Source organism: Pelmatolapia mariae, linkage group LG5, assembly GCF_036321145.2.
Source record: "Pelmatolapia mariae isolate MD_Pm_ZW linkage group LG5, Pm_UMD_F_2, whole genome shotgun sequence".
NCBI classification, from domain to species: domain Eukaryota; kingdom Metazoa; phylum Chordata; class Actinopteri; order Cichliformes; family Cichlidae; genus Pelmatolapia; species Pelmatolapia mariae.
Window position 1 is genome coordinate 33,583,487 of NC_086231.1, and position 72,089 is coordinate 33,655,575.

The 72,089-nt window shown below is 42.5% G+C and overlaps 3 protein-coding genes across 3 annotated transcripts; all 3 read right to left on the reverse strand.

Annotated features, from left to right (window-relative positions):
- Positions 1 to 205: 205 nt before the first annotated feature.
- si:ch211-117k10.3 (Krueppel-like factor 15) lies at positions 206 to 8,728 on the reverse strand. The gene is made up of 3 exons (XM_063474827.1): positions 8,589 to 8,728; positions 4,795 to 5,967; positions 206 to 2,586 (listed from the first exon to the last, which is right to left on the reverse strand). Exons 2-3 carry the CDS (start codon positions 5,898 to 5,900, stop codon positions 2,418 to 2,420), a joined length of 1,275 nt encoding a protein of 424 aa, XP_063330897.1. The 5' UTR covers positions 5,901 to 5,967; positions 8,589 to 8,728; the 3' UTR covers positions 206 to 2,417.
- Positions 8,729 to 14,395: 5,667 nt separating this feature from the next.
- Positions 14,396 to 31,467, reverse strand: slc45a3 (solute carrier family 45 member 3). The gene is made up of 7 exons (XM_063475029.1): positions 31,338 to 31,467; positions 30,203 to 30,444; positions 25,463 to 25,575; positions 24,542 to 25,011; positions 24,198 to 24,463; positions 22,661 to 22,924; positions 14,396 to 14,539 (listed from the first exon to the last, which is right to left on the reverse strand). The coding sequence occupies exons 1-7, from the start codon at positions 31,465 to 31,467 to the stop codon at positions 14,396 to 14,398; spliced, it is 1,629 nt and encodes a 542-aa protein (XP_063331099.1).
- Positions 31,468 to 44,914: 13,447 nt separating this feature from the next.
- Positions 44,915 to 65,306, reverse strand: nucks1a (nuclear casein kinase and cyclin-dependent kinase substrate 1a). Its single transcript, XM_063474828.1, has 8 exons — positions 64,992 to 65,306; positions 56,480 to 56,529; positions 54,889 to 54,973; positions 53,877 to 53,923; positions 53,627 to 53,779; positions 50,843 to 50,992; positions 49,389 to 49,538; positions 44,915 to 47,584 (listed from the first exon to the last, which is right to left on the reverse strand). Exons 1-8 carry the CDS (start codon positions 65,006 to 65,008, stop codon positions 47,331 to 47,333), a joined length of 906 nt encoding a protein of 301 aa, XP_063330898.1. The 5' UTR covers positions 65,009 to 65,306; the 3' UTR covers positions 44,915 to 47,330.
- Between the last annotated feature and the right edge of the window lie 6,783 nt (positions 65,307 to 72,089).

Consider the following 72,089-nt stretch of genomic DNA (forward strand, 5'->3'; position numbering starts at 1 on the left):
GTTTCCATCTGTACACAGATATTTCACACTATAAGCTTGTTATAAAAAGGCTGAGTGTGAATAAAAATACTTTCACACCATTTCTATACTTGTTATTTTCTCACATGCTGGTACATTGTCACTGTAAACCTCGTAGCAAATGTTGATCTATGTCTGCCTAACAAGCGTTACTGGAATAACAACATAGCAAAAGGATTAGTGTTTTTCTTTTTTTTTAAATTTTATTTCTGCAAATAGGAAAATAGCATTTCTGGTATTCAAAAAAACAAACAAACAAAAACAAAACAAAAAGAAAATATCGCCTGTGCTCAGGCATCACACAGAGAGAGAGAATTGGATGATGATGATTAGGGAATACAGGTCTGGATGTAGGTCAGTAGAAGCAGCCTGGGGAGGCTCAGACACAAAGACAGCACTGGTTCAGACAGATAAACACGTCTGCCCGTCTGTTTCTACGCTACAGAGCATGGCTGCTTGGAAAGAATGAAACCTAGGGTATCCAGAATGCTAAGAATCACAGATATAAGAACGATTACTGTGTAAATAAGTGCTCTATTTTTGCGCTTATCCATAAGCACCAGTGTTGCTCGAGCTAAAGTTAAGACTGCCGGTAGCCTGCAGTTTGTAGTAGTAAGTGCCTTTTCAACAGAGATAATCCAACTATGTGAGGCGTTACGCTTGTAATTACAGCCTATTTTGTGAAGCACCGGTAGGTTAACAAGCACCACAATGTTGAGATCAAATAACACACGGTAATACCGACCGCCACGGGCAGTTGAACCTTCCTTACAAAAATTGCTTCACTATTTTTTTTGCATTTTGCTGTTCCAGTGCATTTTATGGAACTGCCATAAGAGCAGGAGTGTTTTCTGACTGTTTCTCACTTTTCACTAGCACAAGTGCACTTGAGACCAGCAGACTCAGCTTAATGGTTTATGTGAACGGGTAGAGCGGGACTCCAAATCCCAGAGCATAATCAGTCCGACATTCCACAGACTGATTGCGCTACAATCAAACTCACATAACAGACTGAAAACCTCTCCAGGAACACCACTGAATAGCTTAATGCGCTGATTGAAAATCCTTGGATTTCAAAACAAACAAACATCTATATAAAGGCTACAAGCTGTACACGTCATCTGTGTCCTTAATATTCAGTACACATTATATTGAATATGCTAATACAAATGATTGGATAGATGTTAGCTGCCTTTCCAGCTATTCATACTATTAGCTTTTCTTGCTGCTATAACCAAAAAAATAAACGTTTACAGTAAGTGTTACTGTAAATTAAAAAAAAAGAGCAAAGTTTCACATCACCTTGCACCTTATAGGCCCATAACTACTTTGTGTGTGTGTGTGCGTGTATGTTTTTTAAGCCACATCAGTGGGCTGCACAATGATTTCCAGAGAACAAAGAGCTTATAAACCGTATAAACGAAGGTGTCATTTTCATCCTCCCACAGAGGGCCAGAACAGGGATTTCAGGTTTGGCAACCCCGTGTTCAGAGTCACAGTTAAATAAGAGCAGTCATATGATAACAAGCAGGCTCAACAGAGGTTTTGTGAGATGGACAAAGGCATCGATAAAGAGATTAGGACATACTGGGACTGAGAAAAGGCATACAGGTCCAAAGCATTTTGGATCACGACTGGATGAATGCGATCAAGGCCAGAGGTGTGGTCCAGAAAACAGTGAGTTTTGCTCAACTTGGCCAAATTATCAGGGACACCACCAGCTCAATACGACTAAACCATCTCTGCTGTGAGGAGCCTCGGCATCACTCTGAAAGTACTTTCAGAAGAATTCAGAAATTGGGAGCAGGTTTACGAACTCTCTCGCGCGTATCGCGTTAACGATTAGAACACATAAGTGCAACAACGGAAGCTTCATCTGAACCATTTGAACCCTGAAGTTTACCTTTGAGGAAGCAAATCGATTGCAAAAGTAGAAAAAAAAGATTCTATAATTACAGATGCTCCCATTACTGGTTAGCACTCTACTTCCCACAGCACCTGGCAGCTTGGTAACTGGAGCAGTGGGGCACGCAGTGGTTACAAGAGGGGCCCTTATAAGAATGTCTGCTGCTCTGCATTCTGCCACGCATGAGTGCGCAAAGGCCAGGAAATCCACTTTGAGCTGACTTTTTCCTGAGGTGGCTGCTAGCTCGGTACAATATGAGCAGCTCACAAGGAGCACTGAAAGTAAAACGGAGGGGAGGAAGAGACGGGACAGAAACTTTGAAGTGAAACGGCAGCCAACTCCCGAGATTCTTCTGAAAGTCCAGCTCGTAAAGCACCAAAAGTCCTGAGGAGGCCCGGACCCTCACCGCGCTGCCCAGATCGAAGCTGGGCAAGGGAGGCACGGCAGGTGTGGGTGGGTGGATGCTGGGCAGGGGTCAGGTCAGCTGAGGGTATCACACGGTGGCTCTGATAATCCTGCTGGGCCTGGAGCTGCGGTGGACCTTTGTGTGTTTGGAGAGGTGGTCGCTGCGGGCAAACTTCTTCTCACACAGTGAGCACTCGTAAGGCTTGACGCCTGAGTGAGAGCGGCGGTGACGAGACAGTTCGTCGGAGCGGGAGAACCTGGAGATACAAGAGCAGAGGGGTGGTGTTATCCACAGCTTGAAGGAGGTTTAGAGACATGCACACTAGCTAACATATCCATTAATCGGGACATACCAAATCCCTTCCTCCCAATGATGGATAAGATTATACAAATTAATATTGGATTTATTATATGAATCAAATCCATTCTTATGTTTTGCAGTTAAAGATGAGATATTTGTAGAACTTCTGCCAGCAGATCTCCTGTGTGGGAGGTACAGTAAAGGTTCAGGAACTTCTGGGGCCGAGCGTGCTGATTGGCCAAATGTTTTTGTGCTTTTGTAAGTTTTTTTTTAAAAACCTGCAGGTCATGTTTAGCATTTACAGAATAAAAGTGGGAACTCTGACATAAAGAGAAGGATTTATCTTGTAATTCCTCACAGTCTGTCATTTAGCCCTGTAACAGAGAGAGTAGAACAGCTAACTTTCTGAAGTGACTATTATCTTCACAGAGTTTCAAACTTAGATAAGGAGTTAAAACAAGTCTCAGTTCCTTTGAAAGTCCCAGACATCAATCCTCAAAACTAAAAGGCATTAAAAGTCTTTAATGACACAAACGTAATCACCATTCCTTATTAAGACTGAATAAGCTGGCAATGGGTAACAGGAGACTGAGAGGCTGAAATCAATATTTAGCAGATGAAAATGAGAAAATGATCATATGAAACAGTTTCAGCACGCTCAGTTACAAATTATTCTTTATTAATATGAAGCACTCCAGTGCGTTAACAGCCTTCGAAAAATCTGATTTTTTTTTACCTCACCAATCATTTAAGGCACCACCTCAGCAGCTGAGGAAGGCCTTGTGCAGACACTGTAGCACAGGCTCAAACACCCCTCTCTCTTCATATCAGTGAGACCATCCAGCGAGACCAACATTTTATGTTTAATAACTACCATCTCAGTCTCATCGGTGATCATCATCACATCTCAGCTCACCTCACAGGTACTTTTCAACCACTTTTGCCCCGCCCTAAAACACACAATATCATAATAATGTATGTATGTTCCCTATCTTACAGTTAACCGAACGCCGAATGGTGACCTTACAACTGCGTTCACCATGCGCATGCTTGTTGATGTTTCATGCACATTTGGTACGTTCATCTATTTTGTTGATGTTCTACATTTGTTAACGGTTTTTATCTTCGACAAAATAAGCCAGTGTAAAAATGCTTAAAAGTGCAGCAGAGCAGTCGACATCAACATGAAGATAAGATCCCGAAGGCTGGGTGAGCATAATCATATCATGAGACACTTTCTGAAGCAACCTGCTGGGTATTAAATCCTCAATATCTATTTGATTATTTACATTATTCATATTATTTTGATGTATTCCAAATTTCAAATAGTTTCATTGTTCATAATAAATTTGTTATATTTTTACTAAACTACATGCAGGTCTTTGCTAGCCTTTTAGATTTTTTCGTCAAGACGTCAAGATGAACGTAATAAAAATAAAGAATATAACATCATGTTGTTTTGAAGAATACTTGAATCTCATAAACTCATGAGCTAAACGTTTACTAAGGCCACAGATCAAGTGTCATTTTGCTGTAGGCTTCGATATAATCGGACTTCATTTTGCAGCCAGAGGTGCTGCCCCCTACTGACTGTTAGAAGGAAAGCAGGTTTTAGCCACCTCAATACTGGCTTCACTTCCCAGAACTGGAAGCTTCACACATCTTTTAAGTAAACTGTTTTTACAGGAAGGTATTCATATAAAGTTATGCTAACTTATGTGCATAATATTGTCAATTGACAAAATAACTTTGACAATTGACTGCTGATTACCATCAAACCTTTGGAGCCAAAGGAAAAAAAAAACTAGACAAAAAGCACTTCTAGACACAAAGCTTAATGGGTTGTTAACCAGGAAGATGCTTTGTTAAACACGTAAAGTATAACCGAGATGGAAACTGAAATTCTTTGTTTCTATGAAAGCATTCTGTGGATGCATAACGAACCCCTGTGAATAAAGGAGCAGCTGAAATTGTTTATTCTTCTTCCATTTCCTCATATTATAATAAACGTACCGTGGCGTGTTTGTGCAGGGTCTGTTGCTCTAACTAGTCTTGCTGGATCAGGCCATCTGCTTAATCAGTGCCAGCAATCAATCATGGGGAAAACCCCCTAAAACCTCATCTTAACTGTTAAACCTGCTACAGTCTGCATCATGTTCCGTACCTCCAACCACACTCGGGCCAGCTACACGTGTAGGGTTTCTCTCCTGTGTGACGGCGGAAGTGAGCTTTCAGGTGGCTGCTTTTGGTGTACATCTTCCCACAGCCTGGGTGGGAGCACTTGTGGACCCTTTCAGTAGGTGGCACCCTCGTCATCCGAGGAGCCATTGCTTTTAGCACACCGCCTCCATGGCCCCCGACCCCAGTCAAGCCTGTGATCTCCAGAGTCCTCATAGTGATTGGCAGAGGGGCGATCTTTACATACTTCTGGTCAGTTGACTTGTTATCACCACTGTTTAGTGATAACAGAGTGGTGTGGGTGGAGGGCACCTGGGGAGCCAGCAGGGTTACATTTTGTCCTGTAGCACCTTGAAGCCCCATGACCACATGGGTGAGCAAAATCCCACTTTGGGCCCCTGGAGGAGAGCCTGCTGGATTCTGGGCCTGGGCCAATGGAAGAGGCTGGAGTTGGAGCACCAAAGGAGCACCCAGGAGCACCGGTGGGGACAAGGTGGGTGGTGAGGGGTTAACTTGGGCACAAGAAGAAGGGTCAGCTGGAATGGGGCTATTTCTCCCGCCTTGAGCGGCATCTGAGCTAGACGTGCATTGGGAGGCATCAGTCTTTGGATCATTGATAGTCTCTGAGGAAGCAACCGGGAGAGCGGAGGCAGGTGGAGGGTCAGTGGAGCTGCATGGTTGAGGGGAGGCCTCCTCCTTTGGAACAACCATCCCATCTTTGACTATTTCCATCTTTTCCCTCAAAAACTCTTCGATGTCCTCCAAGGTTGGGGAGAACGGGGAACAGGGGCGGAACGAGAATTCAGGCAGCTTAGGCTCCTGACTGGCAGCTTCCCCTTCTCCCAATTCTCCCAAGAAAATATGGAGACGCTTTTCTCCATCCTCATCCTCCTCCTCTTCTTCATCTTCCTCATCCTCTCCTGGGCTGGAGCTGTGCAGAACCTCCACTTCCCTGGCTTCTGGGCTGTTGCAGGAGGCCGAACTGCCCCCCTGGCTGCGGTCTCCGTCCCCGAGGTCAAGGGAGAAGAGGCTGCTGCTGTCCCTGAACAGGTCATTTTCCAAACTCAGCATTCTGCTGCTGAGAGACACCATTGATCCTGGCCGAACGCTGCGGAAGGGATGTAGAGGAAACTCGATCCAGAAGAGGAGACACAAAGACCTGCAAAGGCAGCAGTGAGACCAGATTTTATTACCCAGCAGAAAGTAAAAAGGCAGGAGGGCCTGAGGACCTCAATGACTCGATTATAGACTTTAAAATAAATATAGTGATGCATTTGGCAACAAAAAACATTTTTCTCCTTCAGTTTTTCTCCTTAATATTCAAGTCAAAGTTATATTGTAAACTCTGATTATGTCAGAGGGTTAAAACTAATACTGGAACACAGAAAAAGAAATGAGCAAATACTCTAATGATGTGCTGAATTAGACATAGACTCATATATCAGTCAACCAGATCACACACATATCTGTATAAACGTACTAGGTGGTCCAATATCGATCATATCTAGAAAAACATATGCAGGGTAATTGGGGTAATGGCATCATTTAAAATTTCTCTTTTAATACGGGATGTCCATACATATAACAAATTTTGGCAGATGAGTGCATGGCATCCTCTCAGTCACACTGTTGCGAAACTCTTCATGCATAGCAGCATATTAGGACCCTGGCGGACAGCTGGGTCTAAGCCCCCCCCCCCCCCCCCCCCCCCCAGAGCCAATACACTGTTGGAGTTTACCGATCTATCTTATTAGCAGTTTTTAGACATATAAGAGGCTTGAAAAATCTCTGTGGCGATATTTTATGACTTTATACTTTTTTAAAAAATGTCCTGGGGATGAGCTGAATGATTTGCTGCTGCATGCAAACAAGGTTAAACATGATTCGGTGCTCTCCCGCTGGTACATGCATACTTTCTGGGCAGTTTATTTCCTGCTTCTGTGAAGAGAAAAGTAAGAATGTACGAGCAGGAGTGTGAGAATTCCTTTGTGGTGCAATGCAGAGTCTACTCCCAGTTAGTGTAAGTCTCTGGTCCTCACTTGGATAAATAAATACTTTGAGCTCTAATATAACGTTAAACAAGTCAGGTACTAAACGTGGACTCTGACAAAGGGCCCCTGTGCAGCACACTGCTACAGCATCAGGGCACAACAAATCTGACTGTCATTGTACTTCAGCAAGGTTACCACCTTTCAACTATCCACTCGAGTGAGAATGTGGGAACCCCAGTGGGGGTGGGGGGGGGGGGGGGGGGGGGTGTTTAGTCATTTGGGTTGAAGCGGCCCTTTAAATAGAGGTGCTGCTGTACATTTACAGTATTACTAAGTATCAATACCAAATTTTCAGACAGTTGATTGCTCATAAAAGCATCTTATTTACTCAATGAATGCCACACACTGGAAATCCTGTTCCTGTGTGAGGATAACTCATCTAACCACAGCAGCTTATGACACAACTAAAACATTTTTATTGTCACCGGGCTATTTCCTGCCCAGTTATTTTAGTGACTAACAAACATGTCTGTTTATACTGCTTAGAATAATCCATGTAAGGCTACATGTTGCATTTTAGTTATATTTATTTATTTACAAGCATGCCAATAATAAACCACAATAAACCTGTGGCTCCACTCTGTCGCCTTGGAGATGCACATATAGATCTTATGGAGATCCAACAGCTAGAAGCAAAAGGGCCGGCTACCAGGGGTGCCACCAATGGGGGTCCTGGGGGGGGGGGGCGGCACTGGCCACCCCCTCAAAATTTGCTGGTCTCCCCAGAGGCCTCCCATTACAAGACTGTCCTGTGTTGGTAATTCTAATAAACGTGAGCACAAGAGAGAGGACGCCACCCTCTTATTTGATTTTCATATGTACCTATTTTCTAACTAGGCATAGAATTCTTCTCTTTTTTTCCCATATTTTTCAAGTAACCTATGTTTGACAACAGCATAATAAAATTGGAAATTATATTTTTGGTGTGCCACCCCAATATTTTTAGTGGCCCCCATATGGCGACCCCTATGAAAATATTCTGGCGGCGCCTCTGCTGTCGAACCAGGGTTCACATGGACTCAGGCCTCTTCTTTAACGGTACACCACAGGTGCCCTGTAACCACAGGCTGGCTTTTATTTTGTGTGCTTTTGCAGCTTTTATTTTTTAAAGTCATTTCCTAAGCTGCAGTGCATTTGACCTCTCACGTCCATCGCAGTGTTGGTGCTGAAACACAGAAAACGCCTGATGTGAACGCTAAACAGTGTAAGAAACAGCAACCCTGTCTAGAGTTATGCAACAAGTGCTGGGACCCCAAAACGCGTCAGGACTCAGATTTAATCCGATGGAGGGTCCCCGGGAGTGCGTTTACATCCCCTCACATGTCCACAGCCCCTATGTTTAAAGCCAGCGTCCTGATCACAATAACCCCGTGTGCTTATGTAAAGGCTGTTTGTGGGTGCTGTCAGAGGGCACATGTGGCAGCAGGGCCTCGCTGCTCGCGCAGAGCACGGCCGCTCGCGCAGGGTAAACACGGGCCGCACAGACGCGCCCACAAACACGCCAGAGAGTGCGAGCGTCGGATCACCGAGAGAGAAAAGATGGAAAATCCACGGCCCGACTGCTTGAGAAACGAGCGAGCGCTCCTCCGACAGCATGGCAGTACAACTGTGCCCACTCAGACATCCACGAGCCTCAAGTTCGCCTGGGTCATAAAAACTGCTCTATTTATACTCCTCGGTCTTTCCGGAGGAGTCGAGCGGCGCGATCCCGGCGGCTGCTTCGACCTACCGTGCTTCAGAGCGGGGAGAGTGTTCGCGGAGGTGGCGCAGTCCACGGCTCTCCGTGTTTCGCCTTTATTTCTCGTCTCCGTCGTGTTATTGTCGTCGCGCACTCGCGTCCCGTCTTTGCCACGGGTCCATGTTGGCATTTCTTTTCCCAGCGTCACGTGACGGCATCGCTGCACAACTCGGAGGCACGGGTCCCTTTCCGCGCCTTTGATTGGACCAGCGCCGCGGAGGCTCGCCCAAAAAGGAACGCGCTGATTGGCTGCCGCTCAATAAATTCTGACTACCATGTGTTGTTAGAGGGGAAGCTGTGCTGTTTTAACAGGATGCACCGTAGCCAGCAGATGTGCGGGGAAGGAGGTGGAAGTGGGGGTGACGGATACACTGATAAGAGGTCAAGATTAACCTGGGCCATCAGACCAACCTGCAGTTACTGCTGGAGATAAAGCTGCCGTGGAAGCACTGCTACCCAGTTGTTTAAGTTCCGTGAAGCGAGAAATCCGACTTTTCTTCACATTTTAGAGTTAAGCAGAACGTTTTTTTCACTTCTAGGTGTAGTTTTCAGGGAGGCACACAGAGCATCTGTTTATATCAAATAGCACAACATCCACCCATAACATGGATAGATGGATGGATGGAACAAACATGCATGTGGACAGTTGGATAAAACCTGTGCAGGAACCAGAAGAACCTGCAGAGTCAACACTCACAGGCTCCAGCCTACCAGAAGATTCAAATCTTCCAGTTGTGGGGCAACAGTGCTCTGAATCACGTGACCGTGATTTACTCCATCTATGAATCTTTTTAGGTAAACTTGACTATCCCCTCCACACACCATTGGTCCAGAGCAAAAGGAAGAAAGAGACCGATATTAGAAGTTTCTTTTTAATTTTTCAGTGTTAAAAATAAAACACTATTTAGAAGATTTTGAAGGGTTGTTACTAGTTTGATAACTAATCCAGTGGAAATGTTGCCTGTCCTTCTGATTTCCAGCCAACCTGAATAACATAGTCGGTATGATTCCTTAAAATCACAGACACGTGTGATGCGTTCACATCTGAGCTCTTGAAGTCCAGGTGTTTATGAGTAAAAAGTGCACGAATTCATCATGAATGTAATGACAGGATACGTGTGACATATGTGCACATTCGAGTAGGTCATTAGCTCCAAATTTACCTGAAATCAGGCAGAACTGTCACACTGTCTCATTCAAAAGAGGACAGAAGAGTAAATCATGCCTATGTGTGCCGTTGGCTCAGCAAGTTATCATCTTAAATGTGAAAGAATAAGAACTTAAAATCCCCACAGAAGGTCTGATGGCCAGAGGCATTTGGCATAAACAGATATACAAAAGGTTCAAACTGCTGCACAAAAATTCACAATGTAGGAAATGAAGCCCCTGATGATCTAAATCTCCTGAGGTAGGACTTCCATTATCCATCATTCACGCTTTCACAGTCGTCTTTTTCGTTTTCATTCTCCATGTTTTTTAAGTCTAACACAAAGTCTGCACAATTATTTTTCCCCTGTCAGGATGTTTTTTGAACTCAGTCGAATTTGCCATGACGGTACGAGTGCAGACATGAAACTGGCTAAACTTGGACTTCAGTTTTCAGAAATTCTGCTTTGGCAGAAGTTACTGCACCTTCGTTTACACGGAAATAACATTTTATTACCACCTTATCTATTTTTTTCCCCTCAAATTTACATAGTTATTGTTTCATTAAGGAATAAGCAATTAACTCATTACACAATAGATTATTTATGATTACAGGTGATTTAAAAAAAATGTTGTTATATGCAGGATCTCTAGTGATCCAAAGCATGTATCTGGTTAATTAATTAATGTTACTGTACTGTACTGACCCACACATATGGCTTTCACACACACACTGGACATTCTGGACATTTGTTTTACACTAGTGGCCACTGCACAACTACACTGCGTGGTCATCTAATCGAATCACTTTATCACTAAGTCACTTAAATAAATCACTTTAAGCATATTTGCACTGCACAAGACGCTTACACATGTGGATTGCACAACCCTGGACATTATATTTCTTCATTACCATTTAGTATTTGTACAGCTGCTGTTATTGTTCTATATTTCTTCATACATTCTTATACATTTCTATATTGTGTATTTGTGTATTGTGTATTTTGTTGTACAGTTATTTTATTTTTAACTTTAATTTTTATATTTTATTTATTCTTTCCTAGGTGAATTCACCCTTCATTTTTAATTTGTTGTTGTACAGTTATTTTATTTTTAACTTTAATTTTTATATTTTATTTTATTCCTTCCTAGTTAAATTTACCCTTCATTTTAATTTTCATATTTATTTCCTATCCTATTCATAGTCTTTTTTTCTTTAGGTCACGAGCAGTTGTCTAAGCATTTCACTGCATATCGTACTGTGTATGACTGTGTATGTGACAAATAAAATTTGAATTTTGAATTTGTGCAATGAAAATTCGAGAGGGCAAAGTTGTAATTGTCATGCCGACCACACCGGGGCGCTGTTATGCTGTTGAAGAAATACACAATGATACACAAGTGTGCTTACAGGATTAGTTCTCAGCAGCATTTTGTCTGATACTGGAGACTTTTGATTACAACAGTGCTGCTGATGAAGATGTACCTGAGTAGTTAGTTTTGTGCCATCCATGAATCTGGTTAATTAAAAGCATCAGAAGAGGAAGAAACTGACACAGATGTGGATTAACCCTTCTTCTAGAACGCAAACTTTTTTCTGTGGAGAACTTCCCTGATTTTTAAAATTAATTTCTATTGCTGTTGTTGTTGTTTTCTGGGACCATTCTTAGTCCAGGTCTGGTTAACTTGCCAATAATGATCACAGGACTCTGAATGACTAAGTCTGTCCAATAAGCATCATTAGAGAAGTAAGGGCCGATCTGTTAGTCAGATTAACTCTGCTGCTACAAACGCAGGTTTTCCAGAACAAATTTCCAGTGTGAGAAGTCAGAAGATTTCAAAGACAGGCAAGCTGTGGCTGAGCTCATGTGGCTGGAGAAAAGCAATGGCGTGCCAGAGGTCAGTAATGATGCAGCGAAAGAGGAATGCGTTTTCACTTTGCAACCTTGCTCAGGCCTCTTCCAGACACCAAAAACTGACTTGCATTTTTGGCTCAGCAGCACTACATCACTTTCTGTGGCTCAAAAACAGTTTCATTACTGGGGTGTTGATATAAAGGATATTAGAGAAGAGGGATTTACATCCACTACCAGTGTCCACTGATCACTCAGGTGACCCATTACTTCATAATATTTACGTCTGTTAAAATATTCACAGCAGAAGTACACTATGACAGGCCTGTGTTGTACTGGGACTGTGTGTCAAAAATAGATTTATATTCTGGTATGTTTCAGTATTTAAGTTTGTGTGTCTTTTAAATAGATCATGCGAAAACTACAAGACCTACAATTTCATGAAACTTGGTGGAACTTCTCCAGTTATAATGAGGATCTGGATCACTTCCCAAGTGGCCTTAGTTTTCTTTTATATTGAGTTCATTTGTTTGCTGTAAGGCTGCAATCAACACTTTAAAGATAAATATATCATAACATACTATTTTCTGTTTTCTTTAACAAAATTATTCATTGATGAAGTCTTTAATTATCAGAAAATAATCTGAAGACCAAATACACATACGCATTTTGAAACACTGACAGTTATTAGTAATATATAATACAATAAACATTATCAATTCAATTTTATTTATATGGAGCCAAATCACAGCTCAAGGTGCTTTATATTGTAAGGTAAAACCCTACAATAACACAGAAAAGCACAACAATCAGATGGCCCCCTTTGAGCAAGCACTTGGTGACGGTGGGAAGGAAAAACTCCCTTTTAACAGCAAGAAACCTCCAGCAGAACCAGACTCAGTCGTCTACTGCGACTGGTTGGGAGTGAGGGGAGGAAGAGATTAATATTAACATCATAGTTCAAGTTTTAAAAGAATTCTAAAGTCAAATTTGTTTGAGCACTTCAAGCATCTCCTTGTGGAGATGTGAGAGAATCTCGGCACAAAGTGTTGACGTGCTAAGAATGATCTTCATGCTTTGGAGGAACTGATGAAACGCATGCTCACTGCTAGGCAAAACCAAACTTCAAACCTTGATTTATACTCCATCAACATGAAAGCTGTAATATTCCACATTATTTTGAGGGCATAAAACTTTTATTTAAAAAAACTCTCAACATATCAAGATCACATTTGTTAATGCATGTACACTGTTAGAAGAATGAACATATAAAAGTTGCCCTGCAAGAATACCTTCATGCATTTACACTTCATGCTGTGCAGCTTTTCTGTTGTGCAAAGGGGCCCTCTGGTGGTTTGGAAGGGCTACGGAACTCAGACAGAAGATGAATCTTTACACTAAACGTGACTAAAATTGGAAAATATTAAAGCCAATAAAACAACACATTTATTCACATGTCATGGCTACATTTCAAAGTACGACTTTTTAAACCTTCTACCATTCTTTAAACCTATAAGATTCAGAAAACAATTAGGACAACTTAAAAACAAAATCCCCTGAGCGAATTCCCAAATAACCTATAAACTTAGTGCAATTAAGTGTCTCAAACAACTCAAACACATGTAAACATAAAAAGAAAAGAAAAATCTCAGTCACAAGACCCCATCTCTAAATATATCCCAGAAGTATGACACATACAAAACATGTTTTGCATCAATAACATTTCCAGCTGATCATTTTTACACGCAGTTGTGTCATTTCCAAAACTATAACCTCCAATGGTGAAGAATAAAGTCATTTATATATATATGGTGATTAGTACAGCTTTTCCAGCACGTCAGTCAAACACGTGGTGAATTGGGGTATCTGGGCTGCCTCCTGATTAATTGACAACAAATTACATGTCATGTCTACTTCAATAAATTAGGGCCTTATGGCTGAATACAAGATAATGACATGAATAAATACAAGGTACTGGCTCATTGTCCCTTTTAAAGGAATCCTTCAGCTGCACAATTTCCAGACAACTTTGATGAGAAAGATGACATCAGTGCAATATTTCAGCCTCCCTGGTTATACTGGATGCACACGTGGACTCAGAGTAGATAAGACTGCACAGATGTATTGTAAACTCAAGCTCAAGTCAATATTGATCTGTCCACACCCTCTTCTACAACAGAAGGACAGGGAGTGGAGAGTTCATTTTACCATAATATCTCAGCCCATCATGCGTAAGAGTACAACCACTACGGCCGCAAACGGCTGGAACACACGGCTCAGAAGGAAGGTATTTTAAACATGCTTTCTAATCACTGGGTAATTAGGTTACATGCTAGCTGTAAATGAATCTCCATAGCAGCCAAGCTGAGCATATGGATGAGGAGACTGCAGCAGAATGCACCACAGAAGGAGTGTCAAGACTCCAGTGTTGTTTCTTAGCAACAGCACACGGCAGGATATCATTCCCTGTCATTCCCTATCCAAGAATACAAAAAACAAAGTTATTTGATACAGTGTATTCTGTGTGCTGTGTCATTTCACTCACAATAAGAGTGATGGAAACACAGCATTCATGGACCTTATTGTATTAAAAAGACACTACATTTGGCATGTGGTATGATCTTAAAGTGGCAGCATGATTCTTATGTGACTGCTTTATATCCAACAAGCTCCAATAGGTCCTTGAATGCCTATAAAAACCTGAAGAATGCTCTATGTTCCCCCGCACGAGAACACTCAGGATCCACTGTTTCCAGCACATGACTCTTGTGTCGGCTGATGTTCCTGATGGAGACTCGATCAACACTGGAGGTCAGCGTGGCTGTAGACAACTCTTCTGGCAAAGAGCAAAGCCAGCAGGCTGAAGCAGCAGGCGCAGGCCATGTACGCCCTCACGCTGTTAGTCAGCTGCACTATGGAACCGAGGCACATGGCTGGCAGCACCTGCAGGTAAGCAGAAGAAAAGAGCTGCTTTTTAAATGCATGACCACAATTTACAAAGCAGTCCTTTTGAGGTTGTAAAATAGCCCATCTTCATCTCTCTGTTAACCGCAAAATTGTCTTAATTGCTTGACCTGATTAAACTGTCTAAGAGTATTTGCAGAGACATTATCAAAGAGAGGTACGGTATTCAGAGAATCCTGAATTCAAATCTATGGGAGGATTCTGCAGCAGCAAAGATGATGGTAAAAGTTTAACTTCCAGGGGGAAAGAAAGTTAAAAAAACCCAAAACTTTTCACTTTTTAAAATCAGGTTTTACGTCCCATGCAGCATTGAAGCATTGAAATGAAAGTTAAGATAATCCTCCAGAATGACTTCCAAAATAAGTGCCCAGGTGTCAGGGCTCTGTGACCCAGCATTTTGAGTTTGTTTTGTATTTTTGATTTCTTATGAGGTATTAGAGAAATGTTAAGTTCTAGTGTTTATAAAAAGTATGTTGTCGTTAGGTTTTAGTCTAGTTAATGTTATCACCCATGCTTCCTTTTTTAGGTGTCATTTCCTGTTTCCTGTGTAAGTCTGTCTTGTCCTCTATAGGGGTGTCCAAATTCAGAGGCTGCATCCTCCTGAGGACCCAGCCTTCGCGGTCTACATGGGCCAGGTCCTAAAAAGGCCGGGTAGACTGGTAGTGAGCGGCTGTGAAATTTGGACGGTCTAGCCTTCAGTTTTGCGTCACCGCCGTCTCGGTGGAGTTTAATAAACTCGGCCGTCTGCTCCTTTCTGTCTAAAATATAACAGGACACTGGCGTAAATTCTCGATCATCTCACACTTCTGTTTAATCAGTTCCCTGTTTGGCGTTTATTCAGCGGTGTGAAAACTATAACTTTAATCTCAGCCAAACCGATTTACTCACGAACAAATAAAACACTGAAAAAGCCAAACAATAACATTTTTAAGTTATCTAAGTGACTTATATAATGTGGAGGTAAACAGATGACATGGAGCTTTTAGTTCTCACTCCTGCTTTATTCCTCTTCTCCATCAACTGAACACATCGCGCCACAAAACACATCAACACACTTCCTCAACACTGGGTGTGAGTGGAGCCCTCTAGTGGTCCGCCACACATGCCCCCCCCCGAACAGGTAGGTGGGTGGCCGCAGCGGGGGGCCTGGGCCGGAACCACCTGATCATCTTGCAGAACATATGCAGGCTTAAGTCTGTCAACAGAGACAACCTCCTGCCAACCTCCAAAGTCCAAAAGGAAATGTTTTTGGCCCGGTTTAATAACCCTGTACGGCCCGTCATAAGGTGGGCGCAACGGGGTCCTATGGGCATCGTGCCTGATGACAACAAAACGAGAAGAGTCCAAGGAACTCGGGACAAAAGTGTCAGGCAGGCAGTGGTGCACAGGGCCAGGAACAGAAAATGAGTCTCTTGGGGGGCGAAGAGGCAGCACAGAGGTATCGAAACACAGGGGGGTTCTCAGGTAAGAATTCCCCGGAGACCCGGAGGGGCTGGCTGAGGACCAGTTCAGCCGGGGAAGCCCCGAGGTCTTCCTTAACCACGCTGCGCAATCCCAGCAAAACCCACGGAAGACGGTCAACCCAGTTACCACCTGTTAAGGAAGCCTGGAGCGCGGCCTTGAGTGACCGGTGAAACCTTTCGCACAGCCCATTAGCTTGCGGGTGGTATGCTGTGGTGCGGTGGACCTTGGGGACACGGAAAGGTTCGAGGGTTGCCTGTGTGTGCCTGTGGATCTTCGAGCGCTGGCATGGGATACAAGCCGCTGCCCAGTCTTTCACTAATTTGCGAAGGCCCGGCCAAACAAACCTGGCGCTGACCAGCTTGACCGAGGCCCGGACGCCCGGACGAGAGAGGGCATGTATCGAGTCGAAAACACGCCGATGCCACGAAAGGGGGACCACCGGGCGTGGGCGGCCGGTGGAAACGTCGCAAAGCAGGCGCGGACCGCTGGCCCACACGGGTGTGTCCTCCAGCGCGAGGCCTGGAGGACACAGGACGTCCAGGTCAGCACGTTGCTCAGCGGCCATGGCAGCGTAGTCTACACCAACATACACGGGGAAAACCAAAACGCGGGACAGACAGTCACCGACGTGATTGGACTTACCAGCCACATGCTGAATGTCTGTCGTAAACTCAGAAATGGCTGCCAACTGGCGCTGCTGGCGTGCGCTCCATGGGTCAGAGACCTTGGACATAGCAAAGGTCAAAGGTTTGTGGTCAACGTACGCGGTAAAGTTGCGGCCTTTGAGGAAAAAACGAAAGTGGCGTGTCGCGAGGTGCAGGGCCAGCAACTCCCTGTCAAAAACACTGTACTTGCGTTCGGCGTCCAGGAGCGTACGACTGAAAAAGGCGAGCGGCTGCCAGACACTGGAAGCCCGCTGTTCCAACACGGCACCCACTGCTACGTCAGATGCGTCGTGGTCAACGCGATCTCCGCTGACGGAAATGGGTGGGCCAGCAGGGTGGCATTAGCCGGCACAGACTTGGCAGCAGAAAACGCCTGGATGCGTTCTGGGAGCCAGTCAACAGGATCTTTGGCTGTTTTACCTTTCAAGGCAGCGTAGAGCGGCTGCAGCTGGTAGGCAGCTCTGGGGAGAAAGCGGTTGTAAAAATTGATCTTCCCCAAGAAGTCCTGCAACACTTTAAACGACGTGGGATGCGGGAAAGCCGAAACGGCCTGGACCCTGTCTAGCAATGGGACCACACCGTCAGCGGAAATGCGGTGCCCGAGGAAATCCAGGACCGGCAACCCGAACTGACACTTGGAGGGGTTGATGATCAGGCCGTGCTCTGCCAAACGCTGAAAAACCTGGCACAGATGGGACTCGTGCTGGCTCACCGAGCAGCTGGCCACCAATATATCATCCAGGTACACGAAAACAAAAGGCAGCCCGTGCAAGACAGAGTCCATCAGCCGCTGATAGGTCTGGGCTGCACCTTTCATGTGCAAAAACTCGAACAAGCCAAAGGGGGTAATGACAGCGCACCAAGTCAATTTTAGAAAAAAACGAGGTCCCGGCGAGATGGGCGGAAAAATCCTGAATGTGAGGGATGGGGTAACGATCATTCTCCGTGGCATTATTTAAACAACGAAAATCTCTGCATGGCCGCCACCGACCATCCGATTTGGGCACCATGTGAAGCGGAGAGGCCCAGGCATTGTTCGAGCGCTGTACAATGCCAAGCCGCTCCATGGCTGCAAACTCTTCTCGAGCGACGGACAGTTTCGTGGGGTCGAGGTGACGCGCGAGAACACCGGGGGCCCGACTGTGGGAATATAATGCTCAACCCCGTGCTTCGTTACCGTGTTAGAGAAATTAGGGACAGACAGTGATGGAAACTCCAAAAGCAAACGCTGAAAAGCATCCCCGGAGGTCACTACATTAGCCCGAATCAGGGGCTCGGCAGCCCGAGTAAAACAGGGTAGTGAAGAAAACGAGAGAGCATCAATTAAACGTCTGTTAGCAACATCGACTAGCAGTCCATGGGCACACAGAAAATCAGCACCTAAGGTAGGCACTGAGCTAGCAGCAACAACAAAGTTCCACTGGAAATCCTGGCCATGAAAACAAACAGTCACCAACCTTTCTCCGAACGATGTGATAGGAGAACCATTAGCTGCAACCAGCAGTGGTCTGCAGCCAGTTGGCAACCTGTCGGCGGCGGCCGGGGGAAGGAGGCTCTTCTGTGAGCCGGAGTCCACCAGAAAACACCTCCCGGAGCGCGAGTCCTCTATGAAGAGCAGCCTTTCCGTATCTCCAGCGTCCGCAGCCGCTACGGCGCGCTGGCGGGTCCGTTTCCCTGGGCTGGGAAAGAGCAAGGTGGCAGACAGCAACGCGCCCTGGCGCCAAACCGCTGATGGTAGAAGCAGAGGCAACGCGGTGCCGTTGCTTAGCGATCCCCGCCGTCGGTGAAGGATCCGATGCTCCGGGGGAGGCAGGTGGAGATGCCGCCAGCGGGTCCGTAGCCAGGGCGTGCACGTCAAAAGTGCGGGTAGTGAGAAGAATCCGATCCGCTTCCTCAGCCAGGGAGCGGTAATCCCTCGCGGCCAGAAACAGAGAGATGGCGAGGCCGGCTCTCACGGCAGCCGGCAGCTGTCGGAGGAAGAGGTGGGCGAAGAGGAATCCTTTGTCATCTGGTCCGAGTAAGGACAACATGTTTTCCATGAGCTCCAGAGCCGTGCCACCACCCAGGCCTGAGAGGGAGAGAAGCTTTTCGGCTCGCTCCATGTCAGAGCTAGATTCTCGACTTAAAATATCTTAAAAGTTTATTTTGTGACCCAGAAAGAGTAATAAGAGCAATATTAAAACTTAGTAGCGGCCGCCATTGTTGAAAACTGGAATTGGCTGGGCCGCGCTATGAATTCTGGGATATGGTGGGGAACGAAGGATACACCTGACCCATCCCTCAAATTCGGGGAAAAGAAGGACGCATTTGTCGGCTGCATCCGGAGGAGTCTATGAATTTGGACAGCCTTCATCGCTTCGCTGTGACGTAATCAGCCTACAAATGCGGCCTCAGGAGGATGCAGCCCATGAATTTGGACACCCCCATTGTATAACTTTTAGTTATGTCCGTGCCCTCGTATCCCCTTGTGTTTCATGTCTGCATGTTCCATGTCCTATTGTCAAGCTTGTGTTGTCACAGTCTACGTCTCATTATGCTTCCTGTTTTATTTTGACAGTCTCTTCAGTGTGTTTAGTTTTGCTTCCCCTGTGGCGTCATGTTCATTTGTGTCAGCTGTGTTCCCCAGGCATTTCCACTTCCCTCATTACGCTTCTGTGTATTTAAGTCCTCTGTCTCCCTTTGTTCATTGTTGAGTTGTCTGTTCATCTCGCCTCATGTTAGTTTTGCTACACATTGAAAAGCTTTTGTTTGCTCCCTATGTAACCCACGCATGTGAGTACGTGCACATCGGGAGGACGAGCAGCCTTGAGAAGAACAAACTGGACTCAGTGAAGGGAGTCACCTGGTGTGATAAGGGTAGGAACAGCATCCTGGGAGGGCTGCACTCACATGGGGTCGTTATTCGTTACTTCGTGTGGTGGCTGTCGCGGAGCTTCCACAGATTCAGTAACATTAGCAAGTGGTGGAGGCCAGCAGGTGGATGAGGGAAAAGGGGAGGCAGGAGGAGCAGAGACCTGAGGCGGCCGCCGGTCCGAGTGTCAGGTGAACTGAACTTCAGGTAAGAAGTTATGACCTGCAGTCTATCTGGGTCAGATATAAACCAAGTTTAGGTGGAGTTTATTTTCATTGTGCTGACTTTTTCGTACTGCGTACTAGCTAGCATGACGGAATTTCTTTGCAGCTGGGTGGGTGTTATGATGTTACTGATGTTGAACTTTATTTTGTTCATAGGTTAATTATTAGAGTTGCCAACCGTCCCGTAAAAAACGGAATCGTCTCGTATTCAGAGAAAATATTACGCGTTTCGTATTGAGGTGAAAAGGAACACAATTTGTCCCGGACTTCAGCTACAATGAAAAAGACACAAAGCTGAAGTTATTCTGTGTCTTTGCTGCACAGCTGCCTCTTCTTCTCTCATTCTCTCCCCCTCCCTCTCCTGTTTCTACTTCAATCATGAAACTGATCAATGATCAGCTGATCGGGTTTTCTCACTTGTTTGTTTATCGCCCACTTTGCGCCAGAAAGAAGAAACCAGCGGAGGTCGCGTTAAACAACAGCAGCACGTTTAAGCTTGATCAGCTGTTGTTAGAATTTATTTAATATTAATTTCTAGTATCAGCTGATGTTTGCTGGAGCCACAGCTGTAAAAGCTGCTGGTCATGATATCAGTTTGGTTATCTGGTGAGAGGGAAACATGAAGATGAAACCAGGAGATGTCCTTACTGAATCATCAGAGCTGAACAGGTGATGGAGAAACAGGTTTACCTTTTAGGTGACATAAATGAGTTGAAGGGAAGTTATGAACTGTTTCTGAGAGACAAATAACACCAGGATCCTTTTTTTATGTAGCTGACAGCTGGTAACTGTGCAGGGGCGGGTCTAGCAAAGTTTAGCCAGGGGCCAGGTAGGGCATTAACAGGGGGCACAAAGAAGTACTTTTCTTTCTTATTCTCATTTAAAATATCTAGCTTTTAAAAAATAATTATCTGAATCTTACAACAAACGATTGATTTTGTCTCAGTCCAGCCCTGTATGCAGCTCATCTGCAGTCTGGTGTTACCTACATCTTCCTATTCGGAAGTCAGAATTTCCGAGTTCTGAGTACAATTGAAAGCACCACGACTGCAGTTTTTGTGTTGGATGTAAAAAGCGCACATGACGCTGTGACGTAGGCTAGAATCATGGCGGCAGTCAACGACAGTCCAGGCGTGGGATTTCTCTCGTGGAAATATGCACGTTATTTTTTCCTTTCTATTGGTAGGTGGCACAGGGCACTTGTGGCAAGTAAGCAAGCTAGAAGACTGGCAATCTTTCTGGGTATCCAGTTACGGAAGCAACACATTAACAAGAGAATTCTGAGTAAAACCAAAGTTACTTTCCCTAGTAACTCGTTACTTTGAAAGTAACGAGTAACTTGAAGTAACTGAGTTACTTTTGATAGAAGTAACTAGTAATGTAACTAAGTTACTAATTGAAAGTAACTTACCCAACACTGGTTGTAGATTGCCATTTAAAAAGCTACACATTGAAAAGCTTTTGTTTGCTCCCTATGTAACCCACGCATGTGAGTACGTGCACATCGGGAGGACGAGCAGCCTTGAGAAGAACAAACTGGACTCAGTGAAGGGAGTCACCTGGTGTGATAAGGGTAGGAACAGCATCCTGGGAGGGCTGCACTCACATGGTAAACCATTCACATCGTATAACCACGCTTGCACAACACACCAGCACACGCAGACAATTACTCTTTGTTCACATATATGCCTGTTTAAGATGTCACATGTTAATGAGACTATGCATATTCATGTGTGTAAACAATAAAAGCAGCCTGCAGGGGGAAGCAAGTTGAAGTGGGTTGGAGACAACTGCTTCCCTCGCGGCGAGTGTAAATCAGAGCTCTGTGTGACCTTGTTCCTGAGTGAGTTTCTGTTTATCCAGCAGCATCAGGGGTAAAACTCTGACAAATTCCATGTCCTGCATTAGTTTTTCCCAGTTTTCTCAGTTTATCATTTAGTTTCTCACCCCTGTGCTTTTGTTTTGTGGTAGTTATCAGCCTAAATAAACACTTTTTGCTCGCTTGCTTTTTGTTAAACTTTAGTCCTGTCCCTTGTGTGTCTATTTTTGGGTCCGCTCCTCAAACACACCAGCCATCCGGCAGCAGTTACCGTTACCGTTCCTAACAAGACGGCGGTGCGGTCGCGTTACTATTTTTCAACAAACAGACGGTTGGAGCTGTCTTCAGCTTACTGCACCTTATATCAGTTGCATGGAAGTAGCTGTCTATGTAAGTAATCTGGGCGCTACAGCTCTAAGCAGCTGCATGTGCTCCCGCGGACAGCAATCACTTTTTGGCAGGCGATCACTTTTTGGCACAACACCTGGAGCTAGGGGGCAAAATAATCGCATAAGTGCTGCTGTTTGACTGAGGAAGAATAAAGTAGTCCTAGTAAGCCAATCAAATGACCACTTCAAGATGACAAAGCAACAAGGCGATATATAAAAGTTTTTAAATTGTGTTGATGGGCCACGTAAAACCAGAGTCATGATAAACAATATATACACGGCGTTTTATATGACGTTTACTGTCTAAGGACAGCGCTAGCAAGCACTCTCTGCTTATGACCAAATAATGATGTGTCTTTGTCCTAGGAAGAGGGGGAAGTTTTAGGAGTGACGGCGAGAGAGAGAGAAAGAGCAGAAAAAGAGCGAGAGAGCGAGTTTTGAGATGTGAAAGATTTGTGACGTTTAGCGTGTTTGGAGTGTGTAGTTAATGTGTTGTCTTGTGTAGTTAGTGTGTAGTGTTGTGGATAGTTTTGTGTTGTGTGTCAGAACAATGAGGCGATTGCTGTCTCCAGGTAGAAACAGGAGTGATACAATTAGCTGTTCAAAGAAGATCTGAATATACTTTATATCACATGAAATGAGATCAGGTACGACACCAATTAATTCGGCTCCAATTGCCCACCCATACCTGGGAGAGAAGGTACGCGCCTTCCAGTATTGCCATGTCAAAGCCCATCCCTCTGTTTGAGACTTGTGTGGAATCTGCTTCAGCTCTATCACCTCCAGCCACCAAAAGTGATAGATGTGGCGACTCAACAGAGGGCTCTGCCACAGGAAGTATCAGCCTCACAGCTTGGTGCTTAGCAGGTGGACCACATGAGGGAACAGGCTTAGTAAGTGTTGTGTCATTACTTTCAGTCCGCTCAAGAGGTCTGGATGACTTGAAGAAAATCTTAAAGAGAAAAGGTTACCAATTATATTCACTGTCATCACTAAACAATATCATCTAATATAAGAGGGACTTAGTATGTTTCTTGATTTTAATTGGTATGTGTATGTGTCTACTAATCAGAGCGTAAGTCATTTAATAGTCTGAATATCAAAGTAAACTTGAGCAAGATACTAAAGCCTGGGTTGCCCCTGATGCATCCATCAGAGTAGTGTGTGTGTGACTGTTAGATTACCAGCACTTAGGCACAGGAAATGGTGAAAATGGGCAAATGGGGCTAGTAGTAAGACAGCACTTTGAGTAGAAAACCACTATATAAATACTAGTCCATTTACCATTCTAGCAATGTAAAGCCTGCCAGATTTAATGACTGAATAATTGACCAGACTGAACAGTGTGATTAAAGCCTGCGAAAACCAATCAACAGCCGAAGGTGGGTTGCTGAGGACCGATTGCTGGCTCCAATTTGAAGCTATAAAGAAGATTTTCTTAGAAAAATACTTTAAAATAGTTTTTGATGTGTGTGTCACTTTCTTTGTAATAATTTGGAATTTGGAAAACAATTATTTATAATTGTATATTAATTGTAATTAAATAAATAATATAAATTATGGTGATTAGCCAGTTGTTATTTACATCCAATAGTAACAAAAAGTTGGTGGTGAGGAATCGTTAACAGCAGGCAGGTAGCTTGTCTCATGCTAACTGTTAGCTGCTAACTTGACTTGCCTTGTGATTTCTTAGTTGTTGTAACAATGGTAACTATGCCCCAAAGATGCCTGACCGCAAAAAGGTCAGGCATATACACCCATCAAGTTCTGAAGCAGCATTCACAACAAGTTCCTGTGATGCCATGCTATACAGTAAAAAGAAAATACACCCTCTGTCAGTTCTACCGTTTAAGATTTAAAAGGATGCATTTTCTTTTCACCATGACTGTAAGTGGTTTAATTCTCAAAGGGAAATGCATGCAATGGTAAATTAAACAGAGCTGTTATGAGCTAAATGTAAGGTTTAATTATAAATGGTAGCTAAACACCAAATGTAAAATTCTGGATCAGTGCTGATGTTAAAAAGAACAATCTGACTGACAGCAGATATTCATATTCTTTCTTTTGATTTTGTTGCGTTTTATTTCCAACAAATAAATATTAAAATATTTTTTTTGTATCCTTTTATTCACAAACACTGGACTTCCTGAATATTCATTCTTCATTCTTGCAGAATTCCCACTATATCACACACAAGGCTGCACACTGTGTAAGTAAGAACTAACCTGTCTGTCTGAGTGATAGAGACACAGCAGTGTGTATGGCAGCACCTGCAGGACACAGAGCGTGTACCCAGTCACAGCAGCCATGACAGTGACCATCATCACACTGTCTGAGACACTCATGACGGTGGTGGCCAACAGCAGAAGAGCCACCCCACTAGTGTATACCACTTTGGCTCCCAGCAGAGCCACCCAGCGGTCCATTAGCGTAGAGCACAGCACCGACACTGCACACTGCAGGAAGAGAGCCAGACTGGCCATGCGCACACCTGGACAAGAATCAAGTGGTTTTAATGCAAAACATAATCTTACTGACTGACTTCAACGGTTGGAAGAACTTACCCTACCTTCATCATAGCGTTTCCTTTCCTGTGATTCTGGATCTGCACCCGGCACTCCCTGGTACAATCCCTCCCCCATAAAGTCAGCGAAGAAGAGCATGATACTCATCAGTGCCATCCAACTACACACCTCTGCCACAAAAAGTCTCCATATGACCTGTGGCACATGTATGCACACCGCATACAAATGATGCAGCATTGAAAGACCCTCTGATGCACGTCGACACAGCAGATCACGTAAACAACGAGGCCGAGGTAGGAAGGGGAACGGGCAGCATCTGCTCCTCAAACTTTTTAAAGGGGGATGAACAAGAATCTTCCTCTCTCCTCTGACTCCTGCTTCCTCCTTGATGCAGGTTGTGGAGAGGAGGCAACCAAAAAACAGGAGGGTGAGTAGGGTGTAAACAAAGGCCTCCTGCCCTCCCAAATATGCTGCTATGGGCGCCTGGCTCCAGTCCATGGCAGGAAGCAAAAACCTGGAAAAAAAACATTTTAAAGGTTGAAATATTAGGTCTTTTAGGTCTGTTCACTTACTTGGATGCTGTGACTGTATTGTGCCTGTTGGAGATTTTTTATCTTACTATTAATACAGCTGTACCATAGGTACAACGACTAATATAATGATGTGTCTTTGTCCTGTCTTTCTTCCCTCACCACCAACCGGTTGCAGCAGATGGCCGCCCGTCCCTGAATCTGCTTCTGCTGGAGGTTTCTTCCTGTTAAAAGGGAGTTTTTCCTTTCTACTTTCTCGCCAAAGTGCTCACTTATCGGGTTCATCTGAATTTTAGGGTTTTCTCTGTATTATTGTAGGGTCTTACTTTACAATATAAAGCACCTTGAGGCAACTTGGCACTATATAAATATAACTGAACTGAACTGAAGTATGAGACACAACCGGTTAGGGAGAAAAGATAATAAGTGGCTTACCCCAAGCATCCCCCCAGGCTTGTCATCAGGGAATTAACTGAGAATGCTTTTCGGTTTTCTTCCTCCCCGGGGAACAGATCTGACAGCAGGGCAAGCAGTAGGGTGAGACAGGCCTGAGGAGACAACCTGAGAGTTAGCTGACACATGTAATTATGATACTCAACCAAGGCCTCCGACATGAACAAAGACTTATTCTTTCAGAAATAAAAAATAATAATACAAGTGTTTAATTGCCAAAGTTATTAAGTGAACCAGGAAGGTCTAGATTAGATTTTAGAGGTACAAAAACTCACTCATAACTACATTAACTACAAATTTAGCCTCGGAACAGAGAATCTCATACAGTAAATAAGGCTACAGTAATGAACTGCTCATTTGTTTCCATTTTAGAAGCTGCAATGTTTTTAATAGTTTAAATGCAGCTGTGAAAAATAATAAAATAAGGTACGGTACATATACATACATACACATATATATATATATATATATATATATATATGTACATGTATATATGTATATATATGTGTGTGTGTGTGTGTGTGTGTGTGTGTGTGTGTTTGTGTTTGTGTGTGTATATATATATGTAAAAAAAAAAAAAAAAACACCCAGCACGCCCCTGCGGGCGGTTTTATCCTTCAAGCTCGGGTCCTCTACCAGAGGCCTGGGAGCTTGAGGGTCCTGCGCAGTATCTTAGCTGTTCCCAGGACTGCGCTCTTCTGGACAGAGATCTCCGATGTTGTTCCCGGGATCTGCTGGAGCCACTCGCCTAGCTTGGGAGTCACCGCACCTAGTGCTCCGATTACCACGGGGACCACCGTTACCTTCACCCTCCACATCCTCTCGAGCTCTTCTCTGAGCCCTTGGTATTTCTCCAGTTTCTCGTGTTCCTTCTTCCTGATATTGCTGTCATTCGGAACCGCTACATCGATCACTACAGCTGTCTTCTTCTGTTTGTCTACCACCACTATGTCCGGTTGGTTAGCCACCACCATTTTGTCCGTCTGTATCTGGAAGTCCCACAGGATCTTAGCTCGGTCATTCTCCATCACCCTTGGGGGCATCTCCCATTTTGACCTCGGGACTTCCAGGTTATACTCGGCACAGATGTTCCTGTACACTATGCCGGCCACTTGGTTATGGCGTTCCATGTATGCCCTGCCTGCTAACATCTTGCACCCTGCTGTTATGTGCTGGATCGTCTCTGGGGCATCTTTACACAGCCTGCACCTGGGGTCTTGCCTGGTGTGATAGACCCCAGCCTCTATGGATCTTGTACTCAGAGCTTGTTCTTGTGCTGCCATGATTAGTGCCTCTGTGCTGTCTTTCAGTCCAGCTTTGTCCAGCCACCGGTAGGATTTCTGGATATCAGCCACCTCCTCTATCTGCCGGTGGTACATACCGTGCAGGGGCCTGTCCTTCCATGATGGTTCCTCGCCTTCCTCCTCTTTCTTGGGTTTCTGCTGCCTGAGGTATTCACTAAGCACGCTGTCAGTCGGGGCCGTCTTCGTGATGTATTCGTGGATGTTTCTTGTCTCATCCTGGACTGTGGTGCTGACACTCACCAGTCCCCGGCCTCCTTCCTTCCGCTTAGTGTACAGCCTCAGGGTGCTGGACTTGGGGTGAAACCCTCCATGCATGGTCAGGAGCTTTCTTGTCTTTATGTCAGTGGCTTCTATCTCCTCCTTTGGCCAGCCTATTACCCCAGCAGGGTACCTGATCACGGGCAGGGCGTAGGTGTTGATGGCCCGGATCTTGTTCTTACCATTCAGCTGACTCCTCAGGACTTGCCTGACCCTCTGCAGGTACTTGGTGGTTGCAGCTTTCCTAGTGGCCTCTTCATGGTTCCCATTCGCCTGCGGGATCCCCAGGTACTTGTAACTGTCCTCTATGTCTGCAATGTTGCCTTCTGGTAGTTCAATCCCCTCAGTTCTGACTACCTTCCCTCTCTTTGTTACCATCCGACTACACTTCTCCAGTCCGAACGACATTCCAATGTCATTGCTGTATAGCCTGGTAGTGGGGATCAGTGAATCGATGTCTCGTTCACTCTTGGCATACAGCTTGATGTCATCCATGTACAGGAGGTGGCTGACAACCGCTCCGTTTCGTAGTCGGTATCCGTAGCCAGTCTTGTTAATGATCTCACTGAGGGGGTTCAGGCCTATGCAGAACAGCAGTGGGGACAGAGCATCTCCTTGGTAGATCCCGCACTTGATGGTGACTTGTGCTATGGGCTTGGAGTTGGCCTCTAGTGTTGTACGCCACATCCCCATTGAGTTCCTGATGAAGGCTCTTAGGGTCCTGTTGATCTTGTACAATTCTAGGCATTCCAGTATCCAGCTGTGGGGCACTGAGTCATAGGCCTTCTTGTAATCAATCCAGGCTGTGCACAGGTTGGTCAGTCTGGTCTTGCAGTCTCGGCTGACTGTTCTGTCTACCAGTAGCTGGTGTTTTGCGCCTCTGTTATTCTTGCCAATCCCTTTCTGTGCCCCGCTCATGTATTGACCCATGTGCCTGTTCATCTTAGCCGATATGATGCCTGACAGGAGCTTCCATGTAGTACTGAGGCAGGTTATTGGTCGGTAGTTGGATGGGACCGGTCCCTTCTTGGGGTCCTTGGGGATCAGGACCGTCCGACCTTCGGTTAGCCATTCCGGGTGTCTCTCGTTAACTAGCAGCTGGTTCATTTGTGCTGCCAGACGCTCGTGGAGTGCAGTCAGCTTCTTCAGCCAGTAGGCGTGAACCATGTCGGGCCCTGGTGCTGTCCAACTCTTCATACTGGAGACCCTTTCTTGGATATCTGCCACTGTGATGGTTACTGGACCCTGTTCAGGGAGGTCGCTATGGTCTGCCCTCAGATCCACTAGCCACTGAGCATTGCCGTTATGGGTTGCGTCCTTCTCCCATATGCTCTTCCAGTATTGCTCCGTCTCCAGCCTTGGTGGTGCTGTTCTCTTATTGTTCCCTTGCCACTGAGCGTACACCTTTGCTGGTTCTGTGGAGAACAGCTGGTTTATTCTTCTGCCTTCTATCTCTCTGGTGTACCTCCTCAAGCGGCTGGCCAAGGCTGTGAGTCGTTGTTTGGCAGTTTCCAAGGCCTCAGGTATGGACAGCTTGCTGTATTTTTTATGCACCTTCTTTGTCGCACCTTTCTGCAACTCCGTTAGTTGGCTAACCTCCCTTCGTGCTACTTTGATCTTGCCCTCTAGCCTCCTTCTCCATGGAGGGTACTGCCCCTTGTGGCTGTTCAACTTGTAGCCAAGCATCTCACTGATCACTGCTGCCGTAGTGTAGATCAGCTTGTTAGTGTCGGTAATCATGGTTGTAGGTATCGTCCGTAGTGCTGCATTAACATCAGCTAGCAGACCTTCTGAGGGTACTTCACGTAATCTTGGTAACCGGCTACGGGGGATCCAGGTTTCAAGCTTGGCCATAATATATATATATATATATATATATATATATATATATAGATAGATAGATAGATAGATAGATAGATAGATAGATAGATAGATATACACAGCAGACTTGCTATAAGGCTGATGTTATCTGGCAGTAAAACGAGTTCTGACTGTATTGTATTTGCTGGGTGACATAAATTAGGTGTGTGTTCATGTGAATGTGTTTTTGTACATGTTTGTGTGCCTATGTGTATGTAGTGGCTGCAATGAAGAAAACGAGTATTTCAGCATTCTGAAATTTTTGTGCTGTTGAAAACAGACATTCTGATGGTGCAGATATTAATAATGTCCAGCCTAACAGCCCCAGGTCAGTGGCTCAGAGTTTTACTGCTCCATGAGCATTTTTATTGGCCTGTTGGAAAAAGCTAGTATTTTCTTTTTTTTTTCTTTTTTAAAAATACTAATATAATTTTATGAAGATATTTCATGTTATTTCACTTTAAATCTAAAAAATAATGTTATGAAAGTGTTGAAATGAGTATGATCTAGTACCCATGCCCTACTTTAGATTCGCCCCTGCTTGCTGCAGGTATCAAAGGATGGCTGCTGCCAACCTTCAGCATGCTGCCTGATTTAAACATGATTTAAACATGGTTTAAGTTAACAGTCCATCTACATATTTTATTACAACTTCTGTAGCTTTCCTGCAGATTTTTTTCAGTGTAAAACAAACAGCGGTGGATTGAGCAGCTACAAAGTTTACTTTTCTTCACGTCAGTACTTGTTAAACAGGTGCCTTGATGAAGGACTGCCGCTAGTTTTTTCCCAGTAAAGGTTTTAATGGAGATCACAGGAACAAGCTGCTGTTTTAAACAATAGAAAAACATTTTCTTTCTCTACCCCTTAGCTCACTGACTTGCTAATGGCTCCACCTCTTTGCTCTTCGTGGGGTGAGTGTGTAAACAGACTCCAGATCCACGAAACATCGAAGCAAACAACTGATGTCCAGGATTTAAAAAAAAAAAAATCTACATATTTGGATTACTTGATGAATTGTTGCAGCCCCAGGCTCATTTAATATATTTACATCAACCGGGTTACAGTAATGATCTGCTATGCAGGGTGTCTCCTGTTCAGAGGAGGTGTCAACTGCACAGACCCATTTGCCATCTAGGACACAAGACTGTGCTCTGTCCATGTTGGTTACCACTGGACCCCTGGAAGAGATCCCTGTTAATCCCTCATCTAGTTCCCAAGAAGCACGAGAATAAGAATTAATAGTATAACTGAGTATATAATTTTTTATTTTTGTACAACTTTACTTGTAAAGTTTACTCACCTGTGCGCAGAACTCGACAAGGCATACAGCTGCAGCCTGCATGCCAGCTTGCAACCAGTGAGGGTGCTGTGGTGAAATCAGTACAGTCAGCCGCCTGGCTTGGGGAATTATTTGCAGGCCTAGCAAAACTCCCAGGCTCAGGATCCAGATAAAGGGCCTGCGTCGACCGAAGCGCCCTCTCCAAGAATCACTAGCTGAGCCGATCATGGGTATAAAGATCAAGCCCAAAACTGGAGTCACAGCTGGTAAAAAGAAAGACCTTGTTAACCTTCTTAGTGGTCCTCAAAGCTCAATCATTTACCAGGGAAGCATCAGATGGGATCTAGTCATTATTTTTATGGTATAATGCACTTAAACTTCTGTTGTAGTCGTACTTTATCTGCACTGACGACATTACAGATACCAACAGTCTGGGAAAGGTTTACAGCCCGCCCAGTGACTGTAAAGTCAGCTAGTTAGTTAGCTAGCAAGAAATACATTAATGTAAATAATGTAATATAAATTATTACATTATTTACATTTTTCAGCTTAACTTAGGTGTATCCATTTGTTAGCTTAATAAATATTAGCTTTCTGCTATCTTGCTAACAAATAGCCACAGTACTCGGGGCTCTCCAGTGTTATTGCTTTTTATATTTTTGATCGAACTGCATGCTCATTGGCTAACGAGGTGTGATTCACATTTCGTTAGCCAATGACTGTTCGATTTTAAAACCAGAGACGACCATTATTATCAGGCAACCAATATGGCAGCTGTGAAAAACCTCAATGTAAGGCTTAAAAACAAGACTTGACAAAGCAACAGGTGATGTCACAGTTGCTACGTCCATCTTTGATTCTGTCCATGGATCAAAGTTGTTATTGAAACTAAGCAACCTAAGATCCGCTAGTTTTAAACATTTATATGAAAACTATTGATAATGAAAAATCATTATATAATGACAAAACTAAATGAAGCTATTTGAATACATTTCCTAGTTAGTAGTTGTAGACATGCAGGTCATCAGCTCTTTGCCACGGGGTGCTGCAGCACCGTCAGCACTGGTACTTCAAACTACAAACAGAAGTTTCAAACACACAAACAGAACATCTATAAAATTGTAATGCTCATGTGATTTTTTCCCCCTCCACTTACCAAGCATCATGGTCATGTAGCGTTCCTCCATGCCGGCCTGCAGCAGTAGAGGTGGGATGTAGACAGTCCCGGCAGCCATGCACACCTCCAGGCCACATGATAAAGTGTTCACCAGCAACAACTTCCACATCTGACACTGAAACCACTTTTTCACAACCATCTTTCCTCTTGGCTCTTCAATTTTTTCTTTAGTGTCTTATTTGAATGTACAAATGTCTTTAGTCCTGATATGAAATATTAAGTTAATGTAAAGACAACTATTAAACAAAGGGGTTTCCCAGAGGGGTTCTGGCTGGTCATCAGTTTTGGACAGCTTCCTTGTCATGATGCGCTTTGTGAATGAAGCGGTCATCACAGAACAGCAAAGACAACTTTCTTAAGTTTCCTTTTTATTTGAGGTTCCATTAGTGCCCCAGCAGAGGCCGGCATCTTCACCTGCCACTGTGGTGTCTTCCTGCGTAATTCAAAGAAAAGCACAGCAAAGCCTGAAAAAATTTGTTTTAAAATCTTGAAAAAGATTACCTTCTATATCTAAATGTGAAATGGGGAAAAGTCATTTTGTTCAATCTATTAGCAAAACCTCAACTCCCATTTTAGCCATTCACCAACTCACAGCAATCTACTGAGTCATTTTCTGTTGGGCAGACCATCGCTGTGAACTAAAACTAAACTTAGAATTAAAGAAACACTGAAGAAAAATTACATAAAAACTAGACTTTTGAACAAGATGGAAACTGACTGAAACAATACTGTGCATCAAGGTATTTATAGATAACTAAAAACTAAAACTACACGTGAAAAACTTTTTAGTTAACTAAAATAAAAAAATAAAAAATAGACTTAAAAACCTCTGACTCTAAAAACTAATAGGAACAATTTTGTGAATTTTGAAAACGGAGTAAAATAAAAACATGGAGGTGACATGCTTAGTTTTACTACCTGTATGTTAAAAAATGTAATACAACTTGTTTTTTTCTGTCACTCATATTAATAAAGGATATTTGTGGTTTTAATGAGAAATCTTGTGCTTAGTGGCGGGTAATTCGACAATTAAAAGGATTTTAACTGGTTCAGTATTTATTCCTGATAGAACTTTCTGAGTTCCTTTCATTTTTTAGGAAGTATCGTCACTGTTCAGAAACCTATAAACATCGCCATAAATATGGTTTCAGTGCGTTTCTTGCTGTCTAGTGTCATTTACACTATTATCTATAGATTTCAGTGAAGGTGTAAACATGACTGTAAAATGATCTGGTTTTGAGGACTTTTGAGGCTATAGTCTGAGCTAGTCTCATCCATAAGTGACATGTCCCTTCACACACACCTTTGAAGCACTTTGTTGTTTTTTAGGAAAATGAATAGTACCTTTAGGCGTTAGACGTAGAGAGGTACAGAATGTAAGGTGTGTCAGGGATATATGGATACATTATGGTCTTAAGTGTTGCTGTAAGTACACAGAGCTTTATGGCTCTTTGAATTCTCACAATGTTAATAATCCTGAGAATGAACGACAAAGAAAACTGCATAATTTGTTAATATGTAACAGTCTGTTTCTTTGTGGTATGTATTCCTCCTGCTTACTGTAAGCTATTGCACACAATTCATTCATTTCCTAATCTTTTCATCTGGCACACTGTGCGTGCGTGTGTGTTATTCACTCACTTGTTAAACCAGAAGCTCCTCTTTCTCTGAGACACACTCTAAAACATTAAGCAATAAACCACTAGTATTTTTATTTCCACTTGCCTCATGAAAGTCCTTTGATCTCTCTTCGAGCAGCAAAAGTTGTTCGAAAAGCCAGCAGTGGCTACTGGTTTTCTTCCCTTAAAGTTCAGTAGCCTGTGGTGTATACAGCTGTGTATGTGCTGCAAATGACAACAAAGGTGAGATTCTTACTCACGTCACGCTTTCTGTTAAGGATGTGGGCGGGCCTTTGGTGTCATCAGCACTACAGGTAGTGTAGTGCTGACATTCCTATGTTGGGTTTGTTCTTACATGTGTGTTCATATGATTTGCTCAGCTACTGTTGATTTGTAAAGGCTGACACTTGTTGGGGCTACATTTGGAACAACTGAAAAATGTGTTCATTGCATTATTATTTTAACTATTACTAACTTACTTTGAAACTCAGCACTCAGTAAGCTATAGTGCATTTTCTTTTGTCACTTCCTGTAACTGTAGTGTAAGCCCGATGCAAATTGGTTGGTTCAACAAAACTGGTTCAACAATAAATATGAATAAATAAAATGGTCATTGTTTTTTGTGCTAGCCAATCAATTTATTTCTCTGTCATCACACCTTCCCCTTGGGTTAAGAGTTTTGGTGTCATCCTCAACAGCACTCTCTCCTTAAAGGCACACAGAAATAATATCACAGCGTCTTCTTATTTTAGTCTTAGTAATTTTAACCGCCTTCGTCCTTCACTCACTCCAAACAGTACCACCATACCTGTCGCTGCTCTTGTCACATCTTGTTTAGATTGCTGTAATTCTCTTCTCTGTGGTCTACCTCATAAATCATCCATAAACTGCAGTTAGTTCAAAATTCAGCTGTTCGTATTATATCCAGAATTGGATCCACTGAACAAATAACACCTGTTCTTAAACAGCTCCATTGGCTTCCAGCTCACTTAAGTGTGAATTTCCTACTTCTTACTTTCAAAGTGCTTCATAACCTCGCTCCTCCATATTTATCTGATCTTCTCCATGCGTACCCTCCCTGCTCTTCTTCAGCTTCCCTTCTGTCTGTTACACCTGCTCGCCTCACTACCATGGGACTTGTGAAGTAGTCAGACTCGAACGTCAAGGAAGGTGGTAGGGAAGCAGACTAGGCAGACATTTCTGATTTCCAGAGGTGATCCATTTATTTACAGTGAACTTAATTTAATGTAACTTAACAAAACTTCCCCCCAAATCAACTCTATTAACAAAACTCAACGAAACATGGATCTGGTAACACAGCTCACCTCTGCTCTCCTGAATCTGGCAGAGACTGGCTTTAAATAGGGCCATCAATTTCCCTCCAATTGCCCAGCCAGTACCACTCACTCAAACTGAGGGATGTAAAACTCTACACAGATGATTTAAAAACACAAAACCTCTTCACACTTCTAACATGCACATTTACACAACTAAATGGCAGTATTAACAAAAAGAAAAACATTCAACACGTTCATTTAAACCTTAACACAATCAAAAGGAAGCATCTCTATGGAAAAAGAAACCCCTCCACTTGGTTTGACCTGCTGATGTCATGTTTGACATCATCAGGATTTTAAAATGAGGAAATGCCAGGCGGGCGTTTCCCCACACCTGACCCTCATGAAGACTGAAAAGACAAACAAAGTAAGTATGAACAAATGACTTAATCTGTAACATAATAAAATATAAAGAAACATGTAACTGAGTATTTGCCTTAATTTGCAGAGTGTTTGATTTGCCGGCAACAGAACGCTTACACAAACAAACCCGGGATAGTGAGTGAAGCAATGTTACTTGACAAATAGCAAATCATAGTAAATACATAGAAACAGAATAATGTGTACAATGTGCAAAAAAAGGTAAACACATATGGGAGAAATGGAGAGCATTGCAACTGCTCCTCCACTTTGTCACACTCCCCCCCCCTTAAGGCACTCACTCCTCCATGGAACGGGACAGAAAATCAGCCACCACATTCTTATGCCCTGGTCTATACTGGATCCTGAAACGAAATGGCTGTAGGGACAGATACCATCTAGTGATCTAGATGGTATCTAGGCCACTACAGCAACTCAGTCTGCCTCCTTAACAAGACCGCTAGCTTGGAAAGGGCCTAAAATGCAGCCTTATAATGACGATGAAGACATTGAACTTTACCTAACAACTTTCGAGAGGATCGCAAGCAGGTGCCAGTGGCCACACGAGGATTGGGCACTACATCTGGCTCCACTTCTCACTGGTAAGGCACGAGCTGCTTTTGTAGCCATGGATATTGATGAGATTATGGACTATGTAAAGGTGAAGAAAGCTGTTCTTGAAAAGTTTGAAATATGTGCAGAGACTTACAGACTTACAAACTTCTTTAAGTTGCTTGAAGACGTTTCACCTCTCATCCGAGAAGCTTCTTCAGTTCTAAGGTCAAATGGTCGAGAGTCCCAGATTTAAACCCAGTGGGAGTATCCCCCCAAAGAGGGACAAAGGACCCCCTGATGATCCTCTAATCACATGAGCCAAGGTGTGAAAGCGGGTGTGGGACCTAATCAGCCAGGGTTTCGGGTGAGCTCATTGTGAAACCTGGCCCCACCTTGTCATGTGAATTCCTGAGGTCAGGTGGCCCAGGATGTGAGTGGGCATTAAGGCGTCTGGGGAGGGAACTCAAAACTGGATTATAGATGGCAGACAGTTGGTGTCGTAAACCACCGCCTCTGTTCAAAGATGGTCGCTCACAGTGGACATAGATGGCCTCTTTCACTCCTCTTTCAAACCATCTGTCCTCTCTGTCCAAAATGTGAACATTGGCATCCTCGAAAGAGTGACCTTTATCCTTAAGATGCAGATGGACTGCTGAGTCTTGTCCTGTGCAGCAGTCCTGAGTATTTGCCTTAATTTGCAGAGTGTTTGATTTGCCGGCAACAGAACGCTTACACAAACAAACCCGGGATAGTGAGTGAAGCAATGTTACTTGACAAATAGCAAATCATAGTAAATACATAGAAACAGAATAATGTGTACAATGTGCAAAAAAAGGTAAACACATATGGGAGAAATGGAGAGCATTGCAACTGCTCCTCCACTTTGTCACACTCCCCCCCCCCCTTAAGGCACTCACTCCTCCATGGAACGGGACAGAAAATCAGCCACCACATTCTTGGGGACCAGGGGACCAGTTAACGGGGTCTTTTGCCGTTTTACCTTTTGAAGCAGCATAGAGCGGTTGTAACAGGTGAGCAGTTGCAACTCCTGCAACGCTTTAACCGAGGCGGGACGCGGAAAAGCTGCGACGGCTTGGACCGTGTCCGGCAACGGGACCATGCCGTCAGCGGAGATGCGGTACCCCAGGAATCCAGGACCGGCAAACTTCGGTCGGGTTGGTGATCAGGCCGTGCTCTGCTAAACGCTGGAAAACCTGGTGCAGATGAGATTCGTGCTGGCCCGCTGAGCTGCTGGCCACCAATATGTCGTCCAGGTAGATGAAAACGAAAGGTAGCCCGCGCAAAACAGAGTCCATAAGTCGCTGAAAGGTCTGGGCGGCACCTTTCAACCCAAACGGCATGCGCAGAAACTCGAACAAACCAAAGGGGGTGATGACGGCGGTTTTCGGAACATCCTCAGCGCACACCGGCACTTGGTGATATCCCCGCACCAAATCGAATTTGGAAAAAAATCGAGGTCCCGGTGAGATGGGCGGAAAAATCCTGGATGTGGGGAATCGGGTAACGGTCGTTCTCTGTAACGTCATTTAAACGCCGAAAATCCCCGCACGGTCGCCACCCCCCATCTGGCTTGGGCACCATGTGAAGTGGAGAGGCCCAGGCACTGTTCGAGTGCTGCACAATGCCCAGGCGCTCCATAGCCGCGAACTCCTCCCGAGCGACGGACAGTTTCGCGGGGTCGAGGCAACAGAGAGGGAAAGAAGCTTCTCGGCTCGCTCCACACCGGAGAGGGTGTATCGCCGCAGTAGTAGGTCCTTAAGGGCGATGTATTTCCCTTGCACGGGTGGGTCTCGGAGAAGCGCCATCGCACGGCGGGTGGCTAGGGGGTCGAGCGATGTCACCACGTGATGAAATTTCGTGTCATCAGCCGAGATGCTGTGGAGAGCAAACTGAGCCTCCACGTGGACGAACCAAGACGAGGGGTCGTGGAGCCAGAAATCCGGCAACTGGAGCGCCATGGCAAACGTAGCCGCAGTAGGAGGCAGAGGGCCAGCGGTAGCTGACGCGTCCAGGGCGAACTCCATGGTTCAAGGTAGGGTCACCAATATGGAGGCATGTGACACATGACACAGGAGCTCTAGTTTTACGCTCCAACTGCATTCACCTCCAAACATGAACTGAGCATATTGTGCCCAAACACAGCAGAACCCTTCCTCCCAGCTTGGGTGTGAGTGGAGTCCTCTAGTGGGTCGCCACATTATTCAAATAAAGTTGAAGTTGAAGTGAGATAAAGAGAAAAAGGAAACAATGAGTCTCATCAGACCATAACAAGGCTCACAAACATGCCATTGACTTCACAATGAGCAAACAGCAGAGCACATGAATGTTCTTGGTAGAAAACAATGTAGCTAAAACTTTGTGGGAAATGTGAAATTGACCACGATGAATCCGCAGCTTTATTAAACCCAGACATTTATAAGAGAATTTTTTGGAACAATATATGCAGATGATCGCGGGCTCAGAGGGCCTCACAGCCCTATTTCAAAGGCTCCGAAACAATTCAAAATAAACATTTGGAGAATATGTTCAATGTATCGAAAGGAGGTTGCCAAACAGGTCTTACCAGCCCCTTTCGTTGCCATTCAAGCGGATGACACAATACACAATTTGTTCATTGCGATCGGCACTGCTTAAACCTCATGCTGCAGCTTGTATGCTCAGGAAGACTCTGACTTGAAAGTGTTTATTATCAGATTTATTTGCATCTTTTTTTCCCAAATTCACTCATTACTCAGAGATAAAAGGAAGGAGACTGATCCAGGATGGGACAGTGAAGTCTATGACATGTCTGTGCATCTGGAGGGTGATGTGTTTCTACAGTTTTTGAAGTTTTTCTACAAGCTGATGCCAGAAAAATGACAAGTAGATGCAGACCATCATCTGTGCAGTGGACAACTTCAACAACAGAAGACAACTGAGAGAGAGAAGGGGAAAGAGAAGACACAATAGCATAGAAGAGGGAGAGCATCGTGTCTAAATGATAAAAACAATGCTGCTGCTTTAATGAAGGAGACAGGGAACACTGTGGTTGTGCAGATACAAGAGAGATTCTGGAAAAAATGGTCACCTTATTGCTGCACAACATCTGGACTTTGTCCCATGATTTCCCCACTTGAATGCCCAATCAAAATATGGCCAACTGCAAATAAAGGGTAGGTAGAAACCGAACTGAAATCAATGTACAGTCACCTCCTGTTAGCCTCGAGTCAGTTTTGATCCACCCTCTGCCTGCCACATCCCTGTTTCCAAACACTAAAGCCCCTTTTCCATTAGTACCTACTCGGATCGATTCGGCACGGGTCGCCATGGTTTTAGGGGTTTTCCGTTAAGTCATAGTACCTGGTACCAGGTACTTTTCTAGTACCTGCTCGGCCGGGGTCCCAAGTGATTCAAGCAGGTACTAAAATGTGACATTGGCAGACTGCATGCCACAGATTGGCTGGTCAGTAGCATCACTCGATGAGTCACGAGAGCCTCTCATTCACAAAAATCAAACCTGTCACTTTTGAAATCCAGCAATGGCTGCAAAAAACAATATCATGGTACTAGAGTCTGACAAAAAGCCACAGACCGAGCAGCAGGTACATTTCTGCTTCGACGTCCATCTTTGTTGTAGTGTTCGTGTGCCATATTAATTACGTTGCGGGACCCACGGATGGGTTGCTATGATGCACATTAGGTAGTACTGAATTGTAATTAAAAAAAAACAGTCGGTACTAATGTGCAGAAGGGGCTTATGATATCTACTAATGCTAGCAAGCTGCAGCCATAAAGCAGCAACACCCCAAACGCAGTGGGGAGGTCAGGTCCAACACATGGAAGTTTAAGGGAATTGACTCACTTTTGTAGTCAGCCTCAAGTGGGCATTAGAGGAACTGTAGCTGTTGGTTTTCTGTTTTTAATGTCGGCCTCATTCTTCAGATTTCCGCTTGGCTGAAAGTTACCAAAAACTCTCCCTATCCCACACATAAACCCTGTAATAAACACAACTGTACAATGTACAACTTTACACAATTACAAATGTAAAATCCATAAGCTTTTGATTCGCTGGTCAATGCTTCTTTTCAACCTTTGTGATAATTTCCCATGTTTTTAGCATTTAAAGTCAGTGACTGCAGCAGAGGTGTCAGGTTATTACAGCTCTAGCAAGAAACTACTTCTTCTTTTTTTTTTTTTCCTGTCGTTGATAGGCAGCACTTCAGTTTTCAGGAGTGAATAAAATGCTGTTTTCTTTGACTAACTGCCATTTTTAATGATAGCTTTATGACCTTTATATCTGTTTGAACTTTATACCAGTGTGATAGCATGGATATGTGGAAGTAAAAAACTCTATTGTGTACTGTCTGTGTCGGTTCTGTCATCCAGGTCATCTAAGGAGCTTGGAAAGAAAAGCAACCGGACTTCTTTAAGTTTATTGAAGATTTTTCACATTTCTCATCTGAGAAGCTTCTACAGTTCTGAAGAAGCTTTTCAAGCTCTGTAGTCTATTTACTTTTTATTCAAAAATTTCTACACATTAGAAAAGAAGTCCTAGAGCCCCAAAGCTACAGAGCATGCTGCTTTCTGAAGTCACAATAGAGGGAAAGATAGCTGTGTAAGAAACACAGTGTTGGCGCGTTGGAGACAATAAAACTGCAGACAGTAAGAATAAAATCAATATTACTCACTTTGTTATTCCAAGTAAAACGAGCATGTTGCCGTCTGGTTTTCAGTCACTGGCTTCTACCGCTGTGACCTTAAATAGGACTTGGTTTGTGTGTTTGTGTGTTCAACTCATAGTGTTAACAATGCAGCAATAAAATGTGCTGAGGAGCCGAGATGTACACAAGTTGTAAAAAGGGAAGCTGAGAGGGAACATGTGCTTATGCCTTCACACAAAGAAGCACAAGCACAGACAGCAGAGAGGGTATTGGTGCCATGCACAGACTGTTGTGTCAGAGCAAACATGGGGAGATTTAGTGTTGCAAGGTCGAGAACTCATAGCTATACATGCCTAGATGCTGTCAGAATCATAGATACAGTCAGGCTGCATTGCCAGCTTAGATGAATTGCTGTTAATAGTAACGGTAAGTTGACCTGCGCAATAGCACAGGTATATAAACATTTTCATCAGGAATCAGCAGAAAGATGACCAAAGAATTTGTCATTAACAATACATACATGTGTGTTTGCACTGCCACTTAACAGGCCAAGAGAGGCGACCCACACAGCATAAAAATGAAGCCAGGGCATGGTAAAAACTGCACTTTTACTAATGGGACCTTGAGGCTGGTTCCAAACAGAGTAAATCCCTACTGGCTCCCATGTTTTTACAGCATTAAAAAGCATGTTTACAGCCTGGTAGAGACCATTTTTTGGTCTCTATGGACAGTTTCACCCTTTCACCCAACTATGAGGTGGCTGTTAGGAATTAGGACCATGGACAGTATTGCCGATAGCTGTCTGGAAGGCCTTGATAGTTGAACCTCTTCACTGTGTTTGTGCAGTTGGTGTCTTTTCTAGCATTTTAATAACATTTTCTCATGAACAATATAGCCTGCCATTCATCCGAATTTGTATTTCAGTTACAGTGAACAGTCAAATTCTGTTACCTCACTATTCTACTAATTGGCTCTAATTGGATGTGTAGAATTAAAGAAATTAGTTTACTGCTGAACTGTATATAACCAGCATCCTTATCATTACATTAATTATCATTTCATCAAAGCATTTATTGAAGCTGTCGGCATTATGTTATAATTTGTATTACAGGGGTTATCATAATCAAATATTAACATGTTTATTACAGGTGCAGTTATAACCACTTTAAATCGTTGAGGTAAATCTATCATCTTAAAAGCTTATATGCTGAGTATATTGTTACAGTAAAATAGTCTGGGCAAAGGCCTGAGTGTATTCAGTTTCTTGTGGCATTTGAGTTTGCCTAGCAACAGGTGACACAAGGAGGACAAGTCCATGGGGACCTCAAAGGCCTGAGATCATCACCATATTTGGATGGATGCCAGAAAGGGGAACTTTTGTGTCTGCAGTTATCTCTTAAAATTGATCAGTGTCTGTAAAAGAGGCAAATAATGTTCTGTACATGCAAATTATGTGACTGTAAACGCAAGAAGGGGCGTTACAATACCCTGATGTTATAAAAGCAATCTAGAGTGTATTTTGGGTAGAGATGTACAACTGATGTTTTGCAGTTTGCACCTCTCCACGCTGCGTGCATTCATTAAAATCAATTGTTTGACCGACCTCTTCTGGACCATCATTGTTTTACTCTCGTCCTCAATTTCGGACCCGTAACAGATGCTACACATGGCTGTGCGTTGAATTTTTGCAGTTTATGGATGCAGCTTGCTAGCCAAGCTTGCAAGCATTAGTTAATACCCTGACACTTCACCATTTCTTCCTTAAAGTTTCATCTTCTTTGTAGGAAATGAACAAATTCTACCAGAAACATTTAAAACATGCCAAGCGTGATCAAACAGAAATGAAAATTTAGGATAAGTAATTTTTTATTGATTACTTTAGACTACTACCTTCAAAAAATTATATTAAAATATTTTGTGGTTGTGTGGAAGAGATACATTACATTAACCAAATATCTTCTCTAAAGTTGATGGCTAATATGTTACTAATGTAACTAACTATTAAGCATCAAACAGACACCAAGCAGGATAGCTTTCCTCTTTGAGTTGTTTTTGTAGACACATGACATTTTGGGGTTTTTGATTTCTCTACACTCCTTTAGACATCTCTGAACAAAAACCTGCTTCAACTAAATATGTAAACCAAAACACAACTCTCGTAAAGTTTTAAAAACCTGTCACAAAGGCGAGGTTAGCTCTGCAGTGCAGACAACAATTTGGGGCACCGACACTACAGTTGCTTGTTCCACTGTCTGTTTTAAAAAAAATTGAAGATGAGCTTTAATTTGAGACATGCTGTTATACAATCAAAGCAGCTGATTGCTGGTGATTCCATAAATGACATACCAGAGAGTTAAAAGAAAGAACACATAGACAAGACTACATAGACAAGTACTGGGACATTTACACATTTCAGCTCCAGCAGCTTTTATGACATCTCATTCTACATCCATTGGATTGTTCCTATTCCTTTGTAGATATTACAGCTTCCACTTTTCTGGGAAGGCTTTCTATGATTTTGGAGAGTAGGACACACTTTTGTCCATACATGAAGAAAGGAAATTGTAAGGTCAGGCACTGATGTTGGATGAGAGCAATTTTTTGTTTCAGTTTACCCGAAAATTGCTATATGGGTCTGAGAACAGCTCTAACAAATCTGAACCATAGAATTATCCAAAATGTCTGGGTGAGATAAAGCAATAAGATTTTCCACAGCATGATCCCTACCCCACCAAACTCTAGAGTTGGCACAGCGCAGTCAGCCAGGTAATGATCTTCTGGCATTTCCCAAACCCAGACATGTCCACCAGACTGCTAGACAGAGGGACCCACGCCATGAAGCTCCCAGCACAGTTTTTGTGCTGATGTTAATGCCAGGGGAGTTTTGGAGATGCACCATGGACTTCAACAACCCCTGTCTGTACCTAGGTCCTTTACGGTGGTTAAGTTGCTGTGATTCCTCCACTTTTGCAATGATATCACTCACACATGATAGTGGAATATCTAGAAGATAAATTTCACAAATTGATTTGTTTCAACAGGGGCATCATTTTGCAGATACACACAGATAAAGTCACTGACAATAACTAAAGAAATGTCATTTATATACCAATAAAAAAAACTTAAAGCAACACAAAGACAACACATTAGATCGCAATGTGGAAAAAAAGGAATCCTGATAAGGTCTGGGTAATGTGTTAGCAATGAAACGATGCCACATCATTTTGGAGAAATGAAAACGATTAACCAAAAGACGGCTGAACTCAAAGAGTCCTTCTGTGGATACGCATCACGAGACCATCACTGAGCCAGTACCAAATTGGTCATGCTGAGCAATGTTACAGTCAGCATAATGTTCTCCACGGCTTCTCCTGACCCTTTCAAGTCTGTCAGATATGCTAAGAATGAACCTGCTCTCATCTGTGAAAAGAACAGGGGGCCAGCAATGGACCTGTTAATTCTGATATTCTATGGCAAATACCAATTGGGCTCCAGAGTGCCTGACTGTGAGCCCACCCTCATGAAGCTGTTTTCTGACTGTTTGGTCAGAGACATTCACATCAGTGTCCTCCTCAAGGATTTCGTAGCTCTGGCAGTGCTCATCCTGTTCCTCCTCGCACTAAGGTGCAGATACTGGTCCTGCTGATGGGTTAAGGACCCTCTACGGCCCCGTCCAGCTCTTTTAGAATAACTGTCTGTCTCCTGGAATCTCCTTGAGAATGCACAGTGAGACACAGCAAACCTTCTGCCAATGGCACGTATTGATGTGCCATCCTGGAGGAGTTGGACGTACGCGACCTCTGCAGGGTTCAGATACCGCCTCATGCTGCCAGTAGTGACACTGACCCTTGCCGACTGGAAAACTAGACAACAGCCAGAAAAGATGAGAAAAAATGTTTCTTGGCCTCCACCTTTAAACCCATTACTGTTTTGTGGGTTGTCTCATTGCTGCCTCTCTTGTGCACCATCTGTTAATCTCATTAACACCCCTCAGCTACTTAACTGACCAGATCAATATCACAAAACGTTTAATGACTTTATGCCACACTGATTAAAAAGTGTTCCTTTTTTCAATTTTTTGAAGTGTACTCTTGAGTACACAACATTACTTCCGTTTTGGTTTGTATTTCAGTTACTAAACATTTTACCACATCTAGATATGGTTCAGTTTTTCTCAACTATAACACTGATTGCAACAAGGTGCAACACTTACACCAGGGGTCCCCAATCCCAGTCCACGAGGGCCGGTGTCCCTGCAGGTTTTAGATGTGTCCTTGATCTATCACAGCTGATTTAAATGGATAAATTACCTTCTCAACATGTCTTAAAGTGCTCCAGAGGCCTGGTAATGAATTAATCATGTGATTCAGGTGTGTTGACCCAGGGTGAGATCTAAAACCTGCAGGGACACCAGCCCTTGCGGACTGGGATTGGGGACCCCTGACTTACACCAAACTACCTCTGCACTTTATTTTAATGCTTATTTCCACTCGCTGTAGTTTTAGTCAGCCTCTGACCTTTCACTTTATATTATCAGTGTTTTAAGTTCACTTTTATTATATCCTGTTTTATTGGCTTTCAAGGCCTTACTAAAGTTTATGTTGTGTAAAGCTCTAAAGAGCTCAGGTGGCATTAGATTGATGGTTCGTGGCTGGGGCAATTATAATTTATTGTGGACCAGCTAAAAAAAATAAACTGTACTGTGTTCTGTGTAAAATCTATTTAGATAGAGAGGTCCCACATTTAGTGTAAAATTGAGGGAATATATGCGCACACACAGATCAAATGTTCTTCCTACCCCCTCTGGGTTAGGAGTGCCTCAGCAGCACTGTCACTAAGCCCATCTAAATATAGCATCTGGTGACCAGACCTGATCAACATCTGAAAACATAGTGGTGCTGTTGAACACGCCGCCCCCGAGTGGTAGTCAGGGGGCACTGCAGTTTATTACCCATCAAACCCTTCTTGCTCATCCCTCCAGTCACCACCCACACAGAGCTCAACGGCACAAAACAAGTAGTTAATCTGTATAAAAAGTAGGTTGCCTTTATTAGAAGCTGGGAAACCAAAAACATTATCAACATCGCTGTTAATACTTTTTTTTTGTAAGACCACAATATTGCCATTACCACCATCATCATCACCGCTTCGCACTTTTCCACAACATGCAAAAAGATTCAAGAGTTCAGTGTTCCTTTTCCACACTACTGACAAAATCTTCTCCACTTGGTCTCCTGTAGGAATCACAACTTGGCTTACATTTACATTGCCAGTACAACTGAAGGTAGATTGAAAGAAAAACAAACAAAAAAAAAGACATCAGAAAGAGAACAGAAGTTGTAGAATGAATGAGAGAGGAGAAATTCATAGCCTTATGCCATGTGGCTCCTGCGGGACGATGATAGGAACCTCATTCAAGCCCTCAGTGCTGTGAACTACGAGCCGCTATCTGACCCTACCGCTAACAGCTCTTGGAGCGTTAGGTTGATATAAACAGAGGTTTGTTTGTTTTTAAGTTCCAATCAGAAAATGACAGTAGCTACAGATGGGTGCCAATTCAGGACCTGAACGTAGAAAAAACACTTTAACCTGCGAACGAGGACAGTCGGAAAACAATCGAATGTGCTTCTGAACCAGGGACTAGGTTCGAGTGGGTCCTGTACACATCCAGGACTGACGTTTACTGCAGCCTCAGACTTGATGTGAAAACACACTCCCAAGACCGCAATACAGACTTGGTTTTTTTTTTTGGTTTTTTTTGTTTTGCTTTTTTTCTTTGTTTTTTCACTTTGACATCAAACACTATTCGTTGCAAAAAAAAAAACAAAAACATTTAATCTCACAAGTGCTGCACCTGATCTCCGAGTCACTAGTTTTGAGATCGTTTTATGGCTTTGGATTGCTGATCGTACAGATTGTTGACTCGTTTTAAGCCTAATTTGCCGTTTGTAGCAAAGACCTAAAACTTGAGGACAGATTACATTCTCGGGCCTCCAGTGACGATATAATCAGAGCCACGACCGAAACTCAATGAAAATTAAGGCATTGACAGAGAAACAAATGCCGGATATATACCGAGCTGCCCGCTTTTAATCTACTCCCGAGTCGCAGGACTGTGGAAATCTGGAGTCGAAAAGGTGTCCACTTGTGGAAACAGTAATGTGGGCAAAAAAAAAAAAAAAAAAGCCTCCAGGAAACATGGACCTCGCTAAAGCTGATGTGTTTGGGGGTGGGAGGGGGGGATGAAAAGGACAGAATAAGTCAAAGAAGGGATGGCTGATCAAACCATCAGGCAAGAACAGATTGGATAGGGTCGACATTTTTTTTCTTTAAAATCAAGATACATTTTATTTCTTTTTCTTAAAAAACAAACATTACAAAAAAAATCTGAATAGAGAATTAGAACAATAACCAACAGGAGAAAAACATTCATTTTTTAACTCTGAAAAGAAAAAAAAGACAAAAGAAAACAAAAACACCTCTTTCTTAAAATAAAAAGGTTTCAGGATGCCTGGCACAAGGGCTTGAGTGTTCAGAAGATGCTGTAGCCATGCAGGGAATAGAAATTGTGTGTGTTTTTTAAAAGGAGGTTATTAGAAAGCCTGACGTACAACAACAGAAACCATTTCACAAAGGCAGCTGATGGGCTTAGAGGAAAAATACAAAAAGTACCCCAATGAAAATTTAAGCGTGTATGCAAAGGCGCACACACGCGTGTGTCTTCTTGAAATGTGCAACGGTGGCAGTCTGACATGTAGCGAACACCCAGTTACACTTTTAATGAAGCAGCAGCCGCAAACTATGTAGATCAAAGTGTCTGAAGGAAGCGGAGCTAGCTTTAAAAAGAATTTAAAAGACGCTGCTCAAACTCAAAGAACCGTCTAAAACAACCACCTGGTGCCAAAAAAGCAAACCAGAGAGGGTGAAGGCTTTACTGCTGCCTGCACGTGCTCACTCAACGTCATGTTGCAAATACAGCGCTCAACTTACTGACACATATCAGTAAAAAAAATAGTAAAGAGTGTGGCCAGTCATGCCTGATAACCGCGAGGAGGAAACAAAGATACACAGCAGTGAAGGGGTGTGTTCACACTCGGGACGGATGCCTGCTAGCGCTGAGAGTTTTCACACGAAAATCCAGAAAGGATGAAGAGAAAATACTAAGTCCTTACATATGCTGTACAGCCACAGGAGCACTATGTCCAAGCTGGAGGCAGCGAGAAGGAGGGGGGAGGTTAAAGAAGCACACCAAGTCCAAACCACTGAGCCAGGCCACCGGCACAAACCCAAAAAAAACTAACCAAAAAAAACAAACAAAAGTCTAAACGCAGAGCAAAACAAAAAGAAAAAAAACAAAACAACAAAAAGAAGAACAGAAAAAACCCACTGAGAACAGACAGAGAGAGATGTGGAGGATGGGCTTCAAATGGGTACCATCTTCTAGTCTTCTCCAGAGGGTGCCTCCTCTTCTGAGCCATCCTCCTCCTCCTCGTCCTCCTCTTCCTCTTCTCCTCCTGTGGCCTCCTTTGTCTTCTTGGGAGCTGGGGAACTCTCCTTCTTCTCGGGCTCCTCCTCTTCCTCCTCCAGGGGACTCTCTGGGTCCTCCTCCTCTTCTTCCTCTTTGGGTGAGCTCTTCTCCATCGCCTTGGTGCTGGGGCGCCCCTTCCCCTTTCCTTTCATTGGGCTGGGGGTCACTTCAGAGAGAGGGACACAAATCAGTCAGTGACTAATCACACAGAGGTGGGCTGCCATGTAACTTTGACTCACAATGAGGAATATATTTAACACTGGTCGGTACCCACTGCTCTGCACTGGCACACACCTGAAGCAAAGGTGCAAAGCAAAGGCAAACCAATTCATATTTTCTGTTTCCATTTCTGTTCAGGACTCAGTGACACAATTTCGCTCCATCAACCTTAACAAATATTTGTTAATGTACATTGCATATGTGTAGTCCTGTAATAGCCTGCTGCAGTATTTCTGTCAGCAAGCAGCGACTTACTTTTATTTATGACTTAATGTCATTATCCACATTCATATTTGTACTTTTGGAGGAAATGAGCACTTTTTCCCTTTCACAAGACAAAGATTCAGATAAACACAGAGTGATGTGATGCTTTCAGGGACAGGCTGCGCTGAGTGAGCAGTAGTAATTGAGTGAAGTGGTGATGTGCTGTAGTTTCATCAAGGTGGATTATTCTGAATGTGCCGGGTTGCACAAACTTGATCCTGACAGGAAAGTTTTTCTGACAGTATGAGGAACGGAGTGTGTTTTTTTCCTCCTGCGTTTGTCAGGAAAATTGTGTTCAGCTCTCGTTTTAGAGCACACAAAACACGATGTGCGCGACTATTCAACTCAATTCAATTTAATTTTATTTATACAGCGCCAAATCACAACAACAGTCGCCTCAAGGCGCTTTATATTGTAAGGTAGAGCCTACAATAATACATACAGAGAAAACCCAACAATCATATGACCCCTATGAGCAAGCACTCTGGTGACAGTGGGAAGGAAAAACTCCCTTTTAACAGGAAGAAACCTCCAGCAGAACCAGGCTCAGGGAGGGGCGGGGCCATCTGCTGCGACCGGTTGGGGTGAGAGAAGGGAGGGCAGGGTAATGACTAGTCGACTGACCGCCGCTATTGTCACTAGTACCCGACGCACTCGTTATTTAATCTAATTGTTAACATTTCCATTGAAAATGCTACAAATCGCTGTCCTAAATGTTACGTAGCCATCTGCCACCAGATGGAGCTGCAGCTTATTATCGTTCATTATTTTGAAGGCAAAAAATAAGACTGCAGACACAAACAGTGGAAATTAGGTTTCTTGGAAGGGTGACTGTCCTCTCTCACCGATAGGGTTCTGAGTTGAGTCATTCAAGAGGGGTTCAAAATAGCACTGCTACTTGGAGATGGGCGCCCCCTGGGTCAAATCCTAATGGGACATGCCTAGAACACCTCACCCAGGACTCACTGAAAGGATTATATTGCTTGGCTGGCCCGGGGATGCCTCAGTGTTCCCCCAGATAAGCTGGACGTGACTGAGAGGGAGGCTTGGGCTTCTCTGCCTGCAACCCAGCCTCGTATAAGCATTGAAGATTTTCTTTTGAACAGAATTCACAGTCAGCATGTCAATTTACTTAACATATTCATTTAATATTCTGACAGTTCCTAAAATAAACAACTTGGGTGTAAAAACTGAAGGTTTTGTGTGCTCAGAGATACACAGATATACAGAGGGAAATGTTGCAGCTGTTTGAAAACTTTGTGGGGAAAAAAAACACTTGGAAAGTCGTTGTTTCCGGTTTTGACTACTTCTCTTCCTACATCAGCATTTTTGTGGTTGTACTGTCTGAATGGCGACACCTATCATTCAGGAGAATACTGCAGTGACCTCCTGTGACTGCACAATGAAGTTACGGTGAGCAAGGAAGCCACGTCACAGGCATACTGGGACCCATCTTCCTGCACCTGTATTCTGATTGGATGCCTCACCTGTGGCCTTTAGCCGTGGCTTGGGGCTTTTCTTCTCCTTGTCTGTCCGTCGCCGTCGAATCACCTTCTTGCCTCTCTTCTTGGAGTGACCGTAGTCGCTGTCATCGTCATCCTCCACCATGAAGTCCTCATCGCTGCCAGACTCGTCAGCTGCAAACAGGACACAGAAGAATCTCAGAGAGCGAGCACAGAGGGTATCCAACTGAACAAGAGTCACTGTTTACATACATACACAGCATGCCTGGAATATTAAAGCCTCCCCAGCTTCAGTTTAAAACAAAAACCATTTCAAACACTGAGTTACTTTAATGTCTTCATCCATTTCCATTTCCAGTTAATACCATGATAGCACTGCGGCTTTAGAGGATGATTCCATTTCCAGTTTGACTGTTGTGGCTCTCTGGGTCACACCCAATTTGCAAGACTTGGGAGTCTACTGATACCAAACTACTACATCTGTCTCTGGGAAGCACAGACTATACATAAAAGATGGAAGTAGTGACCTCAGCGTCACCTATTGATTAGCAACGTCCCACCAAGAAGCAAACCAGGCATTTTGAAACTGAGGGGTAGGTCTGCTGGAGAAACCTGAGGAAAACTGCATGTTCATGATCTAAAGACTTGTCGATCCCAATGTAGCTCTGCCCCCAAACTCAACCTGCTTTATCATTCTACTGGAAACATATAGGGAGCAAAAACACAAGACTAAAGACTACTAAAACTAGTAATAGAACCAATTAAGTTATCAGAAAATAGCTTACTGAGCTTAGCTTAGCTGACAAACTCTGGTGAGTGAAACAACTTGAAGTTCAGTTTGTAAATTATGGAGATAAACACGCTGTTGAACATTAACCTCCAGGACACAGGAGTTATAATCAAATGCACTGTTTTTGTTAGCAGAAAGGGACCAAATATTTTATCTGGGTGTTTTCTAATGCCTCCATTTTCCCATCATGTGTATATGTTGTGGAGAACACAGTGAATTAAAGTAAACACCCGGCTATTTCCAGTGTGAATACCTGGATAGAGTGAGGTATGTACAGTGGTTTATGTTCTGGATTAACAGCTAGATGAATGGTGTCTTGTTTTTGTCATGCTTTTGAACTGCTTGGCTTCCTGTACAGTTTCAAAAGAACCAAATCGTTCCAGGCTTCAAACAAAAGCATCACTAACACGATGGTTTATCTATGGTTTAAAGAGGCCAAAAAAGGTGCATGCATGCTCACAGTATGAGTACTATTGCCACGAAGAATAGAGGCTATAGGTCAAACTAAAAACCAACAGACCTAAAGTCTGAAAACAATTACTAGTTAAAATAGCATTTAAGCTGTGATAAAAATTCATACTACAAAAACAGCTCACTGTTGTCTTTGTTCTAGCAAATGAAGATACAGGAACACTGTTTTTAGTGAAGACATGAGCTGCTGTATCAAAGTGTGCTGTGTTCTACATACGGTCCATGTAGGACTCCTCTTGATCTTCATGTTCCTCATCCTCGCTGCCTCCATCTCCCAGCAGGATCTCTCTCTGTTTGGACACGGCCTTTGAGGCCGCCTGACGCACTGTACGCTTTCGACTCACTTCCCTGTCGTCATCGCTGTCATCTACACAGGAACACACACAGACAGTTACACAACGACTCAGAGGATGATGGGTAAAACAAACAAGACAAACGGAAACAGTGCCTTAATGCTGCTCTATATAGTGCTTTTATTTGATCTCCGGTATCATGCAACTTTATTTCTATTCAGACGTAGACCTTTCCACTAATTCCACAACAAACCCTCCACATCAATTCGTCGTAAAAAACAAAAAACAAACAAAAAAAAAGACAGTTCTACTGTCCCATCATTCCTCTGTGAGATCAGCAAAAGCCAATACAGCTGCAGCCGAGCCAGTGCAGGCTGGTGGTTAGCATGCACCCATTAACAGTGCCATTATGCTCGACTTGTCACGTGCTCAGATTCTTGCAATTGGGCTCATTGCGCTGTGGCCGCCGCCGCTGGGTTGAGGACACGAGTGCATAATCATGTCGGCTTTTCCCGCCATTTTAATGATATTCCAGCTCAGGAGCTCAGAGACCGTTTGGAACAGTTTGAAAACTTCAGAGTTTGTGCCCCCTCTCCAAAGTCTTGGCTTTGGTATTGACTTGTCCTCCTCCTATAGCAGCGCTTATGTGGCGATACTGTCTGATTGGCGACACCTATTGTCCAGGGGATTACTGCAGAGGCTTCCTGCGGTTGCTGCGGTGAGTGAAACGACCATTACAGCAGGTATATTGTGGCCTTTAGGCGGTGCCATCCACCCTCCATGATGTATACCGAGTGCCCCAAACACAGAAAACTTAACATTACTGCTGCTGTTGAGGAGTAACTTCCAGTATGAATACCACAAACGCAGACTACCAGCATGAGCGCACAGTTCACATCCATACTGTAACTAATGAACATACGTGAGGGGATACTGCCTAAACAGCTTAGCAGCAAAGCAATACAGCACAAACACAACATGTACAACCCTGATGTGTAATGAAAAGTCACAGTGGAGCATTGCAGGTAAGCCATTTATGCCATGTAGGACATCTGAAGGCCCACATTGCTGGCTCCACTGCAATTACTGAAGGAACACACACACACACACACACACTAACTACTCGCTTGTTTGTTGATGAGGCAGAAATATAAAAGCTGATTTAAATCAGCAACATGAAGTTGTTTTCCACAGGCTCCGCTATAACTAAAAAGTGGGCAGCAGATACGAACAGGATATTGTCCGGACCATCAATTAATTAATATATTAATTACAAATACCGATATGTTGTCAGTATTTATAATCGCAGCTCAGCAGATGACAGTGACTGATCAGCCTCGTCCACCGTAGCTTCCATTCACAGTAATAATAAATCACAGTGTCACAGTGTCGGGGACCGTTGTAGGCAAACGCTTCAATCAGTTGAATGTGTGGGAGGAATAAATGTCCAGGAGAGCACATCCAGTGCTCTCGAGCTGTGGTGGGCTGAGTGAGATATCCTCCAGCTGGATGTGTAATGTCAAGCGATCGATGTCAATGATCTCTTTATCGTTTAAGATAAAACCACGAGGATAACATTGTGGAGTCTCCTGAAGCTATAACACACCGCCATGGCTACACAGAACAAAGCTGATAAACTGACATCCGCCTTGTTTGGTCACATCTAAGAATACAGACAGAGCACAACCGATCAAACTTTAGACAGTTTTGACATTTTCCCAAGAATAGCTGCCAACTCCTTTGTTTCTTTGATGCGGCTAAAATGTATAGCGCCACATCTGAAGCTCAGACTACAGCCTAGGTTTCTGAGAGTTTAAAAAACTTAACATAAAGGTGGAGCTTTTTACCAAGAATGAGGCTCTTGGTTAGTTTTTCCTTTAGACCCGTTACCAGGCGACCAGTAAAGAGTCCATGACTAATATCAACCTCAAAACGATGACTTATTCCTTGAGTGGTTTTGTTTTCTCAAGAAAACACTTTGTGGAAATGTTGAACACATAAGCACCGTGTGCCGCTCTCAGAGGTTGAACCTTTTTACTCAGAGGGTCGACTAGAGCTGAGCAAATCAAAATCATGTGCTCGATCACTCAAACTTTTTTTTATTAGTCCTTTATTTATCCAGGTAAAAGTCTCATTTCCAAGAGAGACCTGGCATTTAACAGATAAATAACACCTCAATATCTCCACCTAAACTCTGATCCAGACCTACCTCGATGCCACAGTCTGGATCAGAGCTTGTTAGATCAGTTAGACCACAAACACATTCACATCAGAACGTTGATTCTTCCTCAGCTGCCGTTAAGTGATCTGAATTTTATGCGGAAAATGAGGAAAACCTACACATTTACCGTATGATTTTTTGATATGATTGATTGCTTGTTTTCCGACCACTCTTGCAAAGGTTTGCTGGTCAGTATTTGATTTGTTGCATTCTTTTGTTTATAAATTAGCATAATGCCAGTTGAAGCCCTGAGAGCATGCCCAGATCTTCCCATTCTCCATCACCGCATTCCTGAGATTGCGAGCTCATCATCATTTGCCCCTCTTAGTCAATCTGACCGTGTGTGTGGATAACACTGTCCAAAGTAAAATTCCATATACAACAAACAAAGCTGATCAACATTAAAAGCTGCATACGTCTTCAATATTTCATGCTGCCAGAGTTGTAGCAGAGAATTAGAAGTAACGTTCAAACAAACTTGCGTTACCTGCAGCCCGTTTTCTCTTCGGCCCCCGCTTGCTGGGCTTCTCCACTTTGGCTTTCTTTCCCTTTTTCCCTCTTTTTTCTTCATAGTCACTTCCTCCGTCTTCATCCTCCTCCTCTCCAAAGTCATTGTCTTCATCATCGCTGCCAAAGTCATCTTTAGTATCGACACAGAGGAAGTCAGTGAGCGCTAATCAAACTCCAGCTGCTTTCAGAGAGAGTCAACCTTTTTCATGTAGCTCAGACTGACTTACCTGCTGAATCATTTTTGGGTTTGGAGAGCTTGTCATCAGAGTCCTCACTGGGGAGCAGAACAGGAAATAAACAAAACAGTGTCTTCAGTAAGTCGAGGAAAGGCAGCCAGGAACTCACCAACAAGACAGACTGCAACGGACTGGCAGGGATGAAATAATATGGGCGTAATGTGCTGAGGACTGGTCTGAAAGATGTCCTGATAAGCTCCAGCCAGTGTTATTCTCACTGATTCAACATCATTCATTCAGTGGGAAGCATGTTTCATTTTGCCTACTGTTACATTACTGAGTAAAAAATTTAAAAATACAAAACAACCATTTTTTCCCCCTCTATTCAGTCTCTCAGACTTGACTAATTTATTCACATAACTGTGATTTTATCTGCCAAATAACACACCAACATGCCGATTAAACAGCGCGATAATCACACATGATAGAGAGAATAAAGGCCACCCGTGGTGGGCTGTGCCACAGGTGGCAGCAGCAGTAAGAGACTGAGCAATCAGCACTATGACTGCACTGGCACTTGCTTTGATATCCAAGAACTATTAAACAAATTGATAAACGGTGCCAGTGTTTGTCTCTGGCACAGTTAATATCCTCCCATTGAGATCTTTCACTAACAAAAATATGCATATTCTGATATCCTGATTTTTCCTATGTGCCAACTACATGATACACACAACATGTGATGTAGGTTCCACTTTTTCCTCCCTTCTTCCAGCCCTGTCTGAAAAACTGATAACTGTCACCTGGATCTCTCCTTTTCAAACATATATTTAATCAACAATTTATTTCCTTTTTTCTATTTTCCTATAAAGGCTCAGGTCTACAGCTCATCAGGACGGATCACCATACGCTTCACCATGTACATGTTTGCCGGACCTTTAGATCCAAGTCTATTCCTTTCCATCCAAGTGATAAAGTGTAAAATTGATCACAGTGTCTGACGCTGCATTAGAAACTGTAACCAGACACCAACAATCCTACCAAATCTCCACTTAGGGCTCACCTGTCATCTTGCGAGTTCTTTGAGCGCTTGTGCTCACGAGGGGCTGGTCGCACCTTCTTCGGCTTGTCGTCACCATACTCCTCATCTAAGGAGAAAGCGCACTTTTAACCTTTAAGACACACAACTCAATATCATGCTAGCAGCTCTACAAGATACCAGTTAAGACATCACAGTGCTTTGAGTTAAATGCTAACGTCACCACTCTAAATTACTCTCAATGTTTTAATTTTTTTTTTTAATTTAACCAGGAAGATCCCATTGAGATTTTTCAAGGGAGACCTGGCCAAGATAGGCAGCAGCAAGTATGTCACAGTTACACAAATTACACAATTAAACAAAGGCAACAACACACACACACACACACACACAAAAATAAATTTAAAATGTTGTGGGTTTTTTTTTATAAATAAAATAAAATAAAATTAAAATGACAAGCAATCTAATTGAAACAGTTGCATGTTATGGAACTGGCCTCAAAGATTCTTAGTTCTGATTTAAAATCACTTAATAAATGAATTCTGTCATTGTTTCGTCGTTCTGCAGCTCGTTCCAAACCGAGGGTTGCTAAATGGACAAAAGCTCTTTTGCCAAGTTCAGTTCAGGCAAATGGAACAGAAAGCAACAAGTAACCATGCTGACGAAGAGAATAATGACCAGCATGTTTTACTGCAACCAGGGAACATATATAGGAAGGCAGCAATCCCAGTATTGCCTAATATATAAAACCGTATAAATGAGACTGACTGGCCAAAGCAGGCCATCATACCCGAGGGTATAACTCACAGTGGTGAGTCTGAAATTTATGGTTCGCGATGAACCTCAGAGAAGGACAATACATAGTATCAACCATCCGAAGACACTGAGCAGAAGCATTCATATATAGAATATCTCCATAATCCAGCACAGGTAAAAACAAACCGCTTCTTTGTATTAAAAGAAAAACACTACTAGAATAAAACCAGCTGTTAGGCTCAGTTATTGCTAGATTGCTTATACTTAAAACTAACAGAAGACCATTAGTTTTGTACTTACAGGATGGACAAAAATGGGCAAATTAACTTTGTTCATCCATGTTGCTTTGGCTGGATATCGCAGTACCGAGTGGTCAGGTAGGCAGCCGTACCCAGCCACCTTCTCGCCCCATGAGCCAAACCAGCACCCAAAGAACTTACACTTTGCCTCAACTTGGAAACTTGGACCATGATTTTCTCAGGAGACTGAATATCTTTTAGATTCCAACTGATGAAACATTTTAAAAACCAACGTTGATATTTGGGGGTTTAAAATCTGATATCTCAGCTGAAATTCTGTTTACTTTCAGACACAGAACTGGAACAGATTTGTCAAACATTTGTTCTGCAGAGGTATTTATTTACTGGCCGACACAAAGTAAAGAGAAACGGTGCGCTTATAAATGTACCAAAACACAGTATCGCCTCACAGGACAGGTTTTTTTTTTTCCCCTCATACTTTTTACCTTAAATTGTGTCATTACTGTGCACTGATGCTAAATACCTATAGCAGAGACTAATCTGTACATTGCCCTTGTGTCACTCCATTTGTAATGAAACACATCTGAAGCCTCACTTACCTGCGTCATCAGACTCGTTGAATTGTGAGTAGTTCACCACCTTCCTGTTCCTGTGAAGAAGAACACACTGCATTAGATTACAAAGTTACTGCCTTAACCCGATATTAGACGGTGTAGACTAGAGTGCAACAAAGCTATTATATGTAATGTCCAGCAGTTCAGGTGGTGCAAGTGGCAACGTGTTGGCTGTGTATGAATGTCTCGATCGTATTATTTGGTACGAGACATAAAACGCCTTCCAGCCAGGGGGCCCTGAACTGGACACTGGTCTACCTTCTACAGTTACAAAGGCTAATTTGGCCAAGTGTATGGGGGAGGTCTCAGTGACAGTATTTGACTACACTTCAGGTAACACACACTTTGGAAAACTGAAGAGCAGCACTGACCAAGACAAACAGACAGTTCAGGTTAAAATCATTGGGAAAAAATTTACCCCTGAATCCACTTTATTAGAGTAAAATACATTTATGCAAATAATACATTAAAACAAATGCTTGTATTTAACAGTATACATGGCCAATATGCAATATCACTTAAATGTAAAGTAATTCAAAAGCATCTTCCAAAAAATAAAGATATTAGCTTTAACTTGTTTTTAAATCTTTCAAAACTTTGTCTAAACGCATGTTCGCACGTTTAGACTAACTGCATTCAATAGCTAGCTCGGTGACTGTCTTGAGTCTAAAAACACCTTAAAAGGATAAAATTACAAGATGTTTAGTCTCTAAGCGGGAGTGCAGATTAGAGGTCCTGATGTTTAGACATTGTCCCGGGTCAGGTTGAGAAACGGATAAATGCTGTTAGAGGTTTTTGTCACTGCGGAGCCGATTCTGTATCACTTCTACTTAATCAGATTTCTTTGCGTATAAAAAGACACGATAAGGATCGAATAGACCTATACAAGTAGCTCCCTTTCTTCTTGTACTGGGTTGTGGACATTACTTATTATTGAAAAAGTTATATATGCATTGTACTTATCTTAATGATAGCACCAATCTCTTTAGCACAGAAAATGACAGTGTCGCTTATATTTCTGTACAGACGATCTGCCATTCTTCAGAGACATTTACTTTGGCTGCTATTTGCTGGAGAGGTTGTGCTGCTCTTTATTTCTCTTTAAAATACCCCAAAGACGTTCTGCTGAACTGATATAAAACTCAAGTTTGGATTTCACTATTTTCTTTCTTAGAAAGTCTTCTGTGATGTTGTCAGTGGTCTTTGACTCATCATGCTGGAATATTTCTTTTCTGGTAGTCGTCTCAGCAGATCAACTGTAAATGTCAGACTTCGTGACACCTTTTGAATTAATCCAGCCCATTATCGTAACACTACTGCCTCCTTGGCAGTCCTGTGCAAGATCTCTCCATACTGGACCACATATAAGCCTTTAGTCATTTATGTCACCTGACCAAGGAATGGGCCTTTCATCTGCATTCACCTGGCTTCTTGTCTAAATTTAGTTTTGTAGTTTTGTGCTCAAGATCAAGCGAGAATAAAGAAAAAAAAAAAAAGTTGCTCCCATTGAGGTTCTTCACACTACCTGAGCTGTCACAAAAACTGATTTCCACTGAGAACTTCTGAGCCAAGCCTGAAGCCTGTCTGTTTTCCCTCTTTCCCTACTTCCCCTCAAGGCAGGTGAAGCAGAGAAAGAGTTTCCTTCAAAAGCAAAATAGAGGCGTGGCAGTGAGCCTGCTGATTTAGACTGATTTGGATGTATTAACACGCTCATAGAGGGGAGAACAGAACTGTGCGGTACACACATTTCATGACTCCAAGGTTAAGTTTCCATGAAACTATGTTTCCTTCAGTTTAAGAACATTTTCTTAATGGTGAATGAGGCTGAGTGTAATTTATTCAGATGATCAAGATTATGGGAAGAAAATAAGAACTAGACTACGGCAACTTTCACAGAGTAAAACAGCAGGTCTGTCCTGAATAAGACCAGCAGTGGGCATTTGCCTTTTATTAAACCCGCAATGTTATTTTGCTGAAAAATAAAACGGTACAAAATGTGGATACAGCAAAACAATGGTCACCAACTGATATTAGAAATCTTGTTTTGAACTCTGGATGAAGATTTTTACCATTGCTATCTTGGTGTTTTGAAACCAGATGGGAATGATAATTGGCCAGTGCCGTGATAATCAGAAGTTTCTAACTAATGAGTATACCGTTGATTAGTGCTGGGCGATATGGAAAAAATATTTATCACGATATGAATTATTTTATATCACGATAACGATATATATCACGATATACGACCTGACCTGTGGTCATCTAGAAAGTACGCAGTCTGTAAACAGCGAGTGCCGTGGGTGCAGTCTTTGTTTTGAGTTACCGTAAAGTATGTCGCAAATCCGGGTGCACGTACAGCAGCACCAGCTCGCAAACCACGAGACGGAGTTTCTTTGCGAAAAATATCTTTTTTTTTTATACTTTATTTTTTCTTGCATAAAGTTAAGAGCATGTATAGTGAGAAGACAACACTAATATATTTGCCACAGGCTATTTAACCCTTTAAGACCTACCATAGAACCAAGTCCGCCAGAGCTTATCTTTATGTTTTTACATGCTGTAGTGCCACTTGTGGGAGTATTTCAAGTTTCCATATATCAATACAACCGTTATAGCCCAAATTTTAATAATATGTATGCATTAAGTCCATAGTAACTACATAAATTGCAAAAACTTGTAGTGCAATAAACTACAAAAAAATTGAAAATCGTTTTTGTTTTGTTTTTTACATATATTTCTAGTTAAAAAGAATTTAAGAGGTGTATCCCTCAAAACTGTAAATACAAAAGTTTCCAACCACGAGAAATTTATTTTGAGTGTCTTCATAGTTTTATTTTTGAGATACACTAATTTTTGTATACTACAGGAAAAATGAAAATAAATATTATAATGCATCAAAATAAACTATTTCCAACAGTGTAATTTGAGTTCTAAGCATCCCAGAAACGATACAGAAAAGCATAAAGTCAAACATGTCTTTTAAAAACACCAACATAGGCTTATAAGCCCTTTCGCGAAAATGACGTCACTTCCGGTTTCGGGCAGGTAATGGCGGACATGCGATAGTTCGCGCTGACGTGTATGCCAACGTAGGAAGTCTTATGAACGTCGGCAAAGCGTGTTTCTGGAATATTATCTTTTTGTTGCTGCAAGTTTGGAATATTATGTTTTTGTTGCTGCAAGTGCTTCTTATGCAATTTTTGCAAAGTTATATGTGGAAGGAAACCGTGACCTTGGACAAGCTAATGGAATAAGATGTAAGTACAACTCCTCCGGTTTCACATGCAAAAAAAAAAAAATATTGCGCTACCTTACATGGTTCCAGTTCTACAGGGGTTTAAAAATAGTTAGGTAAAACGGAGTGTGCCTGCTCCGACCGGTTGTAAAGGGTTAATTATATATTTTATGTAATAATTTATAAAATTTGGGTTAGTACGATATAAACGATAGAAGACAAATGGCACGATAGACACTTTTCTATCATCCACACGATATATATCGTCATATCGCCCAGCACTACCGTTGATACACAGTATTACCCTGAAACACGGTATTACTAAGTATTACAAAGTGGGCACGATATTTTATTCAACATAGCCTGAAACTAGTAACAGACCACAAACTTAACAGGAAACTACTATTACCAGGATAAAACAAGAGAGTCATTTGACTATAGAAGTCAAATCAGAAAGCCGTTTTCCCAGTATACTGTCTGCATTGGTCATTTAGCTCGCTGCCACGTCATCATCACGCAGTCACCTGTATCACTGAGCTTCTGTACTGGACCATCATTAAAATGGCAGTGAACACTCACACAATCGTACTGTCTTCAATCCAGCTGTGACGGTCGTGGTACAATACGCCAGGTTACAAAAATGAAGAGGGGCACGACTGACTGAAGCACCTCAAATGCAGTGGCGCACGCAACGTGATGTAACGTCGAAAAGATCAACACATGCTGACTACAAAGGGTTGGCAGTCTTTTTGCAGCAACTGTATCCCCCCGGTGGCCATTTAAAAGAATGCAGCTTTTATACTGCCTATGGGTAAAACTACCAGCTGCATTTAAAAAAAAAAAAAAAAAAAAAAAAAAGGAGAGCAGCCAGCAGTTCATACAAGAATTAAAGCAAACTGAGCTCCAGTGTAGCAATCTCATGTTATCTACCATCTGTGCTTGTATGCTAAAGAATAATTGCTACCTCCACTAGTCTACAACAGAACCCGTTACAATTTCAGAGACAAAATAATGTGCTCATAAACAAGCAGTGTTAAGATGTAGATCACCACACAGTTTAGTAGGCTAAGTAATTTGACAAAGCTGCTACAGAACTGGTCATTTAATCTGACTTAATTGGCATATGTAATTCAATTCATATAACACCAAATGACAACAACATTCATCTCAAAGTGTTTTATATCGTAAAGGTAAAGACCCTAAAATAGACTACTCCTGTAAGCAAGCACTTGGTGATAGTAAGAAAGAATAACTCCCTTGTAACAGGAAGAAACCTCCAGTAGAACCAGGCTCGGGGGGGGGGGGGGGTCAAATCACGATAATGAGCATTGGACCAGTCAGTAACAGTATACCACCCTGTACACAGGCTGACAACCCTGGCTGCTGGTGCTAGCAATGCTGACATCAGCAATATTTCCAAATTACTCTGACACTGTGTGTGCAATGTTATGCACAACATTAGATTTTGTTTATTAAACAACCAAATTAACAGTTGTAAACAGCTCTTAATTACACACAATAACTCTCCTGACAGTGGTCAACTATTTGACTGACAGTTTTCGTTTTCTTATCGTGTTTTTATTCTCGCCACGTGACCCACCGTGGGTGGCCCGGGACGAGTTCTGACGTCACATCATGTAGCATGCACCACTGCTTTTGTGGCCATCTGACTTGCTGTGCACCTCTTAATTTTTAGAATCTGGCACGTTGTGCCATTGTCGTCGCAGCTGGGTTGAACACACAAGTGTACAATTGCATCTTTTTTTTCTTTTTTAAAAAAAAACACCATTTTAATGATATTCCAGTTCAGGTTACAGCGTAGGTCAAAGTGTAGTGTATTTCCAATTGAACCATATTTCAGGCATGATGTAGCATGGAGGGCAATAATAGCACCAGTGGATCCCTTGTCCCTGAGAAAATGCAAATGACTGCAAATAATTTATCAAACGAATAAAAAGAAATAAACAATTTTTTTTTTTTTTTTAAGAAATAAACTAGTCCATATCAATCATAACATTTTTATTTATTTGTTTTATTTTTATTTTCTCAGTTCTATTTATCTTTTTGCATTTTGTACATTCTGTTTATTTGGCAGGGTATATAAACAATTTTATCATGCTAGTATCTAACAAGTTATGACTATTTCATAGCCTTATTAATTTAACTTTAATTATATAAATTCTATAATCAGTTGCCATTTGTTTTATCCTGGTAATTAGTTTTCTATGGTTAAATTCTGTAGCCTAGTAGGTCGTGAAAACGTAAAGCTATGCTGCCGAGGTCTAGGTGGAGCTCTTGCCCCCCCTCCAAAAAAAGACACATGAAGTTGGCTATATTAGAGTTAACTGATAAAGCCTCGCTATCAAGGCAATGTATCGCCATATACCGCATTTGTAGACACAGCGCAAGGTACCACACTTCTCACTAATATTTAAAACATTTGATTATCAAGGAATGTTATAGTCTCATGCAGCTTTTTGGCCAATGTTTAACCTTGTCCATTAGATTTTGCTGAGTTTAACTAGTCTAAAAAGAAAAAAAGTTATTCTAATTGGTCTCAATTATTCCTTGTTTAAACTAGTAGTAAATTATTGATCAGGAGATTTGAGCATTAAAAACAATAGCATGAGTAACAGAAGCAACATACCTGTAAAGAATATGTGTTCAAGATTTTTTTGGGTGGTGCAACACAACAAAAAGAATATTTTTAAGCTGTCTGAGGTATAGCTGTGCTTCTGCTGATATGGCTTCTTATTTCATTTCTAATCAGAGTTGGTAAAGTAGGCTGCTACCATTTCTGTCTAGTTGCTGGCAGACTGCTTCAATTTTTGTCTTAAGAAGAAAATGTAACACACTATAGGCACAAATAATCGCATTATGTTAAAGTAACACTGTCTATGAATGTTACAGATGGGCAGAACTGATAACGTCTGCAGCCTAGCTCCCATATTAATGTATTATTTTACTATTAGCCACTGTCGCTAGCCACCACGTTAATAATGAGGATGTAACAGCCAGCTAATGTAGCTATTGGATGGTGGCTAATAGCTAACATTAAAATGTACAGTGGCAGGTTAGCATTTATTATAACTCTGTAATGCTTCAATGTTGGTGAAAATGGAGCTTTACAAAATTCCTCAAAGTTTTTTTAAATGTCAACTATTGTTCATGTGTTTAGCTGCTAGTGAGGGGAGGGGCTGTGTGTCTGTGTATCTGCAACAGTGCTGTGAGAAGTTGTCTTGGCTGAGGGAGACAACATTGTTGTAAATGAGTATCTAGTCCAACGGTCATTTTTAGTATTGACTTTCTGGCAACCTCAGTAAAGAACAAAATGCAAAAATCTTAACTGCAATGACTTCATCAATAGATCTGTGGAAGTGTCTAATGGAGTTGATTTTTTTTTTTTTTTATTTATGTGTAGAAAACAAACAAACAGAAAAAACATGCTATTCCCAGCAGAGCTTGCTCAAGGTATCAAATGCCCTTTCTATGCAAGGCATGCTAATTATTTGAATTGCTTTTTTTCCAGCATGAAAGTATTTATATTCTTAAAGACATTTTGTCCTGTTCTACTGGTCGTCCTCGTGACTTTAAATTTATAACTCACTGCTTAAACATTTTTGAGTTTTGTTGTTTTTTTTTTTTAATCGTTTTGAGAGCACTATTCTTTCATCCTTTTCAGGTTTTATGTTGGCGCACATTGTCCCAAACCTTTCAGAGTGCAGCATTCAGTTATATGAGGAAATTCCCAGAGGCAGCCCTGCAATCCATCACTTACTGCCAGACAATGACTATATGGCCTGCATCATTTAGATGGCGCACATGTTCAAGCTTTGTCAAGTAACAATTGCAATAAAGTTTATTCAGATGTGATTGCCATGCTCTGAGTGTTGACAAAAAGAGTAAGGCAGTGTTATTTTGTCCAAAATTCATTGACTTCACCTGTCTTAATCGACATGTTTAGTTTTGTTTTATACCTGTTGAGAGGCTCACGTATAGACTTTGTGTTTAGCATGTAAAAAAAAGTAAATATTAAAATCCTACAAAGCATATTTTAGCATTTTTAAAATACCTTAAGACATTTTAAATCCAACTAAGCCCTTATTTTTACATTTAATAATGCAATGCCTTTAAAAGCTTAGAAACTCTGAAAGGCAGAAACCCTGTTTTCTCAACCCGAATATAAGATTAAGAAGAACATTAGTTAATGTCGGATTTCTTTTAACTTCACAGTTTTTTTTTTTAATAAGGCGTAATTTTCATACAGTCCCTAAATATTACCCAAATTGTCTCTGCGAGAATGACCCAGTAAAAGATTCCATGTTGTCGCCACAAAATTTCGAGAACTGAGTTTACATTAGATTAGCATAAATGTGATTTACAGTAATCGTAAAAAGGCATTTTAATCTGAATAAAAGGTCTGAATGCACCTCGTGCGTTATAATCACAGCGGGGATCTTGCAATGGGAATGGGGGTTGGAGGGGGTGTGGTGACTTCTTGTAGTTCTCCGCCTTCCTCTGACATCAGCCAGCAGTGTTAATTTACTGCCAGCTCTGTAAATGTAGACCCGCTCTCCGTGCTCTTTTTTCCTCCTCCCCCAACAACAACGACATTTTCGTTGGCTGACACCATTTTTAAAAATGTTCTCAAAGTACGAAACCCCCCCCCGAAATGCGATGTAATGGCGACTACAACACGACACGCACAGTCTGCGCGGTAACAAGATCAAATCCCGAGGCCGACCACCACCTCCTCCGGAGATTTTTTTTTTTCGTGTGGGGGTGTATTAGCGTTTCTGGAGCCTCCCCTGGATGAATGGGTAGCCATATTCTCATTCTCAAACAAAATGGGAAAAACGTTATCTGGCCTGGCTTAAGTGAGCTGTAAAACGTAGCTGGTTAAATCACACCGACTAATTTTCCGCTTGGCCTACATAGCAGCCAACAATGCACATCATGGATCCGTTTAAAAGCATGATAGACACGACACGGCGGCGGGCTGCGCGTATCTCCACACAAGACATGGCGAACAGTCCACAGCGCTGGGATCCATATTAGAAAAAATGAGGGTGCACACGCGAGAAGGGAAGCGCACATACACACACGCATGCACACATTCCCATTATTTTTTCATGAAATAAACAAATTCCCAGCTCATAAAACACAACATGGTGGAGACGTGCACGTTATCGGCTACGCCAGGCGCCAGCACAGTGTCGTTATTAACTTGGAGAGAGCAGAAGACATATTTAGCACACCTACCTCACTGGTCTTGACATTTTGCAGGAATACTGTGGAGGTTAAGGATGTGAGAAAGGGGGAGAAGAAAAAGCACAGGGGGGGAAAAAGGAATATAGATTCCCGCTCTGCAAAACACCGAGGGGAGTGAGGTTGACGCACAACTCCACCGTCCGAGCTAGCGCGTGAAAATAAAAGTACGGCAGCCACTTGTCCTCCTAACGCAAATATTCTTATATATTTTTTTTACCTTCAGCTACCTTCAAAATGGTGAATAAAACAAACTGAAACTGCAGCCTGTGCTCAACCAAACTACGCGGCCTTGAGGGGTGGGTCCTCCCCGGCAAGGCCCGCCCACCAATGAGCCCTGAGAGGCGCAGCGCGGTGCTCCGTTGCTGCCATTGGCTGATTTAAACGACGACTTTTCTTCTTCTTGGATATTTTAGCTGCTCATCAGAGCATTTTTAGCATACAGTTCCCCGCCTCCGTTAACAGGCTCGGTTGAAATGACACTGTTAAGAAAACAAAAAGAGGCCCTCAGGTTGGATACATACATTCAATTCAGTGTGGGTCCCACAAGACCATAAAGCAACGTTGCATCAATAGGTTATAATGTGCATGTATGTTCATATAAACATATAACGTATTTCACTAATCTCTTTGATTTGGCTGTTACTAAGACAAGCCTTTCTCTCCTCTGTTTCACCTGGCAGACTGCTGCAGCATGAAGCGCAGGTAGCGGTTGCATTTATACATTTATAGCCCACATTGCAGTTAACATGTTATCCCTGTCTCAGTAAAAGAATTTGCTTTGCTGTGCTTATGTTTCATCGTCAGACTGCTGTGAGAATCTAGTAGCCTCCTGGATGTGAAAACAGATTCCAAACTGCTAAATAAAATCCACTTTCATAATGCAGACTGAGCCCTGATAAGCCTTTCTTTTAGGTTCTTGTGACTGGACTGGGCTGTTCAGGCTACGTTTAATGGCACTGTTTCTGACCTGGGTTTATACTTGTTGCTGACTGCTCCATTTTGGTTTAAATTATGATTAGAAATATATTTTTTTCCTGCTATTCAAAAGTAATGTTATTCTATTCTTGTTTAGCCTCACCAGTTAACACCCCCCCCAAAACAAACAAACAAATAAACAAACAAACAAAATTGAAATTACCTCAAACTATTAGAATATTTCATTTGATTTAAGTAAATTACTGTTCAAAAAGTTAAAATAGTGTGTATCTCTCGGTCTAGTTTTGTACATACAACCATAGTCATGGGGAAGACTGACGCCTTGACCAAGTTGTCCAGAATACAATCATTGACGCCATCCACAAGGACGGTTATTTTACGGATCTTTGCTGAAAAGCATTGCTGTTCACAATGTGCTGTATCCAAGCACATTAATGGCAAGTTGTCTGGAAGGGAAACGTGTGATACAAAAACAAGACAGATGACCGGAGCCTTGAGCGCTCTGTCAAGAAAAATATATTCAAAAAGTTGGGGGAGCGTCACAAGGAGTGGACTGAGATCCACCATACACAGACATCTTAAGGAAAGCATTCGTAACATCAAGCTGCTCCTGAACCAGAGACTTTAAAGGTATCTTGCCTGTTGCTTAGTGGTCCAAAGTCCTTTTTTTCAGATGAAAGTAAATGCTGCATTTCATTTGGAAATCAACATCCTAGAGCAGGTGTTTCTAACTCCAGGCCTCGAGGGCCGCTGTCCTGCAGGTTTTAGATCTCACCCTGGGTCAACACACCTGAATCACATGATTAGTTCATTACCAGGCCTCTGGAAAACTTCAGGACATGTAGAGGAGGTAATTTAGCCATTTAAATCAGCTGTCTTGGTTCAAGGACACATCTAAAACCTGCAGGACACCGGCCCTCGAGGCCTGGAGTTGGACACCCCTGTCCTAGAGTCTGGAGGACAGTGGAGGGGCACATAATTCAGAATGTCCCTTCTAGTTCTCATTGATATTCTTCACTGGTATCAAATCTACAAAACAACAAAACAGAACCGAAAAAAGGCTTTTAACAACCTGAAATACCCACCATGTAGCATCTATAAGGAGAAAAGGTTTCATTTGTATATATGATTTAAAATAAAATCAGAAGCCAACTAGTGTTATCTAATTAGGGATTGTCCTCTTCATTAACACACATTTGAATGAAGGGCACATATGCAATACATTGACAGCCCATGTACATACAAAAGCTATGATGAATTTCTGTTTCTGTTTTCTTGTCTGTATTGTAATGTTTTTTTTTTTTCAGATAGTTGCTGATCTTTACATTCTCTTATTCATGGGTGAAATTACCAGAATTAGTCAGTTGTTGATGTAAAAAGTCTATAAAATATAGATATCAAATTCATTGTAGTTCCTTAAGTGATGGTGGATCTGCTTATTGCTATTAAACACACATTTTGGTCAGGCAGAGTAAGCAAACCTCTAATGACCAACTCTATTGACAGAATATATAATTGAATGACTACAACAATGTAATATTGCCAAATGAACCAAACTTTCTCTTTTTCATTGATCTGAGTGATCTAAAAATTCGGGCACTTTCTCTGAATATACCCAATGTATTTGAGCCATATAGGTACGTGAAGACACTGAAAGGTAACAAAGTCACATTTTAGGTTGCATCAACATACTGGTCGTTTTTAAAAGCTCTGCTAACTGTGCTGAACTGGCAAATGCAATCATCTAGAAACAGCTGAGACACTATATTGCAAAAAGTATTTGCTTGTCTGCATATTAACTTGAGTGACATCCCATTCTTCATCAATACCGTTTAATATGATGTCTCCCCACCCTTTACAGCTATAATGTCTTCAGCTCTTCTGGTAAGGCTTTCCACAAGGTTTAGGAGCATGTTAGTGGGAATAGGAAGGCCTGTCTTGCGCTCTAACTGTAATTCATTCCAAAGGTGTTCCCTTTAGTTGTCAAGTTCTTCCAGACTAAAGACATGATCCATGTCTTTATGGACCTTACTTTGTGCACTGGTGGGCAGAGATGTTGGACCAGGAAGGGGCCATCCCCAAACTGCTACAAAGTTTGGAGCATGAAATTGTCTATAGTGAAAGAGTTCCTTTCACTGAAACTAAGGGGCTGAGCCCAACTCCTGAAGAACAACCCTACACCATTATCCTCCCTTCACCAAACCTTATACTTGCCATAATGGAGTCAGATAAGTACTGTTCTCCTGGCAGCTGCCAAACCCAGACTTGTCCGTTGGCTTGCCAGATGGAGAAGCACCTGAATTCAGTGATTTGGATATGTGAGTGAATACTTCAGGCAATATAGTTTATCTACCTTCTTTGTCTCCATCATATCAGCTAGCTCTCTCCCTTTGCCAGTCATAGTACCTACATTTAGAGTCGCTACTCTCATCTCCATACTCCAGCTTTTGTTTCTCTCTCACTACCTCTCAACATGCCTTCCCTCATGCATCTTCATTTGTCTCTGTTGTCTAACAAACAGCCGAGACAGTTGTTGTTAACCCAGGCCCTGACCAATCCAATATAGAAATCTCATTCTTTATGATCTGCATGTTTGATTTGGCCAGGATTATACGTTGGACACTATTCCTGAAGCAGTTCTCCCCATTCACCCGGGCTTGGGACTGGCACTAGGAATACACTGGCCTGTGGCCTGCCTGTGGCTGGGTTTTTACTTAATGTTTTAATGTATCATCGTGGCTCACCTGACATCTGCAGATAACAGTCTTGACTGAGATGATCTATAACAAATATCTTTGCTACAGGGTTCACTTGGAAACAGTTTCATCTGTCTACAGTCCATTTTAAATAGAAATTCATAACTCATAATTGACTTTTGTCACTACTACTGTACTGCTCAAGGACTAAATGTACTTTTACACATTGTGCCTCATTCAGACAAACACCTAAATGCTTTCTATGTAACACTGACACATCAGAGAACAACTTGCGGTTTAGTATTTTGCCCAAGGATACTTTGCTTGCAGACTCGTATAGCCAGAGATTGAACCACCAACCTTCCAATTAATAGATGACCCACTCTACCTCCTGAGCTGCAGTCAGTCATTCCAGCAAGACTCTGAAAAATGTCTCTCTGAAACAAAATACATTCATCAGCTTGTGAAGCTAGCTTTAAAGGATGCTTTCTGTTGAAAATTACAGAACAAATGTGATGAGGAGAGTCTGCACTCACAGGACAGTGACACATACACATGTGTGGCAACGTCTCAAGGTGTATTTAAGAAAGCATCTCTCTTAACTTAACTCTTAACTTAAGCTGACGTGTACCGTAAACCTACACATACGGATCGGTATTTAAGGTTTGACTCTCGTCATCCACTGGAGCACAAACTGGGTGTCATCAGGACGCTACAACACAGAGCGAACACCATCCCCACGGACACAGCGGCCAGGGAAGCAGAAGAACATCACATCAAGAAGGCCCTGAGTAAATGTGGTTATCCCAGCTGGACTTTTGTCAAAGCTGGAAAGACACCTAAAGAAAGCTCCAGCCGATCCAGGAGAGAAGGACAACCGCTGCCCAAGCGAAAACCTGTAGTGATCCCATATGTGTCAGGAGTATCGGAACAGTTGAGACGCATTTTTTCTAAACACCGGGTCTCTGTGGCTTTTAAACCCCAAAACACGCTGCGCCAAAAATTGGTCCACCCCAAGGATCGAGTCCCCCGACACAGAGTAACATAGTGTACGCTGTTAAGTGCCAGGAGGATTGCCAGGATTTATACATCGGGGAAACCAAACAACCTCTGGCGAAGTGGATGGCACAACACAGAAGAGCTACCTCGTCAGGCCAGGACTCTGCAGTCTATTTACACCTACAGGCCAGTGGACACTCTTTCAATGATGAGGATGTAACATCCTGGACAGGGAGGAACGCTGGTTTGAGCGCGGAGTCAAGGAGGCCATTTACGTGAAAAGGGAAAGACCATCTCTGAATCGAGGAGGGGGCCTAAGGGTACATCTTTCACCATCTTACAATGCTGTGATTGCAGCCATTCCCCAACTCTCTGTGGATGGTACTCATGGCCATTGATCAGTGGTCTTTGATCAGTGGGTTTTGGTCAGTGGTTGTTGATCAATGGTCATGGGAATTTGCATAATTATGATGAAGGAACTGACCTCCCAGCCCATTGTTCCTTCAGTGGGCTGGTTTCAGTCATTATGCAAATGTACTGTTTATAAGATTGAAACCTGCAGTCAGCTGAGACTGAAGAAGTCACTTGGATGAGTGACGAAGCATTTCTCCCACAAAACGCTACGTCCAGATGAACAGATTCAACTTTTGGAGATTAACTTTTCTACCTGAAAAATGTATTTTATACAATTTTGTAATTGTGGCTACATTTATCTATGAGCAATTATGTAATTATATAAACCAGTTTATGATGTGGATTAAGCCCCCAGAGGTCTATGTCATATTTTTTCAAACCAGGAGTGGGCAATTATTTTTCCCAAGGGGCCATATGAGAAATTGAAACTGTTGTGGTGGGCTGCACCAATAAGCTGAACTCAATTTTGTGCAATATTAAATTTGTCTATTTATAAACTGCTATTAGTAAGACTAGATATTACAATTAGAAAAATGTGAGAGAGGCATAATAAAATTTTAATTATTCACCATTTTTTCAACATTCCCAAAAAGCAGTCACAAACAAAATGTACATGTTTTTGTGAACTTTCAGTCTCTTAATTAGGCAAAGTTTGATTGCTCTTTTGCAATTTTCTTTAGCTATTTAATCTTGTTCAGTGAGTGAAATTTTTCTGCTTGAACACGTGAGTTAAACTCACATTCAGTTTCTAAAGTGGAAATGCGAAGGCCAGTGGATCTATAAGCTGATTGTAACTGAAATAATTCAGATTTGTTAAATATCATCACTAAGAATGTTTGTTTGCGTATGAAGGCAGATGAGAACCAACATCTTCTCCATTGGTATGCCAGTAAGAATGATGCTTTCAAGCTGGCTTAAAAGAAATGGTAACTTTCTCATGAAAACCAGACTGTATATTTTGCATGCAAATAGGCCTTGCAGTTTGGTATTTAGTTAATTATTTAGTTAAGTAATTCGTGAAGTCACATAATTCAGTAAATGCAAGAAATGCCTCTGCATCTGAGAGCTCTGAAATATCCTTGCCTCTCATCTCATTCTTGAATTTCTTCTCTCAGATCCCACACTCTGCACTCTGTCGCCTGACAGCTCTATGGTGGCCTATGTCACCATGTTCATTTTGTGCTCTTCCAAAAGTGCAACAAACTGCCTGTTATTCAGTGCTTCTGCTGGAATGAAGTGAACTATTTTAATTACATCAACTACATGGTTAATTGTTTAGCACTATAGCACACGACTTGCACAATACCTCCTGATGCAATACAAAAATAACAATTTTTAGCTCTGGGGTCATTTTAGTCTCTTTATCTTGCATCCACTGTCCTTATTTGGACAGTCATTGGTTGTAACACCTGCCAGTTTGTCCTGTTTCTGCCCAAGCCTATCAGTTACCTCCATGAACAATTCACTCCCTGTAAGTCCTCTTCATTGAGTGCATTGCTCCTAGCTCTACTGTCATTTAAAACTCTTTCATCATTCCTGGTACAAAGATGAGTAGCTGGGCCTTGTCCCAGATATCACAGCTCCTGTCCAGAGTCTTGTCCAGTCTTCTGTGCTTTTTCAGCTGAACACAACAACACACATGGCGTTACCTCTGGTTTTAGTAAACAAATACGTAGGAGACCATATCTTATTAAAAAAAAAAAAAAAAAAGCCTCTACAGTTTATGTGAGCTAACATCTTTAGGAGAAGCAAACTGTTCCAGCATATTTGAAGTAAAGCTGTATTTGCTTCCATACCTGCAGATACATAACGAAACCAAAAAATATATAAAATAGCAGTTACCTTCAAATTAAAAGCAATGTGATTTTCCACAAAATCACAAAAACTCTGGTGGTGGGTGAAATGGGGCAAAATAAATGGATGCATGCTTGATACATCATGGATGCTCAGTCTTCCAGGTAAGGAAATCCCAGAAAGCTAATTCTATTCATGTGGACACAGCATTTTCAGCAGGAGAAACGTATTGTCACTCATCCAAGGGACT

What these genes read in the sequence shown, in the direction of transcription:
- si:ch211-117k10.3 (XM_063474827.1), bottom strand. Translation starts at nt 5,900, where the DNA reads ATGGTGTCTCTCAGCAGCAGAATGCTGAGTTTGGAAAATGACCTGTTC. An exon ending in TGGCCCGAGTGTGGTTGGAG is followed by an intron (nt 2,587 to 4,794) that starts GTACGGAACATG and finishes TTGTATCTCCAG; the next exon opens with GTTCTCCCGCTCCGACGAAC.
- nucks1a (XM_063474828.1), bottom strand. An exon ending in AAGAACTCGCAAGATGACAG is followed by an intron (nt 53,924 to 54,888) that starts GTGAGCCCTAAG and finishes TCTGCTCCCCAG; the next exon opens with TGAGGACTCTGATGACAAGC. An exon ending in GCCACGGCTAAAGGCCACAG is followed by an intron (nt 47,585 to 49,388) that starts GTGAGGCATCCA and finishes CTCTCTCTGAAG; the next exon opens with TGACCCCCAGCCCAATGAAA.
- slc45a3 (XM_063475029.1), bottom strand. Translation starts at nt 31,467, where the DNA reads ATGTGGAAGTTGTTGCTGGTGAACACTTTATCATGTGGCCTGGAGGTG. An exon ending in TTGTCGAGTTCTGCGCACAG is followed by an intron (nt 25,576 to 30,202) that starts GTGAGTAAACTT and finishes TTGTCTCCTCAG; the next exon opens with GCCTGTCTCACCCTACTGCT. An exon ending in AAGGAAACGCTATGATGAAG is followed by an intron (nt 24,464 to 24,541) that starts GTAGGGTAAGTT and finishes ATTCTTGTCCAG; the next exon opens with GTGTGCGCATGGCCAGTCTG.